At 38.1% G+C, this 60,948-nt stretch overlaps 1 protein-coding gene across 1 annotated transcript; it reads left to right on the top strand.

Moving 5' to 3' along the window:
• The first annotated feature begins 595 nt into the window (after positions 1-595).
• Positions 596-32,526, top strand: LOC102402573 (acidic leucine-rich nuclear phosphoprotein 32-related protein). Its single transcript, XM_025288629.3, has 7 exons — positions 596-750; positions 8,829-8,973; positions 14,009-14,102; positions 20,214-20,332; positions 22,930-23,072; positions 28,894-29,091; positions 32,369-32,526. The coding sequence occupies exons 1-7, from the start codon at positions 725-727 to the stop codon at positions 32,478-32,480; spliced, it is 837 nt and encodes a 278-aa protein (XP_025144414.2). The 5' UTR covers positions 596-724; the 3' UTR covers positions 32,481-32,526.
• Positions 32,527-60,948: the final 28,422 nt, after the last annotated feature.

The following is a 60,948-nucleotide window of genomic DNA, read 5'->3' as shown; positions in this document are numbered from 1 at the left end:
TTGTTTTATCAGCTCCTGAAGTTAAAAATTCACAGTGCTATCTATACACAAAGCAGGTACTCTAAGCAGACTTCTTGAATCAGTAAATGAGAATACAATATGATATGATCTCCTTTTTCTGTGACAGGTTGTAAACATTTGCTTTGAAATACTTTTTTTTTTCCTGTGCTGAACAAGGCAGAATTCCCTACCTTCAGGTCCAAGGTGTTTTATCTGAGCAAGTTTCAAGCTGGAATTAGATAACTTCCCTTTTGCTCCTTCTGCTTGTTCTGAAACTACAGAAGAGGAGTATGAAACCAAATACTGAGGGATACATTGCATGAGTCCCACTTCAACTAAACCCAAGCCAGATGCAGACAATTCAAGAAATAATAGAGCTGAAGACAGCACACTTTTCAGGGATGCCAGGGCCATTTGCTCCCTCTGCTATAATTTATGGTTCTGTAGTCCAGGTTCAGTTATACCACAGTTTAGAAAACTCCCTGGAAACAACATTCACCATTAGCTGCTCCAGGAGCACAGGGATTCCTTTGATGAGCACTAAGAGATTGGTAACAATACCTCCTAAAGGGCCAGGTTGCTAGGTAACAGCTTGTTTCCTTGGTCACGGTGAATACATGGAAGACCCCAAAAGGAGGCTGTTGATTCTTGCTGGACAGCTCTTCTGGGAATGGGATGAAAAATGTCTTCAGAAAAATAGGTTTAGGAAGGCCAGAGGAACTTTATGCACCAACAAGACATGTCCGAAAGGTAAGCAAATGAAATGTTGTAAGTAGTCTTATTCATTTCCTTAAGAGAAAACAGACAACCAGAGGTTTGTGTGTTCCTGGATTAAATTTCATTTAAAAATGTAAAATAATGAAATCTGGGTTACTGATGACTGTTGCTTAGAGAAATGAGCCACCGCCTCTCCTATATGCAGGCAACTGTCTACAAATGCAATTCAGGTAATCACTGCTGTAACAGAAAGCTGGACTTACTGTCTAGTAGCGGTACATTTATAGCTACACACGGCACTTTAAGAGAGTGTGTGTGAACTTCAGGGGGAAGATCAGATAGGACAGCCAGAAGGAAATATCTATTAGTTAATATCCACTGCTGCTGCTGCTGCTGCTGCTAAGTTGCTTCAGTTGTGTCCGACTCTGTGCGACCCCATAGAAGGCAGCCCACCAGGCTCCCCCGTCCCTGGGATTCTCCAGGCAAGAACACTGGAGTGGGTTGCCATTTCCTTCTCCAGTGCATGAAAGTGAAAAGTGAAAGTGAAGTTGCTCAGTCGTGTCCCCATGGACTGCAGCCTACCAGGCACCTCCATCCGTGGGATTTTCCAGGCAAGAGTACTGGAGTGGGGTAATACCCACTAATTATAGTTAATATTAGTTTTATCTATGAGTTACATTTAAATGAAATAACTACCAGAAAACAGGACTTTTACTAGATCAATAAAGTCATAAATCAGATTAAATTAGAGGCCAAAATCTAATACTTGTTTCCTCATTCCTAAATTTTATAGCTTTTTCATAAATGTTTCTCAAAGCATGCTGATAATTAGACAATATATGATTAGGTCTCTTAAGGACTTGAATGTTTTGTCCTTATATGAGTTTAAATTGGCTCTCATCCTTAAAAAAAGTGAGATTTGCACCTTCACAGGATGAAATACATTGTGCTTTCATGACTGTGTGAAATTTATTTATAGCTCCCTAAATTTACTGCCTATAGTTAAGATAGGAATCATGCTTAAAGTAGGGATTTAAAGGCTGAAGCAGTTATATTACAGAAGTTTTCTTTTAGTTAGCAAACTCTGAACATCTCATCTCAGCAGTATGTAGATGTTATGTTGATTTTAATGTCAAAAACTGAAATAATTAGAAATGGGCAGGTGAATCAATAATTTTTAAATGTGTAGAAGTTTTGTGACCAGTTATAAATTTATTTTTCCTACTTGCTAACACCCTTGAAAACACTGTACCAAGAGGAAGTTTACTCATGAATTCTGTAAAAAAATGATATTTATGATCAATATTATTATTTTTAAGCTAGTACATTTTTGGAGAAGGCAATGGCACCCCACTCCAGTGCTCTTGCCTGGGAAATCCCATGGACGGCAGAGCCTGGTGCTGCAGTCCCTAGGGTGCTGCAAGTCGGACACGACTGAGCGGCTTCGCTTTCACTTTCACTTTCATGCACTGGAGAAGGAAATGGCAAGCCACTCCAGTGTTCTTGCCTGGAGAATCCCAGGGATGGGGGAGCCTGGTGGGCTGCCGTCTATGGGGTCACACAGAGTCGGACACGACTGAAGTGACTTAGCAGCAGCAGCAGCAGTACATTTTATAAAATTATTTCAGAGACAGGGTAAAAGTGATGCCCAGGCTGCAATTTAAACTTTAATCTTCAAATTTTGAAGGAGTGGAGAAAGAGTGGGAGGGAGGGAAGGAAGGAGACAAAAGAAAAAAAAAAAGTTTTCTTAGTGCCAGTATTTGTTCAATCACATTTCTGCACATCATGAAATAAGCCTTGATCATACTATCTTCCTAACACACTGTTAATTTCATTTGAAATTTTCTAGTTTTTTCTCTGTTAACAAAACTACCTATATTGTCCTTTAGTGTCTATATTCTTCTTCTCCCCGTCAGTGTTACATGTGGCTGAGTTTTCAAAACTGTAACAATATAGGTAGTAGTAAAACATTCCTCAAGTACTGGGAACCTTCTAAATAGCAGATATATATGTGGTTACAATAACATTCTAAAAATTTCTAAATATAATTTTATAAAGAAAACATAGAGGTATCTCAGTTTATCTTCATTGTTCCTAGGATTTTAATATAACTTTGTGTTTCTAAAAATATCAATGAGCCCATTAATAGGTACTGAAGTTTACAAGCTTTTCCTCTAAAGAATTTTGATACATTTGTCCTTTTACTCTTGTTGCACCTTAATATGGGGGCCTATTTGTGTTTATAGGAATGCACATGGGGCTAGAGCAACAGAACAGGAAAAATTCATTAGAATACAAGGTTACATAAAATTAAAATCTGACCATTAAGATAGAAATAAAGAAATAACAATTTTAGTTGTATATTTTTCAAAATTATAATTTGTTCCTCTATGTTTTTAGAATCAACAATCTAAATAATTTCAGATATATCTGTTAAAATTCTGGGCCTTAGGTACTCAAATTTTAGAGATATTTGTAAAACACATGAGTATTTTAGAACATTCATTGCTATATGATTACTTAATTTATGAATTTAGTTCTAGGAACTTAATTTAGAGCCATCAGAAATTTGAATGCAATAACATGGTATACCAAATTTGCTATTTCAGACACTAACATGTTATAATTGCAAAAGACTTCTTGATTTCATGAAAGCTCCTTTCTCAGTGTTTTACAATATCTCATCACCATCCCTAACATGTAGATAGCACAATCATCACCTGTTTTACAAATGAATTAACTTATACATAGGCATAGAGAGGACAGGGTTTCTGGATTTTAAAAGATAAGAAGAATTGTCAGAGTAATCAGAGATTGGATTGATATCGTCTTTCAGCCAAATTTAATGCTCTAGAGTTCATGGTAAGTTTCCTCTAGCTGATAACCTAAGTGCATGGGTTTAGCAAGATCCCACTAGATCTGAAAACCTCGCTCAATAATCTGGGGGGAGAAAGAAAGCATCTGAGGATTTGGGGAGCGTCCTTTGCTAACTGAAAAACGCAATTGAGCTTTTTCTTTTTCTTCTAAATACAAAGCTCTCATGATGCAGCACTAAACATGAATGGAACATTTAGAAATGGAGTTATAAGCAATGCCATCTTGACCACGCTGACTGTCTGAAGCAGCCCCCTGGCCTTCTGGATGGTGTGTGTTCAATACAGCCTCCTTCGCTTCACCTTAGAAACAAGGCCATCTGCCACTTCCTCTTTTCCTCTCCTTGCAAAGCTACATAATCACCAACTTGACATTTTAATTAAACAGATAGCATCCCTTTGCAGCCGACAATTTATGAGGCTTATAAATTCCTGATTGTAAACAACAATGCAATCTTCCAATGAAAGGGGCTCATGAATTGATAACTTATATTATTGTTGTTTTTTGTCCTGCAGTCTCAGCTCACCAGATTCCCTCTTGTTGGCCATTCTACACTTTTTGAAACCAAGAACAGATGGCCAATTTAGATAATACCACCTATTTTAAAGACATCATAAATCACTCCTGACAAATGCTGTACTGTTTTAGTCATGGCAACATTATATTACAGCATTAATAAAATTAATTTCTCTTTCATAAGGTTTAGAGTTGCAATTTATGATAATTGTTTGTTCAATGCAGGCAGAAAGATTAAAAATGAGTAAACCAAAATACTAACTAAACTATAAGCCTGGTTTTATTTTCCTTGGGGAGGGGAGACATGAGAGGGTTTTTAAAACAGCTTGATATCACCTGGAATGATGTTCTCATAGGTTCTACTACTAAAGGCTTACCATTTATTTTCAGTAAAGAGTCAGTGCTCAGATTTACATGTTTTATTAACTACTGAATTATTTATCTGTAGTTAAGTGAAGCAATCAGAATAGGAAAAATCAATATTAATGATCTTCCCTAATAACAACTGCATCTGAATAAATGATACACATTTACAGTTATTTAAAGAATCACAGTAACTTGTCTGAATCTTATTTGAATTGTAGTAATTAAAAACACTTGATCATTTACTTGTTTGACTTGGACAAGTTATGCCACCTTTTTAGGTCTCTGCTTCCTCATCACTAAAATCAAAATAACAATGTTACGCACTTCGGTGATTTTAATGATTAAATACTTTGGTCACCTGATATGAAGAGCCGACTCATTGGGAAAGACCTTAATTCTGGGAAAGATTAAAAGCAAAAGGGGAAGGGGGTGGCAAAGGATGAGATGGTTGGATGGCATCACTGACTCAATGGACATGAATTTGAGCAAACTCTGGGAGATAGCAAAGGATAAGGAGGCCTGATGTGCTGCAGTCCATGGAGTTGCAAAGAGTTGGACACAACTTGGTGGCTGAACAACAACAATGATTAAATGAGTTAATCTCTGTAAAGTTCTTAGTGTAATGCCTAGCACATAGCATATGATTGCTAATGCTAATGCTAAGTCACTTCAGTCATGTCCGACTCTGTGTGACCCCATAGAGGGCAGCCCACCAGGCTCCCCCGTCCCTGGGATTCTCCAGGCAAGAACACTGGAGTGGGTTGCCATTTCCTTCTCCAATGCATGAAAGTGAAAATTGAAAGCGAAGTCGCTCAGTCGTGTCTGACTCTTAGCGACCCCATGGACTGCAGCCTACCAGGCTCCTCCATCCATGGGATTTTCCAGGCAAGAGTACTGGAGTGGGGTCCCATTGCCTTCTCCGTAGCATATGATTAATAAATGTCAATTATAAAATCATTATATTAGTGATAGTTGTCATCCTGTTAATATTGTTGCCAAAAAAAAAACCACAAAACCAAACCAAAAAAGCTTTTCACTCAGGCAGAGTCCGCGTCATCTTCTGAATATTAAAGGTAAGGATCCACCAGAGGTGCTAAGTGACCCAAGGTCACAGCAGTAACAGTTTTAGATTCCCAGGACTCATGGTTTTGCACTCTGAACGTCAGTGACGTGTGCATGAAGGCAGATGGGGTAGAAGTTTGGATTAGTTAGATAACCTGTAAGATGCTCTACCTTTTCTTTTTTTAAACTAAAGGATCACAAATTATCTTTCTTTGCTGATATTTCCCCCCCAAAACCGGACCAAAGTAAACTTCTATATGGAACTTGTGATAGAAGTAATGGAACAAAGAAGAGCTTCAGAATTCCCCAAGGGTTTTATTTCACGATGTCAGCACACTGCTCTTCACCACTGCCCTCTGGTGTATGTCCAGGAGGAATATACGAGTATGAGAGAAATAATTCAGCCTTTGGGACCCACAGAAAGTAATCACACTGAAAGAGAGTCAGACTAGTTATCTACTGGTTAGAATCTTCTCAGATAATCTGTCCTTAGCTGAAACTCTAGACCAAATTTATTTCATTCCATTCTGGCAGGACAAAAGCCGGTGAAAGAGAAAGAAAGAGTGTGGATGTTATTTGCCTATTTATTTCTGTTACCAAAGTTTTAATTACTTTCTGTTATTCATAAATGTCTAATAGCAGTCAAGATAATGGCACAAATAGTTCTTCTAGTTTAAACTCTCAAATAATCTAATGTAAACTAACATAATGAGAAAATTTTCAGTTACTTGTAAATGTGATTTTATCTTGAAGCTGTTATACTTGGTCTTGCAGCACTACCCAACCAAAGTACAGTGAAAACCCAATCAACTGGATCTTTCTTATCAGACATTTTGGCTTTGTGAACTTATGGTTCCCTGTGCTCTTCTTTAAACAAAATAAGACCATTTCTCACACTTTAGGTTTAAAAACCAGAGAGAGAGAGACACTTCCAGATTTTCCTATTGGGTCTGCTTCTCATCACTGTGTTGTGGTTCAGTTGTGAAGTCGTGTCTGGCTCTTGGTGACCCTATGGACTGCAGCATGACCCCATGGGCTTCCCTGTCCTTCACTATCTCCCTGAGTTTGCTCAAACTCATGTTCATTGAGTCAGTGATGCCATCCAACCATCTCATCCTCTGTAGTCCCCTTCTCCTTCTGCCTTCAATCTTTCCCAGCATCAGAGTCCTTTCCAATGAGTCAACTCTTTGCATCAGGTGGCCAAAGTATTGGATCATCAGCTTCAGCATCAGTCCTTCCAATGACTATTCAGGATTGATTTCCTTTAGGACAGACTGGTTGGATCTCCTTGCAGTCCAAGGGATTCTCAAGAGTCTTCTCCAACACCACAGTTTGGAAGCATCAGTTCTTCGGTGCTCAGCCTTTTTATGGTCCAACTCTCACATCTGTACATGACTACTGGAAAAACCAAAGCTTTGATTATATGGACCTTTGTCAGCAAAGTAATGTCTCTGCTTTTCAATACACTGTCTACGTTTCCCATAGCTATTCTTCCAAGGGGCAAGCATCTTTTAATTGCGTGACAGCCCAAGAAAATGAAATCTGACACAGTTTCCATGTTTTCCCCATCTATTTGCCATGAAGTGATACAACTGGATGCCATGATCTTAGTTTTTTGAATGTTGAGTTTTAAGCCAGATTTTTCATACTGTTTATAGGGTTCTTAAGGCAATAATACTGAAGTGATTTGCCATTCCCTTCTCCAGTGGACCATGTTTTGTCAGGCCCTCATCACTGTGTAACCATGACTAAAGTTCAGAATCACAGACGAGTCAGTCATGTCATTATCCTTATTTTCCTGATTTCATTTTGGCAGGAAATGGCTAGCATATTTTCATGAAGACAAGAGAACCAAAAGTCAGTTAAATGTTTATCCTCTTTTCATCCCCTGAAATACTATTCCATTTTGCCTTATTTTATTCTCCCTGATTGTTGGCAAAACTCTGGTTAGAGATAGCAGGATTTACCTGCTTCGGGAATAATAAATTTTGCACACTGTAATGTTTTTCTAATGTTTATTAATTTGTTACCATGGCAAAGTATTCTTTGGTAATGTCAAGAACACCATGTCCAGGTTATTAAAGAATTGCTCAATTGGGGAATATTGGAGAGGTATATATTTTCTGATGGAGGGATAATTTTTTCCTTGATAACAAGGCACAGTTTTATTTTCTTAATGGCATAGAAGCACTATTTTTAGAATATGATGTAATGGCTATGCTCTTCTACTCTAACACATCAGTTAATACATGAAAAACGAAAGACATTTCTACATTATACTTCATGAAGGCAACTTCAATATACAAGGGATGTGTCAGTTTCTTGTAAGCAAAATTGCTACAGAGCTTCATAATAACTGTGCCATAAAATATAGAATGCTGTCTCTTAAGATTCTCGGAGCCTGAAAAATAATCCATCAAGTGTAAAAAGAGGCCAGAGATAGATACAATTTCTAGTTTTATTTAACATGGAAAAGCATACTCAGATATCATTTTTAAATTGACCTAAAGTAATATACAGTACCAATTACAGAAAGAGAAACATAACCACTCCTGAGGAGAAAGGGAAAAGTGCAAGAATAACAGTAAATAATAAATGCAGGAAAGCAAAAAGACATTTTATATCTCAGTGGCATAACAGTGGGAATACAGAGAGAATAGGACTGTTTTTAAGTGAACTATTTGAGCAGTATTTCAAAGTGAGTAAAATTGATTAAAGAACCTGAATTTTTAATATGTTTGCCACCAATTTGAGGAAATATAATAGGTTTTGGGGAAATTTCATGGAAAATGGAAGACCCAGATCAATGGGAAAACCAGTAGGGAGTTTAAAGCTTATTTGGCCCAAGCCAAATCTGTAAAGTAGCTCACCAGGAATGGTATTCCAAAATTAGGGCTGATTTCCTTGTTCACATCCTATGAGCATGTCTTCGTGTGTACCATTAGATTTACTTTTCTAAGATGTGCAGCCTCTGTAGACAGTCTTACCTGGAAGAGAATTTGCCTTAAGTGACTGTCAGCCATAAAAAATGTGTTTAGGACTATGACAGAATTCCTAGGGTATCATTTATGTCTCTTATAAATGGAAAAGCTGGTGCTTATAATTTGTGGCTATTGTTGTTTTATACAAAGATATTTACATTTAAAAACTTTAAGCATTTTTTAAAATGTTTAATTGGAGGATAATTGCTTTACAATGTTGTATTGGTTTCTTCCATGCACAAATGTGAATCAGGCATAAGTATTCAAATATCCCCTCCCTCTTAAACCTCTTAAACATTTTCTTTTGCTCAGCTCCTCAGGTCAAAACATAAGTGATCAGGAGACTTGTCCATCTAATTCATCCTACAGCTCCTATCTGAGTGAGACACACACTCTGTGGGCTCTCTCCAGGAACAGAACACTATATTCTCATTCCGATTCTGGAATATCATCCCTGGTAAGAATTTTTTAATTAGTTCTTTACTTAGTCATAAGTTTAACCTGCATTTTACTTAACATTTTACACTTTTTAATAAGTGTATACATGTCTTCCAAGGTGGTACTAGTAGTAAAGAACCTGCTAGCCAAGGCAGGAGCATAAGAGATGCGGGTTCGATCCCTGGGTAGGGAAGATCCCCTGGAGGAGGGCATGGCAACCCACTTCAGTATTCTTGCTTGGGAAATCCCGTGGACTGAGGAGTCTGGCAGGCTACAGTCCGTAAGGCCACAAAGAGGTGGACATGACCAAAGCAACTTAGCACACACGCATACATGTCTTAAACCTATCCTTGTAACTGGGGAGAAAATGAAAGTTGCTACTCTCAGTCCCAACTCAGAAAGGAAAGAATCTGGGGTGGAGGAAGGAAAACAAAAGAGATAGAGATGAATAGAAAAGATAATGACCAGAGACATAACAATGGTGTCCCTTCCTTTCCCCACTGAGTTCAAATTCTGTCTCTAGTCTAAGAATTATCTCCTTTCTTTATGGAATATCCTTTGTCCACAAGATAAAAAATTTTCCTCCTAAACTCACCATTTCCAAGATTGTTCTTCAACCCATCTAAGTGAAATCACAAAGTTTTGTCCCTCCTTTCTTCATTCAAAAATTTTCCACTTGTTCCTTGGATGAAAATGAGTGATTTCTGTGTTTGCCTCTCAAATTACAGAAAATGAGTTTTTCAAGCACAAATACCATATTTTATTTAACTTTGTATCTTTAGTGTCTGAGATAGTGCCTGCCACATAGCAGGGGCACCATATTCATTTTCAATAAATTAGTGAGTTGAAATGAAGCATTCTAGTTTCAAAAATATTTATTGAACCAATGGGTTAATCACTTGGTTCATCAAAATAAAAAAGGAAGAAGAACAGGGTAAGACATAGGAATATTCACCAGTCCTTTAAGAAGAAAGCATGGTCACACAACTGCAATATGTTGACAGCCTTTCATAGATATAAACAAAGAAATGCAATGGCTCATTTTCCTGTGATGCTAGAAACCCCCAAATCAACCACATAACTCCTTTAAAAAACACAGTTTTTTTTTACACAAAATTAGATATCAGTTGAAAAACGGAAACTTTATTTTCAATATAGCTTTAGCTTAAATTCATTTTTTCCCCAGCTAGAGTCTCATGAAATAGCACAAAAAGGCATTTGGATGTGGCAACTACAGGAAATTGAACTTAAAAACTTTTTTATTCTATGACAGTAACAAGCAAAAAAAGATTCCAAAAGCATATAACAGATTGGGAAAGACGCTTCCACAAACATGTAAACCGAACAGCCAAAGATAGACTACATTTTTCAATAATCTAAAATGTGTTTGTGTTTCTTAGTTTTTTAAAAATAGTTCTGAAGAATAAGTGAATTACTTGAAAGTATGTTAGCGAATCCTCAGATTGTCTCAAAGAATTTCTCAAGCATTAATTAACTTTTTAATGTTGCTGTTAATCAAGTTAGAGAACTTTGTTATTTTTAAAATGAATATGTTTACCCTGAAGAAGGAAATGGCAACCCACTCCAGTAGTCTTGCCTGGAGAATCCCATGGATGGAAGAGCCTGATGGGCTACAGACCATGGGCTACAGACCAGTCAGACACGACTGAGCGACTTCATGAGTCATGAGATGATGCCCTGGGCATATACTGATGAAATTTCTGAGCCTGAAAGACAAAGAGAAAATCTTGTAAACTTCCAAATAGAAGGCATTCCCAGCAAAGGAGAGAGAAACAGACAGCCTTCTCAAAGCCACAATTCTGAACACTTAAGACAGAAGAATAATTATTACAAAGTAATGAGACAAGGGACAGTATTCTAAGTTAAATTTCTACAACTGACCAATAAGATCACTCTTATGTGAAGGTAAAGGATATTTTCAGATGTGGAAAGATTACCACCTACATTCGCCTTCTGGTAAAACGATTTGAGGAAGTATATCAGCAAAAATAAGCATAAAACCATGCTAAAGGTCTCACTTTGGAAGAGTAGGATAAAAATAGTTATTATTTAACTTTGATAAAGTGATACAGAAATTTAGTTACATGATAAAGTGATCCAGAAACTTAGTTACAGGATAAAGTGATACAGAAATTTAGTTACACTTGATTTAAATATGAATGCAATTACCAACATAATTGTAAGTACTGGTAGAGGATTTAACTTGTTAAACTTTTTAGAAGTAATAAGGGAATAAGAAGAAATAAACAAAAAATGTAAAATAAGATGGTAGAAATCAGACCAAACATATTAGTTATCATAATGAAAGTAAATGGACTGAATTTCCCTGTAACAAAAATAATCAGATCCCAAGTCTTTTCTTCCACAATATTCATGTTGCAATGAAAAGAATGTGAGGCTTGGAATTAACCAGGTCTGGCCATTTTACTCAACAATTTTCATCGACCTAACTTCCCTGGAAAATGAGTGCCACAGTGAAAGAAAATACATCACTTAGAGAGGGGGGAAAAAACATCTGCTTCAGAGAGAAGGAAGGGGAGGAGAAACAGGGAAGAAGGTAGGGGTGCATTCACCACTCACAACACTGCAACACCCAGGAGCCCCTGTTATTGTTCTTTAATAGCTTCAGAGAGAAAACAGCTACCATTTTTTAGCCAGCCAGAGCTAGGTTTCTGTTCCGGTTCAATAACTACCTACCTATATGACCTTGAAGAATTTTCTTAAATCCGAGCACCAATATCGCCATCTATCAACTCTCACTGATATTCAGCAGCAGAAGGTAGGGGAGATGCTTCATGGTACAGCTCTCCATATCCTGGGCTAGAGATACCCTGGACCCAAATGGTAATGATAATGATTAAATCTAGGAAGGTTACTCAGAAGCCCTAGAAAGAGTGTTCAAATACAATTTCAACTGTTGTACATTTTTGAATGGCTATTAAAAAGGAGAGTGTGTTTTATTATTTGAAAGAAAAATAGTCTCAGACATTCCTCTCAGTTATCTTCTAGCACATTTGTTCAACCTCCCAGAGACTTCCAAAACACTGATGCCACTTGGTTCTTCATTCAGTGGCCACCCCATTTCCCTCCCTGTGCAGCTTGCACAGTCTGCCATTATGATGGATTACATAGCTGTGCAACCAATCACGGATGGCTGTAAATCTTTTAAATGTCTTTAACAGGTAATACAGTCATACAGTTCCAAAATAAAACCATGTCAGATGTAGAAAACAAACTTACAGTCACCAGTGCAGGAAAGTGGGGGGATAAACTTGGAGATTGGGACTGATGTATACACATTACTATAGAAAATGGGGTTTCTCTGGTGGCTCAGACAGTAAAGAATCTACCTGCAATGCAGGAGACCCAGGTTTGATCCCCGAGTTGGGAAGATCCCCTGGAAAAAGAAATGGCAACTCACTCCAGTATTTTTGCCTGGGAAATCCCGTGGACAGAGGAGCCTGGCGGGCTACAGTCTATGGGGTCACAAGAGTTGGACATGACTGAGCTACTCAACAACAATAATAACAGTATAGCACAAGGAACTGTACTCAATACTCTGTAATGGCCTATATCAGAAATGAATCTAAAAAAGAGTGGATATATGTATAACTGATTCACTTTGCTATACACCTGAAACTAACACATTGCAAATCAACTATACTCCAATAAAAATTATTAAAAATAAGTAATAAATAAATAAAATGAATATGTTTAAATATTCATGGACCAACTAAGGTCATTCAGTAAGTAAGTAATAAAGGTAAAAGATCAAAGTTAAATGATTATTAAAAACCCACCTCTTCCCAATTTATTTTGAGGCAGTTTGCCCAAAATTTTGCTTTATAGGATGGGCTAGTTCCATGTGCTATGCTAAGAATGAAAGGCTCTATGGTTTAAAACTCTAGGAAAATACTTTGTAGTACAGACTCACAATATATCTTAAGATACTAAAGGTTCAGAGCAGTCCTGTAGTAAAGATAAATGCTTAGCTTGGTTTAATCCAGTGCCTCATAAGCTTATTTAATGATGAAAGTGTTCTTTATGTTAGTCACACAGCCTCAAGCAAAGAAAAATTGTACAAAATACTGTTCTGTGAGATGAATGTAGTTGTTCCAAATACTGTACTGGCGCTTCTTCAAATCAAATACCCTTGGTTTGTCTGTACAGGTATAACACGGCTAACAGAAGAATGACTCTATGGTGTATGTTTTTAACATATTCTTTGCTGAGTAATATGCCTTTTTGTTTGTGCTAACCTTGAAACTATCATAAGTCATGTAAGATACTAGGAATTTTGATTGGCTACAGCTTCGGTAGTAATAAACAGCATAAAATTGCCCCAGATGTGATCTTGACACATATTCTGGCCAACAATACATTGTCCAGAACAAGAAAGATGAGCAGAGACCAGAAATATTTCATTCAATATTGGCCACACATTTTAGGAATAATGTCAATAAAATGGAACTCTTCCCAAGGAGAACCACGCTTCTCCTGAATAGTCAATAATTTGTAAACCATGATCTATAAGTAATAACTAAATGACAAAGAGGATGACAACCATTATTAGACACTTAAAATAGTAGTCACATGCGAAGGGATTCTTCTGGGTAGCCTCAAAAGGCAGAACTTTTGTAACTGGACTAACTCAGAGGGATTACTTCAGGTCCATATAATGAAGAACCTTTAACAATTACAACTATTCTAAAATAGAATGAGATTCCTCATGAGCTATTCAATAAATAGCAGAGGACAGATTATTAGAGGTGATGTAAAGTGGATTCATGAATGGGTGCATATATTTATTTGTGCTATCATTTGTCAGCAAACATAAATCAGTTGCAGGTGTTGGAAGATGCAAAATTGAATAAAAATAAATAGTTTAGATTGGACTCACATAATATCAATAAGCACGTCATTAGGTATCTAGAGTTCAATTTAGCTTAGTGTTTGGATGGGTTCACATTACTTGTACACATAAAGTAAGTGAACTATTTATCGCCAGATGATATTTCTCTCTTACTTTAAAGCTTCCATCAGATTCTTTTAAGTACCTCACTTGGCACAAAGTAGAACAAAATGACATCCAAGGAAGTCAACTGCGTTGCCCACGAGTAAGAGAAGGTAAAGGAACAGAAGTGTGTGATCTTTTTGTGCATGCTCTTAGTAGATGTTTTTTGAAGATAACAAGACATTACTTGGGGATAAAAACCTGTATGACCTAGAGGTAGAAAAATTTCCTTTATCAAGACCATATAGTTGTTAATATAGTGAAACCACCTTTCAAAGCATACTCTTTTTCTTTTAAGATTTATTCATTTATTTGTTTTACTTTTGGGCTGTGGTGGGTCTTTGTTCCTGTGTGTGGGCTTTCTCTACTTGCTGTGAGGGGGGACTACTCTTCATTGCAGTGCATGTGCTTCTCACTGGGCTTCTGCATGGGCTCTAGGGTGCAAGGGCTTCAGTAGCTTCAGTGTGTGGGCTCAGTGGTTGCTGCTCTCAGGCTTTAGAATGCGGGCTCAGCTGTCGTGGTGCATGGGCTCAACTGGTCAGTGGCATGTGGGATCTTCCTAGACCAGGGATCAAATCCATGTCCCCTGCATTGCAAGGCAGACTTCAACCACTGACCACCAAAGAAGCCCTAAAAGCATAATCTTATGGCTGATCATATAAATAATAATGTTCTATATTAAATATTAGAAAACAGAAACAGAAGAACCTGTAATTCAATTATCCAGAAATAGTCACTGTGACTTTTATTTCCATTTAGTCTTTTTTTTTGAAAAGCATGTATATATTTCCTTACAAAATAATGTGGACATCTGTATTTTTTGAGTTTTTTCATCTGATATTGTGAGCCTTTCTTTCCTCCATGTTATAAACATTACTCTAAACAAATTGTTTAGAAGTTGCATATCTTTCCATCATAAGGATATTATTAAATTTATTTAACCAATGATCTTTGTTGGAATTTTATGGTCATGAATAACACTGTTACTTCAGTGGATGATTTTAAGCTGGTTAATCCTCCATTGATTAAAAAAGCATTAAAAGAGAATCTAAATAAACCAGTAGCCTCATTATGCATTTTCACTAAACATTTTAAACTTGGTAAAATGACCAATGCTTTATTATTCCTCTTTCATACTGTCAGATTTTATAAGTGTGCTGGTGTGACAGTATGAAGGATTTTTAATCTGAAGCCCTCGATATACATAATGTTTGATTTCCCGAAGTAGCTACAATAGATTATAAGTTCTGTAGGAACAGAGACTGTTATCTTTTTGCATCCTTCATAAGTGCATGGAATAATATTAGACATAATTCCTGCTGCAGTGAGTATTTGGTCTTTATAAAATATCAAGTATCTTGGCTGATTTACATCTGTATTTGTAGACTTGCAGATACAATGTCTATCATACAATTGTAATACTGATATAAGAAAAGCTGCTATAGGTATATTCATCTGCCCATTTCCACCTCTCAATTGCATTACTTGACCCACTAATGCTTTTCTTCTTTCACTCAAACTCAAATGACAAAGGTGATTAAAATAGCATCTTTTTATAAAACTGTGAGTTAAATATGCTCTTATGGTTTAATTCTACCATATCTATTTGCAACTAAGCATTCACTGGCTTATATAGTAAAACATTATTTTATGTAATAATTTAGATTATATATTATATTAATATATTTTATAATAATAAAATGTTATTAGATAGTACTATTAGAGGTAAATTATACTTTCCTTTGGAGACCTTAGGAGAAGGCAATGGCAACCCACTCCAGTACTCTTGCCTGGAAAATCCCATGGATGGAGGAGCCTGGTGGGCTGCAGTCCATGGGGTTGCTAAGAGTCAGACACGACTGAGCGACTTCACTCTCACTTTTCACTTTCCTGCATTGGAGAAGGAAATGGCAACCCACTCCAGTGCTCTTGCCTGGAGAATCCCAGGGTTGGGGGAGCCTTGTGGGCTGACGTCTATGGGGTCACACAGAGTCGGACACGACTGAAGTGACTTAGCAGCAGTAGCAGTTGGAGACCTTAGAATATTTTTCTAAGAGCAACAAATTATGGGAAATTAGTGACATGTACGCACTTCTATATTTAAAGTAAATAACCAATAAAGACCTACTATAAAGAAATTTTAATGAAAAAATAAATAAACAATAAAAAATAAATTATGGGGAATTAGGAAGGAAGGAGATCAGAGGCCATGAGGCCATGTATGTCACAGGTATAGAGTTCATCAACAAAAGAAAGAGAAAGGGTTACATCAGGTTCTAAAGAAGGCAGAGTTTAGTAGGCTCTTAAACTTCAGTGTGTGCACAAGGTACCTGGAAGTGTGAGAAAACATGGATTCCCAGGCCCTATGCCTGAAGCATCTGATGTAGTTAGTATGCAGTGGGGCCCTGGAATCTGCATTTATTAAAATTATTATAGGCGATTCTGTTGCAGGTGATCTGAAATCCCTGTTATGGGAAAAACTGGTTGAGGAGGCTTGGAGAGAGGCAGGAAATGAAGACATTTGAATAGGAAGTGAAACACTGGAAACGGAATGTAAGAGTATTGGCATTCATGCAGGTGTATGTGGGGGGAGGTCGTTGATAAATTGGCAGCCACCATGAGGCAAAATAAATTGTATTTGGAGTGACAGGTGGAGAGTTGAGATTTAGAGAGAACTGCAGAACTGAAGAAATTGGAGGAGATGACAGGAGAATAAAAATCTAGGGGTAAACTGAAAAGGAGCATGTATAAAGAGTCCAGCGGTCTCCCTCCTTCTCTGATCTAAGCAGCCAAGTCATGTGCTGAGGTCATCACTCAGCAAAATCAGCCCTCATGAAGATCCCAGTGGTCATTCATGCAAAGGATATCATTGCTCTCCAGAGATAAGGCACATTTTGCTTCCATTAGGCCATTAACAACACCCAATCTCTCGCAAGTGACTGCTCGTAAAAGAAAGGGAACATGACCTAGGAGATAGGAACCAGTGAAAAATCCCATCAACTCAAGCCATGAAGAAAACAGATGTCCATTATTCATTGCCCTAAATTTTGTTTAAGTGTTTTTTGTGTGAGATGGAGAACAAGTACATTTCAAAAGCATTCTAAGAATGCCCCTCTTTATAGATTAGATCCTGAAACACCCATCAAAATTACTGCAGTTGATCTTAGTTGCCCCAGTTGTACATTCAAGAAAAGTTCCCAAGAAAAGAAAGGTTATCTGGTGTGTGATAAATAGCAATTTCCCAGGGCTTTGATTGCCAGATAGAGACTGACTTACCTCCTCCCAATTAAACGAAGCCAAAGAGCACATTGTTGGCAGAATTATTTTAAAGAATAGATTCTTCCTGTTCGAAAATCCCCCCAGCAAGTTAATTCAGTCACTGCTGTTAGGAGTTAGAAATCCAATGAAGGGACAAAGAACAAGCTCAGAGATGGCAGGTGAAAGCCAACATCCCTGGGCTGTCAGATATTCCAGATTTCAGTTCTCAGCTGCTGAGATATATCTTCAATTACCAAGCAGGTCTGAGGTTTTTTTTTTTAATAAAAAGAATCCAATTTAATACATCTCCTCACAGTGGAAGTGACCTTTGGCTTCTAACTTCAAAGAAATCTTTGCAAGCTGCTTTAAAAAGAAATAATTGAAAGAGCAGAAGATCAATAGATATCAAACAAAAAATACAGGGCAGAGTTTAATAACTCTGGTATAGCTATTGCACAAAGAAAGCTACCAAATTTGGTGTGGGGGAGAGGTTGTAAATAAAGACAATAAAACCTGAGGTCTCCCCAGTCAATGAGTTGACTGGTCCAGTTTTTCCAGTTCTATAACTTTTAATTCCAATCATCCTAATCAATGAAGAAGGTGATTTCCTAGTACAAAGATATTTAATTTGTAAAGTAGTTGGGATACTTCCACCTTCAGGTTATGTAATTTCCTGAGTGGCAACATTACAGCTTGTTATAAGAGAAACGCCTGAAAGTGCAGGTTAGATTCTTGGCTTCCACCTGTGTCTGATGAAAGAACTGATGTTTTTGTCAAAATAATGAAGTACTGGCCTCTTGCTCTTATTGCCTTCCATAAATCCTTCATAAATGGACTCATTATCACCCCTCAGAGTCGAGACAGACTTGCCACAAAAAGCAAAGTTTGTTCTTGATACCTTCAATATCGTTTCTGTGTTCTTTTCACCTTTGAAATCATGCATTCCAGAAAAAATGGAGTGAGGAGAAGTGGGTACAAATGGTGCCAGGTCTGACTCTTAGAATACAAGATGTTAGAGTTGGAAGCGAATCAAAATCAAACTTGGTGGCTCGGCAGTAAAGAATCTGCCTGCCAATGCAGGAGATGTGGGATTGATCCCTGGGTGGAGAAGATCCCCTGGAGAAGGAAATGACAACCCACTTCAGTATTCTTGCCTGGGAAATCCCATGGACAGAGGAGCCTAGTGGGCTACAGTCCATGGGGTCTCAAAAGAGTCAGACACGACTCAGTGACTAAACAACAAAGTTTAGGGTGGCTTTCAGGGGCTTGATTGGCATCAGGAAAGAGTGAAGTTTGCCTGTGGCAGCATGATAAGAGTGTCAGGGTCTATGACAATAAGAAAACCTATGTTGGTCTAAAAGTATTAGAAATAATTTTATAAATTAGAAATTTATAAAATCTTTATAAAGTATTGTGAACTTCAAACATAATTTCTCACCGAATTCAGCCCTTGATGGGCCCTTGATGCTAGACTTCCCCATATTTTTGCAGACGTGGAAAACTGAACAGCTCAGAAAAGTAAAATTAATCATCTGGAGTCAGACAATTACCTGCTACTTAACTCCAGACTGAAAACAAAATACCCTTTCCCCAACCCTGGAAGTTATGTGCAAACTTGATTTAGAGGACAATAAGGCTGGAAAATAGCAGGAAATGAGTTTGGAAATGGGGACCGGGATAAGATTGTAGAAACATTGCCTGATGAACTAGGCTTTTCCATCTTTATTTGGTAAGCAATAAGAAACTTCTGAAAGGTTTTGAAAATATCAGTCCCATGGTAAACGCTGTTTTTAGGAGAGCTGGGTAGCAATTTGTGTCATTTATGGTGAAGAAGAGAAGATTACAAAGCAGGAGATCTAAGAGAAAGTAGCTACAGTTCAGGTAGGAAGATGTTGAGTGTCTGGACATTGAAAGGGAAGGGACAGATTCTCAAGGGGAAAACTGGTAAGATTAGGTGGTTTATTGAGGTAAGAGACAAAAGAGAAAGAAAGTCAAGAGTGACTTCATGATCCCTAAAGAGAAAATTATATGAAGATTAAAGCCACTATACTGGTGATTTTTCTCACTTGCTTGAGCTAGAAGTAATTGATGTAAGATTAAAAGTTAACTCTACATGTTGACTTTTCCCTACAGTTAATAGAGGTCATTCCTCCCTTTTAATTACTCTAGAAAGTCATCAAATTATCTCTGAACCTCACAATATTTGTCATAGTACTGTGCTAAATTGCATTTAAAAAGAAATCTATATGTGAGAATTTAAGTTAAAGCTGACTTTTGATCCTCTACAGAAAACTAGACCATAGGTAGCAGACTTGTAAACAATTTAAATTAAAATAATCTACAGCCCTATTTTTTTCTGATAACTGTATTCACTTTACTGTAAACTGAAATAAAGTAAAACAGATGAAAAAGAAATAAAATTGCTGATTTATTTGCTATTTCCTTTCTCTTTTATAACTCATCTGGTGATGGGAAGGCCCAGGAAGTAAGCTCATCAGAGATGGCCTCAAGGCTTCTGGCAGCAGGAAGAGAAAAGCAGGAACTGGGGGATTTAAATATTTAATAATCATTTCTTGATTAATCTATTATTGTCATACCTGGGCATCTGATTTAGTGTTTTCACATTGGAGGTTTCACTGTATTTTGTTTGGAAGACATGCGAGTTATTCAGCAAATTTCAGGGAAAATAATTTTAAACAATTAGAAAGTGTTCATAGTGGTCAAGTCCTGGCTCCTCTTCTGTCCCCATCTCTCCCCCAGCCTGATTAGGCAGGCAGAAGTGTATTTAGTCACATACATCACATTTTGTTAATGCTCACACTATTGGGGCATAAGAGTTCAATCCTGTCTCCCTCAGTCCTAATATCAAGTGGAAGTTTAAAACAACCAGTCAAGCATCCAGTGAGGGTGTTGGTCATGTCTTCTGGAACCTACTTCCAAGATCTCACCTTGTGATTTCTGCTCAGGACCCTCTGCCGAAGAGCTGCTCTTCAGAGAGGAGGAGTGTACTTTGCCTTCACAGAAAAGAGTCCTTGAGAAAAACAAATTGGAAACGTGGCTGCAGGAAAACTGGGAGGACTGCACGGTGAGAGCTTAAAAAAAAAAAAAAGTATATTTCCTTCGTTGACTAAATTATGGCATTTTTTAGAAACATCAATTGCCAGAATAAACATCAAAACACATTTAAGCACATCTCTAGAAATTTCTCTGAAAATAGTTGTGACTGGTGCTCCATCTTTTTTCCCCACCCTTTATCTTCATCAAGACATGCTACTTATTTTCTAATCATTTTATATTGATATTGCTGAACTTTGGAAAAAGTTTAGAAGAACGGAGAATGAAATTGGATTTTTGATAATAAAAAAGTCAAGTGTTGAATGATAATCCTTATCAATGAGTTTATGATGTAGTCTGGACTCTGAATGATGTGATAAAAGCTAAAAGTTTTGATGATCTAGGGCAGCCACTGGGGTCTGAACAGAGCTATCCTGGAACAAATCAAACTTTCAGCAGTGAAGGATTTGAGATGTGGTTTCTTGGTGCTGAAAATGACTCAGCTGGCTGAGCCGCTAGCACTGAAACAGTTCCCATAGTTAGCTCTCAACCATTACCCACCTGTGGGGTCGCCATCACTCAAGCTTTCAAGTCATGGTTAAGCAGAGGACTGAAGACTTAACTGTGAAAAATAAGCATTGGTAGCAATAAAAGAATAATGAACTTCTTTATAACAGAGTAAGATGCCAATATTTTTGAGGTTTTTCAAAGTGATCAAATTGCATGTGAGGATTTTAGGAAATCTTCCAGAAATGAGACTTATTGGGATCTCCCAATGCCTCTTCTGTTTCACAGATGAATCTTGTATGTCATAGAATTCAAGAATTAGGGGTTGGGAAGGAGCTTCAGATTGGATCTTGTCCAAACACTTTCCTTTCAAAAAGGAAAAGAAAGTTTAGAAAAAGAAACTATTTGCCTGAGGTCACACAACTTATTAAGGGAAGCTAGGAAAGTAGAATATTGTTTCCCAGTACAGTGTTTTCTTTTCTCTCTAAAATTAATTTTAATTAGTCACCTATAATGGATACATTCCACTCTTTAAAATTTATATAGTGCACCTACTTATTTATTTGAAAAATTTAAACAACACACCTAAAACTTTAACCTCCACTCCCAGGATTCTTTTAAAAGTAATCATTCCAGTGTATACAAGCATTTGTTCTTTATAGCTGTCATTTAAACTGTGGATATATTGCAAAGGCCAATGGTACCTTGCTAAAAATTTCTCATAGAAAGTTTTATTGGCCTTTAGATAATTGTACTGCAAGCAAATGGCTAAATGAAGCCTAATCTATTACAGAAAAACTTATTGGGAAAAGCAGCCTATTTGAGAAGGTGATGTTTAATGTGGGAATGATAGATATAATCTCAATATTTCTTTAGTTTTGTTTAGAATGAAGACCTTTAATACTTTGGGAAAATAGAACTTAAAGTATCAAATTTCATAATGTTTAATATCTGAATATATCAAGACCTTTTTTAGATAGAGATATCTGTATTTCTTTAAAAATGGTAAATTATTTTGCTTCAATTTAAAAAAAGGAATGTCATCTTATGCAATAATTTCTAGTCCCAGAAATTTATGGCAAAATTTTGGAAACCAAAAAAGTAAACTTGACTTTTAGAAATAGAGTTTACAAGAGCAATGCTACCACTGAGAGTGGTTTTAATCTCTTTGACATCAAAGTTGACTGATGTTAAAAGTAACAATAAAATATCTACTATCTCAGAAATATGTCACACTGCAGCTGCTGCTGCTAAGTCGCTTCAGTCGTGTCCAACACTGTGCAACCCCATAGACAGCAGCCCACCAGACTCTGCTGTCCTTGGGATTCTCCAGGCAAGAACACTGGAGTGGGTTGCCATTTCCTTCTCCAATGCATGAAAGTGAAAAGTGAAAGTGAAGTCGCTTCAGTCATGTCCAACTCTTAGTGACCTCATGGACTGCAGCCTACCAGGCTCCTCCATCCATGGGATTTTCCAGGCAAGAGTACTGGAGTGGGGTGCCATTGCTTTCTCTGATGTCACACTACATATATGTATATACCCCTGGTTATTTTAAAATAAAATCACATTTTCCATCTTTTGAATGATGGCATCTAACTCTGAAATTTTTATAAATGAAATTTCTGAGAATTTCCAAGGAGGCTAAAGACCTGGGTGCGATCCCTGGGTTGGGAAGATCCCCTGGAGAAAGGAATGGCTACCCACTGCAGTATTCTGGCCTGGAGATTTCATGGACTGTATAGTCCATGGGGGTCACAGAGTCAGACACAACTGAGCGACTTTCACTTTCAAAGATAACTAATCATATAAACCCAAACAGTGCTTTACCCCCTCTACTTTTCATACCAGAAAAATTTCAAAATCTAAGGATCTTTCCATCTCTACCTGCCACCTCCCACCTGGTGTTTAATTCTAAACAATCCAGTCAATATCTTCATCCTCCTTTCCTATCTTGAAAATCTCTGCAATAATTGTGAGTATTTGGATGTGTGAATATTTTAGAAGACCAAAAAACAAAACAGTAAAAACTGCTGACTTAAATATATAACAGTTAAAATTAAAAACTATTTTTAAAAGTTGACAAAGCACTTGCTTTTTCTTTTTATTTGTTTTTGCCTTCAGAATTTGAACCTTTCATTTCAGGATTTGGGGGACCCTTATCAAGTTGAAAATTTTAACAGGATTCTTAGAAGACTAATTCGAGTTGAAACCCTCTGGTTAGTGGACAATTCACTGGTGGATTTAAGTGCCTTAAGATTGCCAAGGTACCTTCTCCTTAGCATGTCCAGTTTCTAAGTTAAAGTCAAGTCTTTATTATATGGGTACATGTGATCAATGTCTTTACCTATTGTGGCTCCCTTCATGTGGTCAGGCCTTGAAAGTGAGAGTGCTAAGCGATGTCTGAGCAAGGCAAAAAGGGAAATTTATAAATCAAACTGTCACACTTTAGCAGGAAAAATCTATTCCTTTTCAAATTAATATTGTTATTATCAGTTCTTAGGGGAATAATTAATAATCATAGGACATATTGGCAGAAAAGCTTGCTATGTTCCTTGTGTAGTGAACTGGAAATACAATCACATTATATACACATCATCATCGTAAGATAGTGATTTTTAGTCATGTTTATTGACCATTTACAGGGAAAGACTCTATAGGTAGTTGACAAGAGTCTTGACTTCAGGTTCACTTGTTTTAAAAAAGAAATTTTTTTTTTTTAACTGAGAACATTTTATTTATTTTCAATTTAATCTCTTATTTGATTTAAGATAAAATTCTTTACATTCTAATAGAGGGGTAGGAGTTGTCAATCAGAACAGTGACAGAAATAAAAGAATTTTTAATTTATGTGGACTCTTTGATGTCCCAAGGACACTGACGATAATATTAAAGATAATCTGCCTCCTTGCTCAGGATTGCTTGAGAACTCTGTGGGGAGTTGCTCTTTGCTTCACTAAGCAGATGTGTAGCTAGAGCAAGCTGTGGTAGCCATCAAAGGGGCAGATAGAAGTTCCCAGAAAAGAATTAGGAAATATCAAGCAGCCACAAGAAGGAAAGGTAAATCCTCGAGCGGGTTAAGTTACATCTCTGAGCCAGGGCTGAGGCAGGGCAATGAAAAAAGCTCATCACAGTGACCAGGGGAGCGAAACGGCCCAGCAGACAGAGGAAGTGGCAGAATATGCAATGATCCCTGAAGATCTTCAGTCATTTTCAAAGTCCCTTCCCAACTTTAGACAGACTTGTGTAACATTTGATTTTACTTATGTCCTTTTCAAATGACAAATTTAAAAATACCAAAATAAAAGTTTTCAGAGGAATCTTAATATCACTGCCATTTTAATTTATTCAGTTTGTTGTTGTTCAGTCACTAAGTCATGTCCAACTCTGTGACCACACGAAATACAACATGCCAGGTTTTTCTGTCTTTCACTAACTCCCTGAGTTTGCTCAAACTCCTGTCCACTGAGACAGTGATGCCATCCAGCCATCTCATCCTCTGTCACGCCACTCTCCTCTTGCCCTCAATCTTTCCCAGCATCAGTTACTTGATGTTAATTTGTTCAATTTCCCCCCCTAGCCTCTCTTCTAGGGATAAAATAAGTATGTATTGGTTATATTTTGTAATACTTATTTAAATAAGTGTACAAGAACAAATATTAATAGTCACATAGCATACTTTAGACAGAGAAGGCAATGGCACCCCACTCCAGTACTCTTGCCTGGAAAATCCCATGGACAGAGGAGCCTGGTAGGCTGCAGTCCATGAGGTCGCTAAGAGTCGGACATGACTGAAGCAACTTCACTTTCACTTTTCACTTTCATGCATTGGAGAAGGAAATGGCAACCCACTCCAGTGTTCTTGCCTGGAGAATCCCAGAGACAGAGGAGCCTGGTAGGAGGCCGTCTATGGGGTCACACAGAGTCAGACATGACTGAAGCGACTTAGCAGCAGCAGCAGCAGCATACTTTAGAAATGCTACACTAGAAGACCCTTAGTTTGGGGTATGTGAATTTGACTTGATCCAAATCAGTAAACCTCCAAATTTTTCCTATCTTATATAAAAAAGTAGAGAGAAAAAGGGAAACTTTTATCATTAAAGAAAAGACTTGACCCAGTTTTAGTATTCTTTAGATGTATTCTTTTGGCCTTTCTTTCTTCAGAAATACAATGTATAATATAAAATTATATAATTGCAATTCAGACTCTACAACTGTCAAATCAATGTATCAAGAGAGTAGAAAATTGATGCATGTAATATTCATAGCCTCCTTGTCTTCTGCCCCAGGAGAAAAATCACACTTGGTTTGTCAGTCATGTCCCCTAACATTATCTGATTGACTGAGGATCTGTGATATGGTGAATATAAGAGGCTGATCTGGCCTTGGAGTACAGAATGAAGCAGAGCAAAGGCAGGTAGAGTTTTGCCAAGAGAATGCACTGGTCATATCAAACACCCTCTTCCAACAACACAAGAGAAGATTCTACACATGGACATCACCAGATGCTCAATACTGAAATCAGATTGATTATATTCTTTGAACCCAAAGATGGAGAAGCTCTATACTGTCAGCAAAAACAAGACTGGGAGCTGACTATGGCTCAGACCATAAACTCCTTATTGCCAAATTCAGACTTAAATTGAAGAAAGTAGGGAAAACCACTAGACCATTCAGATATGACTGAAATCAAATCCCTTACGATTATAGTGGAAGTGACAAATAGATTCAAGGGATTAGATCTGATAGAGTGCCTGAAGAACTATGGGTGGAGGTTCATGACACTGTACAGGAGGCAGGGATCAAGACCATCCCCAAGAAAAAGAAATGCAAAAAGGCAAAATGGTTGTCTGAAAAGGCCTTACAAATAGCTGTGAAAATAAGAGAAGTGAAAGGCAAAGGAGAAAAGGAAGATATACCTATATGAATGCAGAGTTCCAAAGAATAGCAAGAAGAGATAAGAAAGCCTTCCTCAATGATCAATGCAAAGAAATAGAGGAAAACAATAGAATGGGAAAGACTAGAGATCTCTTCAAGAAAATTAGAGATACCAAGGGAACATTTCATGCAAAGATGGATACAATAAATGACAGAAATGGTATGGACCTAAGAGAAGAAGATATTAAGAAGACATGGCAAGAATACACAGAAGAACTAATACAAAAAATATCTTCATGACCCAGATAATTACGATGATGTGATCACTGACCTAGAGCCAGACATCCTGGAATGTGAAGTCAAGTGGGCCTTAGGAGGCATTACTACGTACAAAGTGAATGGAGGTGATGGAATTCCATCACCTATTTCAAATCCTAAAAGATGATGCTGTGAAAGTGCTGCACTCAATATGCCAGCAAATCTGGAAAACTCAGCAGTGGCCACAGGACTGGAAAAGGTCAGTTTTCATTCCAATCCCAAAGAAAGGCAATGCCAAAGAATGTTCAAACTACTGTATAATTGCACTCATCTCACATTCTAGTAAAGTAATGCTCAAAATTCTCCAAGTTAGGCTTTAACAGTATATGAACCGTGAAATTCCAGATATTCAAACTGGATTTAGAAAAGGCAGTAGAACCAGAGATAAAATTGCTAACATCCGTTGGATTATCAAAAAAGCAAGAGAGTTCCAGAAAAACATCTACTTCTGCTTTATTGACTATGCCAAAGCCTTTGACTGTGTCGATCACAACAAACTGAAAATTCTTCAAGAAATGGGAATACCAGACCACCTGACCTGCCTCCTGAGAAATCTGTATGTAGGTCAGGAAGCAACAGTTAGAACTGGACATGGAACAACAGACTGGATCCAAATCGGGAAAGGAGTATGTAAAGGCTGTATATTGTCACCCTGCTTATTTAACTCATATGCAGAGTACATCATGAGAAACTCTGGGCTGGATGAAGCACAAGCTGGAATCAGTATTGCTGGGAGAAATATCAATAACCTCAGATACACAGATGACACCACACTTATGGCAGAAAGCAAAGAAGAACCAAAGAACCTCTTGATGAAAGTGAAAGAGGAGAATGAAAAAGTTGGCTTAAAACTCAACATTCAGAAAACTAAGATCATGGCATCTGGTCCCATCAATTCATGACAAATAGATGGGGAAACAATGGAAACAGTGAGACTTTATTTTTTTGTCTCCAAAATCACTGCAGATGGTGACTGCAGCCATGAAATTAAAAGATGCTTGCTTCTTAGAAGATAAGTTATGACCATCCTAGACAGCATATTAAAAAGTGGAGACATTACTTTGCCAACAGAAGTCTGTCTAGTCAAAGCTATGGTTTTTCCAGTAGTCATGTATGGATGTGAGAGTTGGACTATAAAGAAAGGTGAGCACTGAAGAATTGATGCTTTTGAACTGTGGTGTTGGAGAAGACTCTTGAGAGTCCCTTGGACAGTAAGGAGATCCAACCAGTCCATCCTAAAGGAAATCAGTCCTGAGTATTCACTGGAAGGACTGATGCTGAAGCTGAAACTATAATACTTTGGCCACCTGATGTGAAGAACTACTGACTCATGGGAAGAAAAGACCCTGATGCTGGGAAAGATTGAAGGCAGGAGGAGAAGGGGACAACAGAGGATGAGATGGTTGGATGGCATGACCGACTCCATGGACATGAGCCTGAGTAAACTCCAGGAGTTGGTGATGGACAGGGAGGCCTGGTGTGCTGCAGTCCACAGGGTTGCAAAGAGTTAGACATGACTGAGCAATTGAACTGAACTGAACTGAGAAGCTGAGAGACTGGCAGGGTATACACTGAAAACGAGAGAAAATGACTAGCAGAGAAGGAAAGAACAGATTTCAGATGAGGACAGAGAGAGACGCAGAGAGACAGAATCTGCTTGAGATAGGTTTTCAATTAGAAATTGCAATAGGACTAAATTGCATCTAATGATTATGTGTGGGGCTCTCCAGTGGCTCAGCAGGTAAAGAATCCAACTGCAATAAAGGAGACACAATAGGCACTGGTTTGATTACTGGGTTGGGAAGATCCCATAGAAAAGGAAATGGCAATCTACTCCAATATTCTTGCCTAGAAAATGCCATGGACAAAGAAGCCTGACAGGCTACAGTCCATGCAATGGCAAAGAGTCAGATACAACTGTTTACATGGGACACACCTAGGATTGAGTGGAAACCTGAAGTTATCAAAGATATGGTTAAGACTGCAAAATATCCCTATGGAGAACAGAAGGAAACAAGGGAAATGAAAATATGGATGTGAAAAATTACAATGAAATGTGCGGGGGTTGGGGGGGTTCAAACTGAATTTGTATTTGTCATGCTGCTGTGTGACTGTCATCTTTCTGTTTAGCACCATGTTTACTGTTAGCAATAATTATTTACCAAGTGTCTTTGTGGGCCATGAGGTTTATAAAAAAACACCCTGTGTTTCCCTCGGAGTATTAAATCCCAGCTTATGCATAAAAGAATTTTTCTGTAAGGCGAGGTGTCAGTGATAGATTTGGAATTATTTTCTTTAATGGCATGGTTTTATACAGTTATGGTTTTAAGGCAAAATATTAAGAAGCATTATATTCTGTCAGGAAAATGTATTCAACCTCAATGCCTAACACATATTTCTGTTCCCAAGGGTAGTTTTAGCTTTCTTTTGCATTAAAAAAATAAAGGGCTTTTAAAAAAATTTTAAATGCTATTTTCTCAGTATCGAATTTAAGTACAGAAAAGTAGAAAGAAAGGAAAACAATTATAATCTCACTACTTAGGGGCAATACTCTCAGAAGCTTTGAGTGAACTTTTATATTGCTGAGATTTCAAGCAGCCCTTTACTCTTTCATCCAGGACTTACTAAGAAGTCACCAGGGACCAAATACAGTGAAAAGAAAACATAGTCTTGCTTTAGACAAGCTTTCAGTCTTATCTGACCTGTTTATTTTCTCTTGATATTTTAATATACATATTTCTTTTTTCTTCCCAACCATATTTGTAGAAAACGTCACTGTCACACCTTTGAGGGGTCACAGTCTAGGTGAGGCATGCTAGTGCTTTGCAATATTTGGTAGTTTACCATCCTCTTTAGGAGACAAATGACAAGATGTTTATATTTTATATACAGATGCAGAGTTTTAAATATGAACAAAAACCATCTCACATCTTTCAAGCAATTGCCAAACATCCCTCAGATACAGCATTTATCCTTGGCTGACAACCATATTGAGACTCTGACTGGGCTGTCCAGCTTACGGTGCACGCCACTGGAATCCCTTATGCTCAAGAGGAACCCTTGTGAATTTCACCAAAACTACCGAAAACGGTGAGGTCCCAAATGCCTTAAGTCATCTTTTCTACTTCATTGAATATTATACTTTTAACCACTGTTCCCATTTGCTTAAATTTGCTCAGCAGATATTTAGCTTATCTACTGTGTGTTGAACAATTCATGCTTCTAATCTCACCTAAAGTGAGATTTGAACTGATTTGAACTGATTTTGTGTATGTGTATTTAATTTTTAATATACTCTTCTGTCAGTTAATTTACGATGCTGTGCAAATTTTAGGCTCCTCCTGTAATGGGACTATACATAAACTTAGATATTTAATTTTAGACTTGCAAATCCTATGCATTTTCTCTCATGACATTCAGCAGATGTCTTTTATAAAATTTCTAAATGTAGGTTCTCATCAAGACCCAAGTGACCATCTTATAAACTGTTTATTCTCTGGTTTTGTTTTCATATCTTTGGGCCACAAGGCACCATTAATTAAGTGAATACAAAAAAGTAATTGATTCAATCTCCTCTAGTGGTTGAAAGAGCTGGAAACCTTCCAAGAATACACCATTTTTATTTCTTTGTCAATATTAGGAACATTCTTAATGGTGATAATAATGGAATCTAAACAACCTTGAGTGTGCACCAAGTAACACGTCCACCTATTTATCTGCAGCTAATTCCCAGCACCATTATTAGTATGTGTGTGTGCTCAGCTGCTTCAGTTGTGCCTGAGTCTTTGAGACCCTGTGGACTGTAGCCTGTCAGACTCCTTTGTCCATGGGATTCTTGAGGCAAAAAAACTGAAGTGGGTTGCCATGCCCTCCTCCAGGGGATCTTCCTGACCCAGGAACTGAAACCATGTCTTCTGCATTTTCCGCAATGCAGGCAGATTCTTTACCACTGAGCCACCTTGGAGGCCCACAGTATTAGTATACTTATGGAAATTAAAAGGGTAGAAATAAGCAACTGAGTTCTAGACTTATATTTGCCCCCAGATGACCACAAGTCATCTCATCTCTCGCTCTGAATCTGTCTCACAAAGGGTTAGATCATTTCTAGGCTCCATTCTGGTCTGTGATTATAGTCCTTCCTCCACATCCAATTTCCACAAAAGATAGTTTTCTCACCACTTTCCTTTCTCATACTGGCATTTTCCCATAATAGCAACTATATTCTAGAGGCCTGTATAACATCAGACTCTTCAGTCCATGATGTGCAATGAAAATTGTCAAAATAAAAATTCTAATCTCTGTTGTTACTACATAAATCTCATTACTGCAATTGTTTTCTCTTTGACTGCAGTCTGAAAGCAAAATTTCATATTCTGTGACAATAAATTCTCAAATTGATATTATATAAGCAAAATCTGGCAGCACAGTTGCTTGAATATTGAACTAATATTTAACCAAAATAATGTTTTGAAGCTTAAAACTAATCCTATTTCCTACAGTCAGAGGAGTTTTAGTTAGACATTTCAATGTCATTCATAAAATAGCACATGTCTGTCTTAAAAATAATTTATTAGTATTGTATTTCAGTTTGGTTAATTAATATGTGGGATTTTAGAAAACACTTTGGTCCCAACTCAGTCACTTGCCTCTCTTCAAAGAATGCCTTATAACAATAGTGTTAGATTAACTGTCTGAAATCTGATATGCCCTGAGGTTTCACTATAAAGCTGTATTCAAAATTCATGAGATGGTATAGAATTATGTGGAAAAGAAGGATATAATGAGGTTCTTCTATTTTTTTAGTATTAATTCGATTGGATTGAGTCCAAGGTGCATACATACTGACAATCAGTCTACAAAAAGCCAGGTTGTATTGATCAAGGTAGTGCAGGGTTGCTTTAAACAGAAAGATGTGGTCATTTTAAAGCATGAGAGAAGGATTTAAGTACTCACTCCTACTGAAGCACTAAGCTGAAGTCTCAAGTTCATCCAAATTTAGGTTTAATTATCTAGCCAAAAATCCACATGAGGATTACAGCGGCATTCATTTTGTCACTGGGTACCTTTGTGTTGAGGATTTAGGCCAGACTTTCAGTGACCCTTTATATCACGATCAGAATATTTAAGTATAAGCTTTTCTTGATCACTGACACCTAGAATTGCGGCTGTCTTCCCTTCCTCCTTTGTTTCAGATCCTCCAATAAGAAGACAGCACAGTTCAAAAGAGAAAGGACTTAATGATAGAGCTAATGGTGTAAGTCCCAGGAGGTAGAGGGCAGCCCACTTCTTGGGACAACCACAGGCAAATTCTTTTACCATTCTTCAGAAGTCAGGATTATCTTAGTTCACCAATAGTTTGACTTTAAAAAAAAGAAGGCTGGGGGACTAGGAGTTCCTGCCAAGTCTGAAAACTGGAGCCAGAAGACAGATTTTAATCTTTACTCCATCATCTACAGGCTTTATGATCTTGGATAAGTTACTTAAAATAGGGGGTAAAAACTAACTTGACAGGATTGTTTTGAGGATGAGATAATGTGCAGAAAGCATTTAGAGCTAAGAAAATCATGCAGCCAATGGGAGCATTCCAGGAGGTTGGCACCATCATTGGCAGGCATGGCATGTCTCCTGAAAGGTTCAGCATCTTTCATCCTGGGCCAGTGCCACTGCCTTCCATTTCCTCTGTTCTGAGCCACCAGAACTCCCCAATCAGGAAAGCTGTCCACTGGAAAGAAAATGCTGCTTTATAAAGCTGCTAGGCATATGGCTACTGTTTAACTGGGTTGACATGAAAGACCACCTCCTGAAGCTGGAAGTGACTGTCTAAATTTGAAATGTGAGCTCCTCTGTCAAGAGAAAATAACTCAGCACAAAATTGTTTCCCACCCCCTCTTATAACTCTCATCCAGAATTCTTCCTTAACTATCAATAGACAACTCGGACTTGATTTACTTTAAAAAACAGCTTCCAATTTTATAATGTGCACATATCTCATGATCTCATTCTTTTTCTCATGGTTAGTTAGGTAAATCCACTCATTGATTTTTTTTTTTATAGGACATTGTAAAAACTGGAATGATGTTCTCTTATGAAAACAGAGTGTATGCAGTTTCACTCCTCTGCTCAATACTTAGAATCTGCTGAACGATCTAGTAGCTTCCAGAGAGGCAAGCTACGACAGGGTCATCAGCTCAATCAGCACAAATTGTATTTTACCTTAATGTCATTGCAAAGATAAGGAAAACAGAATAAAGTGATGGCCACTCATCTTCCTTTTAACAATAGGCAAAGTCCACTCATATATAGAGTAAGTGAAATACAATTCTTTTGTTCGGTACAGTTACTTTTTTTTTTTTAACTTTTGCTTTAGAGTGTTCTCCTGTTTGCCAAACTTAAAAATGCTGGATGGGATCCTGAAGCTACCAGACGATACTTCACCACCAGAAACCAATATTTTTTCAAAAATATGTATTTTATCCTAATGAAATCTGTATAGAAACAAGCCACTACCATTGTTTTTAAAAATGAATAAACAAGAAATGTATGACTAAGTATTATGACTTGTTTTATATATATATATATATATATACACACACACATATTATATATTTATATATCTATTGCTTTCCTTTTATCCAGTTTTCTCCAGTTTTTAAAATTCTATGCTTTATCAGTAAATAAATTTTGAGCACATAGATTTTAAATAATTTTTAATAATTTTATTTTATTAATTTAATATTTTTAGAAATTGTATACATAAAATACTAAAATGAATATATAACATTTAAAAACATAGAATTAAAGATTTTTAAATGATGGCAATAAAAATTTAACATAAATAAGGGCTCTAAGGTTTTCCCATGCTCCAGGGACTCATCTGGTCCACCCCTAAGACTATAAGCTCCTTACTTAGAATGTACTGCTTTAAATATCTCAACCTATCAGAAGGAAAAGGGACAATTAGAAGCACCTTGTACAATTTTAAACCACATGCACTGGATTCTTCATTTTAAATATTCTGTCATTTATTAGTGATTTTCACACAGCAGAAATTTAGGTCCTAAGCCATATGCTATTCATGGAGTACTTAGAAAATAAACAATAATGGTAAAGCTTCTTTTTAGAGAAGTTCACAAATACAATTTTGAGACGGCCTTCCCTATGTGCTAATAAGAAAGAACACAATTCACTTTCATTGCTTTCAAAATTTACAGAAAGGTCAACACCCAGAACAACTTATGACTGTATTTTTTTTATTGATAAAGATCAATGGAGTTGCAGAATCAAGGTTTTCCTAAGATGGTTTATTGATTATCTAGAGATCTTAGCATGAAATAAATAACATGCTTTCTGAATCATTCTGCCATCTAACTTCTGCTTGTAAAATTATATAACAAAGATTCTAACAAGACCAAGACACAGGCCCTTCCCTCAAGGATCTTATGAATGATTGAAGATTGCACACAAAGACCTTAAATTCAAAGAACTGTGTTATGAATAGCTATTATATGAGTAAGTGAAAGGAAGAGATTTCATTTTAAATTACAGGAAGCCATCTGAGATGGATATTGAAGAATCGTAGACCTTCCCAGGTAGTAGCAGGTTCTTCCAGTCAGATAACACAGCATGAAAAGGGATACAAAACCTAGAAATTGTATCTAAGTTAGGAATGGGCCTGGCTAGAAAAATCAGAGAAGTATATTTACAGTGGTTTAAAAAAGAGTAAAATATTAATAAAAATAGCTGTAACTTTTGAATATCTATTATGCATCAGACATAGGACAGATACTGTACATTCATCTTTAAGTCCTCAGAAAACTGTGAGGTTGTGGTTATTATTTTATAGGCAGGAGTATCTGAAGCTCAGAGGGGTTAAGTAATTTGCTTAAGATTGATGATAAAGGTAGGTCACATGGCAAACCCAAGATTCAAACCCTGAATACCTTTCAACACTTTTGCTGTCTCTTCTAATAATTTGGTTCTAATTTTAAAATTCAAGATGGTACTTTTGTATTTCTAGGAACAGCTTCATCTTCCCAAATTCTAGCATCACAAATCCTAGTATTTAATCATAATCAAGAATTCACTATTCCTTGAACGTATCCTAAACTTTTCGATTTCTGCAATACTTTTCCCTTGAAAGCACCCCTGAGAACACCTTTCTCCTTTGAACACTCATTTTGAATAGTATTTCCTCCAAAACTCTTCCCTCATCATTTTAATCAGATCTGTTTTCTCTGTAAAAAGTACTTTAAAAAAAATATTGGTTTTATGGCATATTTTCTCATTACTGCTTCTATTTGATTTAAAAAAAAATTAGATTTTGCCTGCTTTCAAAAAAACAGGGACTTTACTCATGAAGTAAATAAGAAACTGGGACACATTTCATTTTAGGTGTTTACACATATAACCTTCTGCCTCTCTAACTCAGTGTGGGAAAATATTTTCAGTAAAGGCCCAGAGAGTAAATACTGTAGGTTTTATTGGCTATACGGTCTCTGTACTAACCACTCAACTCTGCCATTTTTAGTGCAAAAGCAGCCATAGACCACATGTAAATTAATGGGTGTGACTGTGTCCCAATAAAACTTTTGTTTAAGAAAATATATGATAGGTTATCATTTACTGACCTCTGCTCTAAATTTTAAGGTCATATGGTTGGTTTTCTTTATGATTTTTTTTTTTTTTGATAACGTGTTTCTGTTTTATGTTTTGGTTTTGGCTGCTAGGCTTGTGGGATCTCAACTCCCTGAACAGGGATTAAACTTGCACTCCCTGCATTGAAAGGTGAAGTCTTAACCAGTGGACCGCCAGGGAAGTCCCTCATGTGGTTGATTGCTTTACTCTTTATCAGTATTCACTGCCCTCCCCAGAAGAGGTGTATACTTGCCCCTACTCTTTGAGGTCAAATGTGTCAAGCAAATTGATTTGGCCAGTGAAATGTAAATGAGTCTGACGCAAGTCACTTATAGGCAGAAACTTTGAAAATGAGTTTGTGCTTTGTCACACTTTCTTTCCTTGCACTTACATTAGCAGGCAAATTTCCAGATAATGGCTACTCCATCAGTCTAGGTCCTTAGGTAAATATGATGTGAGGCAGAGCTACAGTCAACCTACAAAGGATGTACAGCAAGAGAGGGTGGATACATGTCATTAACCGATAAGATTCCATTTGATGATACACCATAACCTAGCCTTTCCCAACTAACAAACCTCCTCAAATTTCACTTCAGTTCAGTCCCTCAGTTTTGTCTGACTCTTAGCATCCCCATGGGCTTCAGCACTCCAGGCTTCCTAGTCCATCACCAACTCCCAGAGCTTGCTCAAACTCTGTCCATCTACTCAGTGATGTCATCCAATCATCTCATCCTCTGTCATCCCCTTCTCCTCCTGCCTTCAATCTTTCCAAGCATCAGGGTCTTTTCCAATGAGTCTGTTCTTCCCATCAGGTGGCCCAAATATTGGAGTTTCAGCTTCAGCATCAGTCCTTCCAATGAACACCCAGGACTGATCTACTTTAGGATGGACTGGTTGTATCTCCTTGCAGTCCAAGGGACTCTCAAGAGTCTTCTCCAACACCACAATTCAAAAGCATCAATTATTTGGTGCTCAGCTTTCTTTATAGTCCAACTCTCACATCCATACATGACTACTGGAAAAACCAAAGGTTTCACTAGATGGGCTTCTGTTGGTAAAGTAATGTCTCTGCTTTTTAATATGCTATCTAGGTTGGTCATAACTTTTCTTCCAAGGAGCAAGCATCTTTTAATTGCATGGTTGCAGTCACCATCTGCAGTATTTTTGGAGACCAAAAAACTAAAGTCTGTCAATGTTTCCATTGTTTCCCCATCTATTTGCTATGAATTGATGGAACCAGATGCCATGATCTTCGTTTTCTGAATGTTGAGCTTTAAGCCAACTTTTTCACTCTCCTCTTTCACTTTCATCAAAAGGTTCTTTAGTTCATCTTCATTTTCTGCCATAAGGGTGGTGTCATCTGCCTATCTGAGGTTATTGATATTTTTCCTGGCGATCTTGATTCCAGCTTGGGCTTCATCAAGCCCGTCATTTCACATGATGTACTCTACATATAAGTTAAATAAGGAGGGTGGCAATATATAGCCTTGATGTACTCCTTTCCCGATTGGGAACCAGTCTGTTGTTCCATGTCCAGTTCTAACTGTTGCTTCTTGACCTGCATACAGATTTCTCAGGAGGCAGGTCAGGTGGTCAGGTATCCCCAACTCTTTCAGAATTTTTCACAATTTATTGTGATCAATACAAAGGCTTTTGCATAATCAATAAAGCAGAAATAGATGTTTTTCTGGAACTCTTTTGCTTTTTCGATGATCCAGAGGAGGTTGGCAATTTGATCTCTGGTTCCTCTGCCTTTTCTAAAACCAGCTTGAACATCTGGAAGTTCACTGTTCACATACTGTTGAAGCCTGGCTTGGAGAATTTTGAGCATTACTTTGGTAGCATGTGAGATGAGTCCAACTGTGCGATAATTTGAACATTCTTTGTCATTGCCTTTCTTTGGGATTGGAATGAAAACTGACCTTTTCCAGTCCTGTGGCCACTGCTGAGTTTTCCAAATTTGCTGGCATATTGAGTGCAGCACTTTAACAGTATCCTCTTTTAGGATTTGAAATAGCTCAACTGGAATTCCATCACCTTCTCAAATTTACAGACAGAAACTTTACTTATTCAATACAATAAAGTGTTTGATATTTGGTATTGCCAACCAAAATAGCAGAATTGGCATGTAAAATGTTGAATAAAGAGAAGGCAATGGCACCCCACTCCAGTATTCTTGCCTGGAAAATCCCATGGATGGAGGAGCCTGGTAGGCTGCAGTACATGGGGTCACGAAGAGTCGGACATGACTGAGCGACTTCACTTTCAATTTTCACTTTCATGCATTGGAGAAGGAAATGGCAACCCACTCCAGTGTTCTTGCCTGGAGAATCCCAGGGACGGGGGAGCCTGGTGGGCTGCCATCTATGGGGTTGCACAGAGTCAGACACAACTGAAGCGACTTAGCAGCAGCAGCAGCAGCAGCCTACCATCAGAAACCATAAATGGGGTGGTATAACAACCAAGTAGGATACAATTATAATACTTTCAGTAAAATGTATTAAAAAAGATTTAATTAGGGCAATAGTGCTGGAAATAGACATAAGTTATTGAAAGGTTGTTGCTGAATCACGCAAAGATGCAGGGATCCTTGGCCTCCAGAGGAGAAGAATTCAATCTGGGGCCAGAGACAAGGCTTGATCGCTCAGAGCTTTTGTGTAATAAAGTTTTATTTAAGTATAAAGGAGATAAAGCTTCTGACATAGACATCAGAGGGGGTAGAAAGAGTACCTGCTTTCTAGTGTTAGCAATGGAGTTATATACTCTCCAATGAATCCAAAGATGTCTGGAGGTTGTAAAGACCTCACCAGACCTACTCCCATAATTTACATTTTAAGATAACAGAATTAGCCAGAAGGTTTAATCCAGAGACTGTCCTCAGGCAGGATACATTATTGTTATATAATCTTATGGAATGTAGAGGGAAAAAATGGTTTGTCCTTTGTTCCTCCTTGAGAATTCCAGACCCCTCTCTCCTTGGGGACCCCTAGACTTCTTATCAACCTGCCTAGGAAATGACTCTCTAATTATGAAGACATGAAAAGCTGGGGAGTTATGACAGCCAGAAAATTGTTTTATTATTTAAATTACTTTGAATTAAGTTATTATCTGCAAGCAAAAACAGTCTAATTACAAGGAAAATCATGGGTTTCATAAGAGGTGCTGGGTGGTAGATAGCTATGAAGAATAATGGCTAAATGCAATGTAATTAGGGTCTCAAAATATGTGTTACACTATTTCTAAGAGAAAGCTTGTATTGAATAGCAATCTGATTTTCTGATCTTAAGAGGTATAGGTCCTATGGTCAGTGTGGCCAGAGCACATTGACTCAAGTTGGTGATGCTTACCTATACCAGAAGGAACCACCTGGACCAAGGGCAATGGACTAAATAAAAGCTAAATCCCAAATTGAGGCTATTTATTCATTGTGGTGCCAGCAGTTCTAATAGCTATCAGCAATGATATTATATGTCCAATGGTGGTATTGCTATTATTTCAAATAAATCTATTCACTTGACCTGTGTAAAATACTTCCTTGTATATTCTATAATCCCCAGAGATCTGAACCACTCACTCCCATAGCTTAAACATACTAGCAGGCATACTTTGTTAGGAAATATGCAGGGATTAAAAAAAAAAAATCAGCAACAGAGCTATATTTGTAGGAATTTTGTACATAGGTGCCAAAGATTTTCTGGCCATATTCTATTAAACTCAACAGAACTATATAAAATTCCTACTGTAAAAATTTTAGGTATATTCATTCTTCAACAGTTCTAATATTCAGTTCTTCTTCAATACACAGGGTGATTGGCAAAAAAGGATATCCTAAAATCATTTACTATTTCGCGTCTGTGTTTGTGTCCCAGTTTCATTCTTCCCCTGAATGAAACACGTGTGTAGGTTCATGATTTTCTTAATGACTTTAGTTCAAAATAGTGGCAGGAATTAATTGTGTAGATACTATTCACAACTACGACTTTCTGAGAGACAGCGCAGTGCAAATAACTCCTTCATTAGAAAATTATTTCAGGGAGAGAAGCTCATTCATGTACGAAGAAATCTTACGTATCAACTAGTCCAGCTTCTCAACAGCATCCAGTGAATGCTTGGATCAACTCTATATTATCCAGTAAAAGGCTTTCCAGCTTACATTTGAGCAAATTGAAGGATTAAAAACATTGAAGAAAACTATTTTTGATGCATCTGAATCTCTGGGAAGTTCATCCTGTATTGAACTGATGTCTGCCTTTTGCAATTTCCAACTAACTGTTCAAAGCTTTCAAATAAGTGCAATTAATTTCATCTTGTAGGGAATTTTCTTCAGCTTCCAGGTTCTTAAAAGTACCCTGATATTTTCTCTTATATTACAAGGAAAATGTAAATGATTAAACTAATTAATGGGGTGAGGATGATGAAGGAAGGGCAGAAAAGCTAACTAGAAATCCCCAAAGTTAGAAAAGAATTTAATGAATTCCCTGTGTCAACTTTTAAAAAATTAAGTGAGCAAGCTCACTCTTCAATTCCTTTAGAAGTCATCTGCTTCCAATTATTATTTCTTTCCAGAATAGAACAATTATAACTAATTGCTTGTCATTATACTACCAAACTATGTTAATAGATGCTCATCTTTTTAAAGGCTAATTGCAGTCATGAAACAAAATTTCTAATTGGTTTTAGAGCTTTGGAGCAGATGCATCAATATTTGAATTGTGCAGGTGTATATTTGCTTAGCTGCTTTTTTCTCTTTAAAAGACGTATTCTATCAGTTCTGTTCAGAGTTTCTAAAAGGTTGTGCTGTGCTGTGCTGTGCTGTGCTTCACCGCTCTGTTGCTTTGCAACTCTATGGACTGTAGCCAGGCAGGCTCCTCTGTCCATGGGGATTTTCCAGGCAGGAATACTGGAGTGGGATCTTCCCAACCCTTGGAATCAAGGCCAGGTCTCCCACATTGCAGGAGACTTCTTTATCATCTGAGCCACCTCCAAAATATATTACATTATAATTATCATTGTGAAATATATTACTGCTAATTTAAAAAAATGTTTCTCTAAATTCTCAGTGTCCTTGAGCTATAAATATTTTAAAGTAATTTTCATTTTATATTGTATAGTCTAGCTATTTTGATAATGTCTAAAATGCAAGTTGCTTCAAGAGCTGGATTCATCTTAATTCTTCTTTATACCCCTCCAAAACAAAATTTTGTTCTTAATGAGTATTAAGTGGATGAATGTGAAATATGAGTATATTCTCCTTGAGGTTAAATCTCTAGGGTTGAAAAAAAGTTATATCTAAAAAAAAATACATTATAAGGCTGACAAAATATTTTATGAACACCAAAAATCTCACTGAGACAAGGACTCTTGTGGGACAAAGGAGAGCCTTGGCATTGCTCCAGCTTCTTTTCTGTCCATTTTCTCACTCCTTCCCCTAACCAAATCAGACCTCAAGCCAGCAGTTCTGCTGTCCCTTTTCCTTCAGCTCAAGGAAAGAGGGCTGAACTGCCTAGACACTGATTACTGACTCCATCGCATTTTTTATGGGTGGAGCTTATGAGGTGGCTTTGATTTTCCTAATTCACCTTTTTCTATATTTGGAACGTGGTAAGGGCACCATCTTTCTTCTCCCTTCCCTCCCTCCCCGCCTCTCCCCTTCTTTCTCTCTCTCAAACAAACAAACACATACACATACTTTGCCTGTCACTGTCCTGCTTGCAGGAGACTTTGCCTTGGTCTGGGAGATATGTATGCCAGTCTGGTGGTCCAGGTGTGGTCATTGCTGGGCAAATAGAGCCAATGTTCTTTTGTTTGCTTTTGTTCTATAAGAATGGTCATTTCCTAAGGTCAAATCTGGGCTCAGCAGGATGGCACCCCCTCACATATCTAGCTGGGGTGTAAATTCTACTAAATCACAGTGTGTGTAATTTACTAGACTTTGCCAATGGTCTTTGGGGCAGAGACTTAAGTTATAATAAGATGTCCTTTTGTTTAACTAGTTATTGCTCTTTTCATTTATCACCTTCCAGAAAAGTGTGGGAAGTAGGATTCTAGCATTCCTGAATCCCATGGCCAAAAGGCCATTTAAATAAATCTTACTCTACTCTGAATATTAGAGTATGTGTGTGCGTGTGTGTGCATGTGTGTGCTGTCACTCAGTTGCGTTAGACTCTTTGAGATCCCATGGACTGTAGCCTGCGAGACTCCTCTGTCTGTGGAATTCTCCAGGTGAGAATGCTAGAGTGGGTTGCCATTTCCTCCTCCAGGGTTCTTCCCAATTCAGGGATCAAACCCACATCTCCTGTGTCTCTTGCATTGCAGGCGGATGCTTTGCCACTGAGCCACCTGGGAAGCCTCATGTGTTTATATATATATACATACAAATATGCTGATAGATTTTGTATTAAACTTTGAATAGAATTTTACCTAAGTAAAACCTATAAACAAAGAAAATAATACCTTGATTATGTTTTATTGATCCAACTCTTACACATTCTCAACCTATTGCCAATCTGGTCAGAGAGAGTTAATGCTATTCTCTGCCTATTGTATAACACAGAAAGCTAATAACATGGCAAAGCTTTGTTGTGTAAATTAAGGATTAAAATAAGGAACCAAAATGAATGTACATTTATCTCACACAGAGCTATAAAATTCAAGCAAATAGCTGCATATTGGTCTGTATTATTCTGAAGAATTATGGCTTCTTTCTTTGGCTTTCTAAACTAAAAATAAAGACAAAGCAATTGATCACTGGGTAAAAAGATCAAGGATGCCTTTCAGATGAATTTATATTAAGTATCTGTAGGGTATATTGCCATCATTTTTCAGAAGTAAAACTCATTTTGGTGAAAAATTGTGTTTTAAAAGGTTCATTTATTTCCCTTTTGCAAGCACACACCTGTTCAACGACTGGATATATTTCCCCTGCTTTTAAGACCATTATCTGTCTAAAACACATTTTTAAAAAGCTGTGTGTCTTTTCTCTCAGTAAATTACCATGGATAAACATAGAAAATGGCTCATTGGTGAGAGGAAATAAATTTATGGAAAGCAAATGAATTTTATCGTGCATTGTTATTCTAATACTCTAAATTTTAGGTGAGGGTTTATGCGCATCTTTGGCCTGGCTCCTCCCACACTTAACTCGCCACAGTTCTGTAACCTACACAAAAGAGCACACGTAATCTAGCTTTGATTTAAAAGTTGTAACATTGTGTGTTTCACTAGATAAAAATCTGATATTTTATAATATTTTTAGTAGTGGAGGTGATGGAATTCCAGTTGAGCTATTTCAAACCCTGAAAGACAATGCAGTGAAAGTGCTGCACTCAATATGCCAGCAAATTTGGAAAACTCAGCAGTGGCCATAGGACTGGAAAAGGTCAGTTTTCATTCCAATCCCAAAGAAAGGCAATGCCAAAGAATGCTCAAACTACTGCACAATTGCATTCATCTCACACGCTAGTAAAGTAATGCTCAAAATTTTCCAAGCCAGGCTTCAGCAATACGTGAACCGTGAACTTCCTGATGTTCAAGCTGGTTTTTAGAAAAGGCAGAGGAACCAGGGATCAAATTGTCAACATCTGCTGGATCATGGAAAAAGCAAGAGAGTTCCAGAAAAACATCTATTTCTGCTTTATTGACTATGCCAAAGCCTTTGACTGTGTGAATCACAAGAAACTGGAAAATTCTGAAAGAGATGGGAATACCAGAGCACCTGACCTGCCTCTTGAGAAATCTGTATGCAGGTCAGGAAGCAACAGTTAGAACTGGACATGGAACAACAGACTGGTTCCAAATAGGAAGAGGAGTACGTCAAGGCTGTATATTGTCACCCTGCTTATTTAATTTATATGGAGAGTACATCATGAGAAACGCTGGGCTGGAAGAAGCACAAGCTGGAATCAAGATTGCCGGGAGAAATATCAATAACCTCAGATATGCAGATGACACCACCCTTATGGCAGAACGTGAAGAGGAACTAAAAAGCCTCTTGATGAAAGTGAAAAAGGAGAGTAAAAAAGTTGGCTTAAAGCTCAACATTCAGAAAATGAAGATCATGGCAGCTGGTCCCATCACTTCATGGAAAATAGATGGGGAAACAGTGTCAGACTTTATTTTTTGGGGCTCCAAAATCACTGCAGATGGTGACTGCAGCCATTAAATTAAAAGACGCTTACTCCTTGGAAGGAAAGTTAGGACCAACCTAGATAGCATATTCAAAAGCAGAGACATTGCTTTGCCAACAAAGGTCCGTTTAGTCAAGGCTATGGTTTTTCCAGTGCTCATGTATGGATGTGAGAGTTGGACTGTGAAGAAAGCTGAGGGCTGAAGAATTGATGCTTTTGAACTGTGGTGTTGGAGGAGACTCTTGAGAGTCCCTTGGACTGCAAGGAGATCCAACCAGTCCATTCTAAAAGAGATTAGCCTTGGGTGTTCTTTGGAAGGAATGATGCTAAAGCTGAAAGTCCAGTACTTTGGCCACCTGATGCGAAGAGCTGACTCATTGGAAAAAACTCTGATGCTGGGAGGGATTGGGGGCAGGAGGAGAAGGGGACGACAGAGGATGAGATGGCTGGATGGCATCATTGATTCGATGGACGTGAGTTTGAGTGAATTCCGGGAGTTGGTGATGGACAGGAGGCCTGGTGTGCTGCAATTCATGGGGTCGCAGAGTCGGACAGAACTGAGTGACTGAAGTGAACTGAACATTTACTTAGCAACCACAATATGCAAGACTATGCTAAGATTTTTCAAATCACCTGTGTAACTTCTACGCCATCCCGTTTTATCGTTTATTTATTTTTGGCTGCACTGGGTCTTCATTGCTGCAGGGGCCACTGTCTAGTTGCGGTGTGTGGGCTTCTCATTGTAGTGGCTCCTCTTGTTACAGAGTACAGGCTCTAGGCACTTGGACTTCACTAGTTGCAATGCAGGCTCAGTTGTTGTGGCATATGTGTGCAGTTGCCCCACAGCATGTGGGATCATCCCAGACCAGGGATCGAACCTATGGCCCCTGCATTGGCAGGTAGATTCTTCACCACTGAGCCACCAGGAAAGCTCTACCCTATCCTATTTTTCAAATGTAATTCTAGCAGTAGATAAGGTTTAGGGATTTCAGGATCCTCATATTGGCTGTTCAGTCTACAAACTCTCAGGATTTTTTTTTTTTTTTTTTTTTGCATTTGGGCCTTCAAATCCACCTGGGAGCAGATATTCTTGCCCCTTAAGTCTTGACTGGGCAAAGTGGAAAGGAGAGAGGAGGTAGATATGGTCTAAGCATAAGTGGACACGTATCAAGTGTGATGGTTAATTTTATGTGTCAACTTGATGAGATCATGGTACCCAGCGTCAACTTGACTGGGTCATCGGGCCTAGATATTTTATTTGGCCAAACATATTTTAGATGTTTCTGTGAAGCATTTTTTTATTTTTATTTTTTGGATGAAATTGATATTTAAATCAATGTATTTTGAGTTAAGCAGATTGCTGGCTATACTGTGGGTGGCCTCATCCAATCAGCTGAAGGCTTGAATGTAACAAAAGACCACTTCCTCTACTCCCATCTCTCACCCCCACTGTACCCACCCACCCCCTCACCTCCCAAAATTCTACCAGTGATTGGGCGTCTGACTGGAGCTGCAACATTGGCTGTTCCCTGGGTCTCCAGCCTGCCAGTTTACCCTGCAGATTTTGGACTTGCCAGCCTCTATCATTGTGTGATCCAATTCCTTAATAATAAGTATATAAATATGTTATAATAAATAAACACACATGCATGCCCTATTAGTTCTGTTTCTCTGAAGAATCCTAATACAGTAGATAACCAGCCTATGATGTCTATCTCTTGTGTGCTTCCTATTTTCTCTGAGCCTTCTACCCGCCAACCCAGATAAGTGATCATCATTTCTGTTTTTATTCTAATTTCTGAATGGTTGGAAATGACTTCAACATAACCCTAACTCTTTCTCTCCTGCCGTTTCCTTATACGCCATGCCTGAGTCCACCAGCATCTAACTTTTGATACTTAAGGTTATTTTGAAATTCAAGAAACTCTTTTCTTGCTCAAATGTATAGTTCTTATCATTGAAAGGCAAGTTTTCAAAGCTATTCTTTTTGCTATATACTTTCTGAAGTTCATCTTGAAAATCAAGGTGAATCACATTTTTTTATCCTTGGTTTTCATCTTCCCACCCTAAAGCAATAGCTGCTTCATTATTTATGCTAACAGAGGCAAAGCAAAATAATTTATGAAAAAAAATTTTGATCCATGAGCTAATATTTGTAAATATTCTCACTCTGCAAGAGTTACGTAAATGGGACTCTCAGCGTTGGCTTTATACTGGAATTATCTGGACCTTCAAAACTATTAACGCCCTGACTTCATTTCCCAGAGATTTTGATCAGGTCTATAAAGTTCAGCTGTTACGATTTTTACTAAGCCTGTTAGGTGATTCTAATGTACAACCAGAGGTGGGAACTGATATTAAGCAAAGGCTCAAGGACTGGGTTCCAATGCCTGTTTTGCCAAAACCAGCTCTGAGGCCTGGAGGGATGCACTTCATCTATCTGGGTCCAGTTTACTCATATGCAAAATGTGGAACTGAGTTTCAAGGTCTTCAGTGAACTGTCCAACACTAACATTCTATAAATCCATCACTGTGATAACTAAAAGGGTGACCTCCTTCAGTGACTGGTTGGAGTATCACTTAAAGAGTGTAGTCACACAAACAAGGTTTCTACTTTGCTCTGAAGTAACATACAACAGGGCTTCCCTGGTGGCTCAGATGGTAAAGAATCTGCCTGCAATGAGGGAGACTCAGGTTTGATCCCTGGGTCAGGAAGATCCCCTGGAGAAGGGAATGGCAACTCACTTCAGTATTCTTGCCTGGAGAATTCCATGGACAGAGGAGCCTGGTAGGCTATAGCCCATGGGGTCCCAAAGAGTTGGACATGACTGAGCGAGCGACTAACACACATACAACATATAACAGCTAAAAGAACTCAATGCTCTTTTCACTACAATGGTCTTTCCCTGTTGTAGACTGTGGGATTATTTAGGGACCAACACCAATTTAGAAGCACTGCTCTATGCAGTGCCACACCCTCTGTTCCTCAGGTAAATTCAATGAGATAAACCTCAAGTACTTTTTCTTTTATCTTGTTTTCTTTTTTTAATGTTTTATTTATTTATTATTTATTATTTTTTAATTATAAATTTATTTATTTTAATTGGAGGCTAATTACTTTACAATATTGTATTGGTTTTGCCATACATCAACATGAATCTGCCATGGGTATACACCTGTTCCCCATCCTGAACGCCCCTCCCACCTCCCTTCCCATCCCATCCCTCTGGGTCATCCCAGTGCACCAGCCCCAAGCATCCTGTATCATGCATCGAACCTGGACTGGCAATTCATTTCATATATGATATTATACATGTTTCAATGTCATTCTCCCACATCAACCCACCCTCTCCCTCTCCCACAGAGTCCAAAAGACTGTTCTATACATCTGTGTCTCTTTTGCTGTCTTGCATACAGGGTTATCGTTACCATCTTTCTAAATTACATATATATGCATTAGTATACTGTATTGGTGTTTTTCTTTCTGGCTTACTTCACTCTGTATAATAGGCTCCAGTTTCACCCACCTCATTAGAACTGATTCAAATGTATCAAGTACTTTTTATCTTGAAAGCATGTGTCTCAAAATATGTAAAGGAATTGTCCTGTTCTCATTAGTTAAGTATTTTGAAAATGTGGATTGTGTACAAGGAATTTCAAATGATGCATTAAATTACACTGAACTGCATGGTAGATTCTTTCTTTTTAATTCTGTTTTATTTCTCTTGATTAGTCAATAAAAAATTAGTTTATGCTAGGATATCTTTTTCTAAATTCAAACTTCTGTTTATTGTTTAATCATTGCCTTTTACTTCTCCAATTTGAAAGATGAACATAATTTGTCTTGTCTTTTCCTTTCCTGCCTTTTCCATATCCCAACAGCTGTGTCCCTGTTGGGGTATCTTTGTTACATAGCTAATGTTTCCTAATGTATTGTCAGAAAGAGATGTTACAGTTCAGACTCAAAGTTTAATGCAGGGAACAGTATTTAGTTAATATGCAATAAATATTGTATTTTCACTCTAAGATATGTTATATATATGCAGGTGGATTTCTATCTAAATAGATATAAAGCTTCCTTTTAAAGTTCTTCTGTACCAGTAAAGAAGAATTCACCTCACTGTCATGCAAAGATTCAGATGAAATTATTGAGAAAACATTTACTTGGCAAAAGATGCAAGAGTCAGACCTCAACTGGACTGGCTGATCAAATAAAAATTTCAAGCGTTTAAATGGGAAAATAAGGAAATTACTAGTTGGGAATTGAAATATTTTATTTTGTCATTGGCTGGATCTGCATCAGAAGTTGGAGATGACAGTAGCTTTTTTAAATGGGATGAATAATAAATGTTTATTGGCCATGTCTTACTATTCTACCTTATCATTAATTATAAATAAATTATTTTTTAAATGATCCAACTATATGTGTCTATATGAGACACACTTTAGATTCAAAGACACAAATAGGTGGAAAGTAAAAGTATAGAAAAAAATGTAATATGAAAGCAGTAACCAAAGGAGAACTGGAATGGCAACACTAATATCAGACAAAACAGACTCGAAAGACAAAATTGCTAATGGTGACAAAGAATAGAATGACATTTTTTTTTTTTTTAAATGACAGAGTCAATCTATCAGGACCTGTATTAATATTACAGGAATTTTTTGTTTGAGGAGTTATATATTCTGTTACTGTCTAGCTAGTTGTATGTAATGTTTGGACTTTCCTGGTGGCTCAGCGGTAAAGAATCCTCCTGCAATACAGGAGATGCAGGTTCGATCCCCAGGTCGAGAGGACCCCCCTGGAGAAGGGAATGGCAACCTACTAAAGTGTTCTTGCCTGGGAAATCCCATGGACAGAGAAGCCTGGTTAGGCTACCATCCATAGTGTAGCAAAAAGTTGGACACGACTGAGTGAGCATGAATGAGGACATTCTTTTTATTTGCCAAGCAAGCCCATTCTTCTCACTCAAATTATTTTTAGTGAATGGGGGGTCTTAGGTGAGGTTCTGGTACTTTGGCCTAAGGAACTTATTGGTATACCAACCAGTATCTAACCACATCATCTGATTTGCATGTAGCCCAGAAGACTTAAAGAAGACAACCTGAACCTAGTTTCTATTGAGGAACAGGAGAGTCTAGACTAGGGAGAACCCCAATGGAATTCCTGAAAGAATAATCCCTGTAAATAAGGAAAGACCCTGGCCTGATAGACCAGATTCAACTGTGTAGTCAGTCTGTCCCAGGGAAAACTGCAACACACTGGAAGTGAGGGTGAAGTAGCCACGAGGTGGGTCTGTGTGGAAAGTCTGTAGGCATGCTCTCAGTAGAGACCTAAAAACTTCCCCACTGGGCATTTTATTCATCTTCTCCAAGAGAAGAAAGTGAAGAGTATAATCTAATCAACTGGAAAGAAAGGTAAATTAGACTCTGATACTGGGTAGGAAAGTGGATGAGAGACTAGATTATCCAGAGATACCAGAGGTCAAGTACAGATCAGGACCAAGATGAGAAGCCTGAGGAATGCCTGAGCCAGGCAGCCTGGAGCTGTGTACATAAACAACTAGCTCACAGCAAGAGCAGATGCTTGAGCAGAGGAAAGGCAGATTCATCCAAAGGCATTCAAACTGAGTTTGAAAAGTCTTTTGGGGGAACCCAAAAGAGAGATTCAAAAGGACTAGAAATGCTAAGAAAAGTCTAGAAAATCATACAAAGTTCAAGGAAGTCCATGTCTCATTGATAGCTACTACTGGTGCAGCAGCCTTAGGCATAAAGTACAAAATGAACTCATGAGAGAAATTGAGAGTACCTATTTGGAGAAGGCAATGGCACCCCACTCCAGTACTTCTGCCTGGAAAATCCCATGGCCGGAGGACCCTGGTAGGCTGCAGTCCATGCGGTCGCTCAGAGTCAGACAGGACTGGGCGGCTTCACTTTCACTTTCCACTTTCATGCATTGGAGAAGGAAATGGCAACCCACTCCAGTGTTCTTGCCTAGAGAATCCTGGGTACGGCGGAGCCTGGTGGGCTGCCGTCTATGGGATCGCACAGAGTCGGACACGACTGAAGCAACTTAGCAGCAGCAGCATTACTATGAAGCAATATATCTGTGTATACTGTGTAAAACGTTTATTCATATATGGTATATGTAATCTTCACAATTTGTCCATGAGGTAATATTATTTCCATTACATGGCTCAGGAAACTGAGACTGAGAGGTTAGAGTGACTTCCTTGATATAACCCAGCTAGTAAGTGCGATTGCTGGCTCAATCCCAGGTCTTACAACCCCCAAGCCAATGGTTTTGCTGCATCACCTCCAGTCTTCACAGCTTTCAGTACAGATCTACCAGGACCCAATTTTATAGACATTCTTCAGGAGCCCAACATGCATTTTCATCACCACAATGGATTTCACAACAGACCTAGTAAAAAACTGAGCACATGCTGCCTGGAAAGCAAGACTACTTTCACCTGGGGCCTAGACCTAACACTCATCTTCCTCATCCCAATACTGGAGAAGGCAATAGCACCCCACTCCAGTACTCTTGCCTGGAAAATCCCATGGACTGAGGAGCCTGGTGGGCTGCAGTCCATGGGATCGCTAAGAGTCGGAAGCGACTGATTGACTTCACTTTCACTTTTCGCTTTCATGCATTGGAGAAGGAACTGGTAACCCACTCCAGTGTTCTTGCCTGGAGAATCTCAGGGATGGGGGAGCCTGGTGGGCTGCCATCTATGGGGTTGCACAGAGTCGGACATGACTGAAGCGACTTAGCAGCTGCAGCAGCAGCATCCCAATACATGTAAAGCCCGGACATTGCCATTCCCTACTGACATATAATCTCAATAGCAGAAGTCTTTCAAACTTTTAAAAGTACAGTATCTGGAGAGATATATTTCACATTAGAGTGACTAGGGAAGCAGAGAGAGGTGCATGTATGTGGTTGGTGTTGTATATGTGTGTGTTCAATTGCTCAGTTGTGTCTGACTCTTTTGTGACCCCATGGACTGTAGCCCACCAGGCTCCTCTGTCAATGGGATTTCCCAGGCAAGAACACTGGCATGAGTTGCTACTTCCTTCTCCAGGGGATCTTCCCAACCCAGGGACTCAAGATTAAATGTGGGGGAATAGATCTTATTATTCTCTAATCTCTTGGACTGAACAAAAATAGAACTAAGATTTGCTTCAAAATCTTTAAACACCAGTATTCATGCTGTAATATGGATCATTAAGGTGGGATCTGGCACCCTATACCTGCAAAATTCTCCACTAAAATGCCATTTTTAAAGCTGCTGATGCATTACACCAAGATATCTCAAAAGACTAAATGCATCACTTTTTGGTGACAGAGTCAAGTGGTGCACTCAAATGTAAAATTTGCTCTTCCAGGAAGAGAACAAAAGGGACACATATTTTAGATTTTTAAATTATAGTCATCTACAGCAGTACCATCAACACCCCAATCACTACCACCATCATCATCATTAGGGACCATTGTGGCACATATGACAGAGAGGAAAAATAATTTAATATACCAAAAAAAAGTTTAGGTTTCTTTTCTTTTTTAGCAAAGAAATGTAATCAATATTAAATGACACATTCTCTATGATATTTTAATATTTCTAGAAATTAAACAGAGGGGAACCAACCAAGAAAGAACAAAGGCCAAGGTGAATAGAACAAGAGTAATTTCTTATGAGACTTTCCTGGTGGCTTGGTGGTAAAGAATCTGCCTGCCAGTGCAGGAGATGTAGGTTTGATTCCTGGAGAAGGAAATGGCAACCCACTCCAATATTGTTGCCTGGGAAAGACCATGGACAGAGGAGCATGGTGGGCTTCAGTCCATGGGGTTGCAAAAGAGTTGGACATGACTTAGAGACTAAACAACAACAATTTCTTATGTGGTAGATATATATCCATATCCTAAAACAAACACACTCCATTCCTCATTTTTCATCTCTATGGAAATTTCATTTAGATGATGTTCTTCATCAAGGTCATCACATACTTAATAGAAAATTGTTCAATTACAAGACATGCCGTAACAATCTATGGAAACTTTGTTGTTCTCAGCTTCTCGTTTCCATTTTGGGCTTGGGTCTCATCTTCCATTGGAAAACATGTTGCATTTTTTACTTGCATGGAAAATCTGCTGCTGCTGCTGCTAAGTCACTTCAGTTGTGTCCGACTCTGTGCGACCCCATAGATGGCAGCCCACCAGGCTCCCTGGTCCCTGGGATTCTCCAGGCAAGAGTACTGGAGTGGGGTGCCATTGCCTTCTCCGATGGAAAGTCTAATATCATGTAAAATATCTCAGATATTAGACAAAGAAATAATATCTTTTTGGTACCTTGTTGATGATCTATAAAAAGCTGAGACCAAATCTGGTTTCCTACATTGTAAAGCATTGAGTTTATTCCATAACTCAAGCTTTCTTGGCAGAACTTTGCCTGTGGGTAACCATGGAGCATATATAGTTGTTTACAGTGAGCTTCCTTATATCATAAAATACAAGGAGTCTTCTAGAATTTAAGATATTTGCCCTTGTGTTATTCACAGTTTTTACTAATTAGCTTGCTGTTTAGTTTAGCTGACTTTTTTCTCCTTGAGGTAAGACTTTAATGATGTGTGAAACAGAATTGATTTACATTCTACCACAAACTCCTTAATCTGAACAACTACTCCAGATTATTCTCGTGTCATTGCAACTACGTTATCAGAATTTATTCTCAAACTAAAATTAAACTCTTATTCATATTTGCTGACAGAATAATCACCATGATGTTCACATCATATGTATATATTTATATATATACATATATATTTATATGCATACATATATAATAATATATTTCTATGTAATAAATATATTCATATATTTATTATATAATATGCATTTACATAGTAATTATATATATATAAAAGAATCACCATGTTGGCAATATCTGTTCATTTGCCAACTTGTAGTGAAAAGAACTTTGCTAGCTTTATCTGTTATAACTTACTTCCTTTATCTTTCATTCATTCCTGAATAGGCTGTGGTGTCACTGGAAAGTGGTTCAGCTATCTTCTTTGTGGCAGAGTCATACAAAACTTCCAAGCAAAAATCTTACTACAGTCTTCTGCCTGCTGCTGCTGCTAAGTCATTTCAGTTGTGTCCGATCTGTGCGACCCCATAGACGGAAGCCCACCAGCCTCCCTGTTCCTGGGATTCTCCAGGCAAGAACACTGGAGTGGGTTGCCATTTCCTTCTCCAATGCATGAAAGTGAAAAGTGAAAGGGAAGTTGCTCAGTCGTGTCCGACTCTTAGCGACCCCATGGACTATAGCCTACCAGGCTCCTCCATCCATGGGATTTTCCAGGCAAGAGTACTAGAGTGGGATGCCATTGCCTTCTCTGAGTCTTCTGCCTAAGCCTCAGCAAATATATGTAATCTACATTGTAGATAACCCATACAGCACTAATATTCATATGTTAAATATAATGTTTATGTGTGAAAGACTGAACATATAGACTATATATCAATACTTTTTTCAGCTTTTCATTTCATTATTTTTTCTTACAAAGAATTCCTTTAGATTTAAATATATTTCTTTATACCTTGAATGCAAATCTTGCTTAAATGTTTATGATTTCATTTTTCCTTTAGCCAGTACCTTTTCACTGAAGTTTTAGTACTTCTCCGTCAATAATGGCCACAAAATTAAACACCATATATAAGTTATCATTTTTCCAGTTAAAGAAAGTGTTAGTTTTTTTGGTCTTCCTTTCTTAGTAATCACATATTTTACTTCAACATTCAGAAAAAAAAGTCTTTTCTCTTGACAAAGAAAAAGAGAGAAAATTCTGTGGACCAGGCTCAGAAAAAGGCCATCTGTAAATTAGGGTTAAGTATAAACAATATAAATCTGATATCAAATTTTGCTAACAATGTTAAACTATAAACTTAAAATTCTGAATCAAAATGTAAAATGACTAAAAACTCTCTGAAGATCTAATGCTTACTTGTTCTCAGATTTCTATACACTTTGGGGTTATGACTGACAAACTATCTTTAAGATATTACCCATGAGTGTATGCAGCTGAACCAAAAGCAAATTACCACCCAGCTTTAGCAGCATCGTACTGATCTATATGCTATTAAACAAGATGCGTTTGCTATCATCAACTTGGTTACCATTGTATGCCAACTGCTATAATGGTTTCTATATTCTTACTCCCATTTTTCTATATTTTCTTTGTATTATGTTGTTACAAGCCAATAATCAACAGCTTGCACACTGGTACTGAATGCAGAACCCACTTTGTCATTTAACATAATTATCTATCTATCTACCTACCTACGTATCTATAAGGAAAGAGAGATTGAAAGACTTATTTTAAATCTGTTGTGTGTATTATTACCTTTCATTATGTTTTATTATAAATAAATCTCTGTATGAATCAGATTTATTTAGCCATTGAAACCCTAGTGTCCTCTTCTATTTCCAGAAGTGTGTCCTGGTGTGATTTTCAGTTAAACCTTAGCAATGCCCCTAACCTCACCTCAGAACTTTTCTTTAGTAAAGCTAAGGATAGCATTTATTGCAAAGGGGTTCTTTAAATAGAAAATCTGACTGTTTCAGTATCTCCAGATTCTCTATTTAAAAAACGCTTTTGTAATAAATAATATCTTTTGTTTTACTAAAGAAAAGTTCTGAGGTGAGGTTAGGTCCCCAGTGGCTTAGTGGTAAAGAATCTGCCTGCCAATGTAGGAAGACGTGGGAGAGGTTGGTTCGATCCCTGGGTCTGGAAGATCCCCTGGAGGAGAAAATGGCAACCCACTCTGGTATTCTTGCCTGGAGAATTCCATGGAGGAGCCTGTCAGGCTACAGTTCATGGGGTCACAAAGAGCTGGACATGACTAAGCAACTTCCCAGAACACACATTAATATCTCCTTTTCTCATCTTGATGAGAAAAACAACATTACCTCCTTAAAGGGTTTTAAAGAAAGATCACACAAGACTCCTTCAGAGAGGAGAGGGAAAGGTACCAGCAGCCCTGGATTTCAAAGAGGAAGGTATTTAAGGGTTTTGTGAGAATTAGCACATGCCTCACTTCCTCACAGCTACCATGGAAGGTAGCGAAACTGCAGGATGCATGATTTAACAATGAACCCAGGGAGACAAGATCCAAGACATCAAGGCTCTAAACTTGGCAAAGTCTGTGCTGTCAGAGCTTGGCAGAGAGGAAGCCCAGCAGATTGCCTCCAAGGCAGCATGTAAGTCTATCAGGAGAAGAAACCAGAGACTGTTTGCCAAATTTTCTGGACCTCATTAGATTCCCAGGACCTTTACACATCCTGGCAAAGGAGAGAGGAGGTCAGTGATGAATAATATTTCCTACTGTTTGGGCCAGATAGGGGCTCAGAGCAGAAATGTGACTTAGAGAAATGAAGAGCTATTGAATCTGCAAATTAATATCTACCATAATATCTATATAATAACAGCTAGCAGACAAATTTCATATTCAAGAGATTCAGAAAACCTTTTTAATGCTATTGGCTATGTGACAAGTGATCTCAACACACTCAACTCCTAGACAGATCTTCATGACATTCATTCAATTATTTGCTCATTCACCAAAATAAACCAAATTTCTTCTATGTTTAGGAACTGTTTTAGGTGCCATGGATACAGCTGGGAACAAAAGAGACAATGGCTGCTGTGCCCCATGGAACTTTTAGCCATTTAGACAATAAACAAGGTAGGCACAACCTGTAGTATCTTGTGTGCTAAGTTGCTTCAGTCATGTCTGATTCTTTGCGACCCCATGGACTGTAGCCTGCCAGACTCCTCTGTCCCTGGGATTCTCCAAGCAAGAATACTGGAGTGGGTTGCTACGCCCTTCTCCAGGTGATCTTCCCATACCAGGGATTGAATGTGTGTTTCTCATGTCTCTTGCATTGGCAGGCAGGGTCTTTACCACTAGTGCCACCTGGGAAGCCCTGTGGTGTCTTACAGGGTCATAAGTCCTAAGGAGAAAAATAAAGCTCTAAAGGGAAACTTGAATTGTTGAGTATAGGCTTCAATTTTAGAGGGATAATCAGGAAAGGAGTCAATTAAAAGGAGACATCTGAACAAAGCCCTGAAGGAGGTGCGCAGCATGGATATGTGGAGGGAAAATATTCCAGGCACAAGGAATAGCACGTAGAAATCCTGTATTTGGGGAAATGTTTGCCATGTTGGAGGAAATGGGAAAAGGACACTGTGACTGAAGCAGAATTAATAAGGCAAGAGAAATCAAAGATGAAACCCAAGAGGCAGTGAAGGTCAAATCATGCAGGGCCTTGTAAGCCAGTGTAGTTTCTGGCTTTCATTCCGAGTGAGATAGGAATGATTGGAGGCATTTGCATGGAGGAGTGACATGATTTGACATATATTTTAAAAGGTCATTCTGGTGACTATAAACAGGTTTTTTGTATTCCCAGCAAAATCCAGCAGCATGGATTCAAAGTGAAGTAATCACATGATGAAAGAAAGCTTCACTATTTAATTCCTGTTCTTTCTTGGTATTGTATTAAATTCATTCTTCTTCCAGTCTGGTCAACAAACTGTCATTATTAGCAGACACAAAAACCACAATCTGTATTGTTGACAGGAGTGAATGATGAAAGGCTTCCTAAAAAGCAACTATATTTACACTTTTAATTGGTTTTTAGAGGACTGGCTCAGACAGAACTGCTACTTTGGGACAATGACAGCTCCAGCCAACGCCCTGGAAGGAAATGTGCCTCTAGTTCAGTTCAGTTCAGTTCAGTCGCTCAGTCGTGTCTGACTCTTTGCGACCCCATGAATCGCAGCACACCAGGCCTCCCTGTCCATCACCAACTCCCGGTGTTCACTCAGACTCATGTCCATCAAGCCAGTGACGCCATCCAACCATCTCATCCTCTGTCATTCCCTTCTCCTCCTGCCCCCAATCCCTTCCAGCATCAGAGTCTTTTCCAATGAGCCAACTCTTTGCATGAGGTGACCAAAGTACTGGAGTTTCAGCTTTAGCATCCTTCCTTCCAAAGAAATCCCAGGGCTGATCTCATTTAGAATGGACTGGTTGGATCTCCTTGCAGTCCAAGGGACTCTCAAGAGTCTTCTCCAACACCACAGTTAAAAAGCATCAATTCTTCAGCGCTCAGCCTTCTTCACAGTCCAACTCTCACATCCATACATGTCCACAGGAAAAACCATAGCCTTGACTAGACAGACCTTTGTTGGCAACGTAATGTCTCTGCTTTTCAATATGCTATCCAGGTTGGTCATAACTTTCTTTCCAAGGAGTGAGCATCTTTTAATTTCATGGCTGCAGTCACCATCTGCAGTGATTTTGGAGCCCCCAAAAATAAAGTCTGACACTGTTTCCACTGTTTCCCCATCTATTTGCCATGAAGTGATGGGACCAGATGCCATGATCTTCCTTTTCTGAATGTTGAGCTCTAAGCCAACTTTTTCACTCTCCACTTTCACTTTCATCAAGAGGCTTTTGAGTTCCTCTTCACTTTCTGCCATAAGGGTGGTGTCATCTGCATAGCTGAGGTTATTGATATTTCTCCCGGCAATCTTGATTCCAGCTTGTGCTTCTTCCTGCCCAGCGTGTCTCATGATGTACTCTGCATATAAGTTAAATAAGCAGGGTGACAATATACAGCCTTGACGTACTCTTTTTCCTATTTGGAACCAGTCTGTTATTCCATGTCCAGTTCTAACTGTTGCTTCCTGACCTGCATACAGATTTCTCAAGAAGCAGGTCAGGTGGTCTGGTATTCCCATCTCTTTCAGAATTTTCCACAGTTTATTGTGATTCACACAGTCAAAGGCTTTGGCATAGTCAATAAAGCAGAAATAGATGTTTTTCTGGAACTCTCTTGCTTTTTCCATGATCGCAGTGTTAGTATCTGCTGATGTGTGAGAGTACATCTCACTAATTCCTCCTCTCTTATTGAACAGTAAAGTTACTAACACAAAGGAACAAAGTATTCAAATAAAACTTGTATTTTTATTCCCCTTTTTTCTTTCTTTTGGTAAGTAGTCACAAATGTAGGTATTTAATTTCATTAACTGTGTTTCTCAGTAATATTTCTCAATTTTTTTGTGGGAAGCAACTAAAGCAGTGCTAAAGGGAAATTTATTACAATAAGTTCATTTACTAAAAAGGAAGGAAGATCCAAAATCAATAACTTAAGCATCTCAAGAAGCTAGTAAAATGAGGGTAAATTAAACACAAGGCAGATAGAACAAAGGAAATAATCAAGATCAGAGCAGAAATCAATGATATGCAAGATAGAAAACAATAAAGAGAAACAAAGAAACCAAAAAGTTGGTTCTTTGAAATGTTTCACAAAATTGATAAAGCTTTAGCTAGATTTTCCAAGAATAAAAGTGAGAAGATATAAATTACCAAAATCAGGAATGAATGAAAGGATATCACTGGAGACCTACAAAAATTAAAAATAATGTAAGGACAAATCAAACAATGTGATACACTGTATTAACAAATTGAAAGATTAAAGCCATATGATAATCTCAATAGAAAAAGCCTTTGACAAAATTCAGCACCCATTTTTGACTAAAACTCTTCAAAAAATGGTCATAAAAGGAACCTACCTCAACATAGTAAAGGCCACATATGAAAAGCCTACAGCAAACATTATTCTCAATGTTGAAAAACTGAAAGCATTCCCCCGAAGATCAGGAACAAGACATACATGTCTACTTTCACCACTATTATTCAACATAGTTCTGGAAGTCCTCGCTACAGCAATCAGAGAAGAAAAAGAAATAAAAATAATCCAGATCAGAAAAGAAGACATAAAGCTCTCACTGTTTGCAGATGACATGATACTGTACATATAAAACCCTAAAGATACTATCAGAAAATTACTAGAGCTAATCAGTGAATTTAGCAAAGTTGCAGGATACAAATTAAATACACAGAAATCACTTCTGTTTCTATATACTAACAATGAAAAATCAGAAATAGAAATTAAGGAATCAATCAATTCCATTCATCATTGCAACAAAAAAGAATACAATATATAGGAATAAACTTACCTAAGGAGACAAAATAACTGCACACAGAAAATTATAAGACAATAATTCCAACAACATAAGAGCAGACTCTACAAATGGATATCACCAGATGATCAACACTAAAATCAGACTTATTTTATTCTTTGCAGCCAAAGATGGAGAAACTCTATACAGTCAGCAAAAACAAGACCAGGAGCTGACTGTGGCTCAGATCATGAACTCCTTATTGCCAAATTCAGACTTAAATTGAAGAAAGTAGGGAAAACCACTAGACCATTCAGGTATGACCTAAATCAAATCCCTTATGATTATACAGTGGAAGTGAGAAATAGATTTAAGGGACTAGATCTGATAGACAAAGTGCCTGATGAACTATGGACTGAGGTTCGTAACGTTGTACAGAAGACAGGGATCAAGACCATCCCCATGGAAAAGAAATTCAAAAAAGCAAAATGGCTGTCTGGGGAGGCCTTACGAATAGCTGTGAAAAGAAGAGAAGTGAAAAGCAAAGGGGAAAAGGAAAGATATACCCATTTGAATGCAGAGTTCCAAAGAATAGCAAAGAGAGATAAGAGAGCCTTCCTCAGTGATCAATGCAAAGAATAGAGGAAAACAACAGAATGGGAAAGACTAGAGATCTCTTCAAGAAAATTAGAGATACCAAGGGAACATTTCATGCAAAGATGGGCTCAATAAAGGACAGAAATGGTATGGGCCTAACAGAAGCAGAAGATATTAAGAAGAGGTGGCAAGAATACACAAAAGAACTGTACAAAAAAGATCTTCATGACCCAGATAATCACGATGGTATGATCACTCACCTAGAGCCAGACATCCTGGAATGTGAAGTGAAGTGGGCCTTAGAAAGCATCACTATGAACAAAGCTAGTGGAGGTGATGGAATTCCAGTTGAGCTATTTCAAATCCTGAAAGATGATGCTGTGAAAGTGCTGCACTCAATATGCCAGCAAATTTGGAAAACTCAGCAGTGGCCACAGGACTGGAAAAGGTCAGTTTTCATTCCGATCCCAAAGAAAGGCAATGCCAATGAATGCTCAAACTACCACACAATTGCACTCATCTTAAATGCTAGTAAAGTAATGCTCAAAATTCTCCAAGCTAGGCTTCAGCAATACGTGAACGGTGAACTTCCAGATGTTCAAGCTGGTTTTAGAAAAGGCAGAGGACCCAGAGATCAAATTTCCAACATCTGCTGGATCATCAAAAAAGCAAGAGAGTGACAGAAAAACATCTATTTCTGCTTTATTGACTATGCCAAAGACTTTGACTGTGTGGATCACCATAAACTGTGGAAAATTCTTAAAGAGATGGGTATACCAGACCACCTGACCTGTCTCTTGATAAAGCTGTAAGAAGGTCAAGAAGCAACAGTTAGAACTGGACATGGAACAACAGACTGGTTCCAAATTGGGAAAGGAGTACGTCAAGGCTGTATATTGTCACCCTACTTATTTAAATTCTATGCAGAGTACATCATGAGAAACGCTGGGCTGAAAGAAGCACAAGCTGGAATCAAGATTGCCAGGAGAAATATCAATAACCTCAGATATGCAGATGACACCACCCTTATGGCAGAACATGAAGAGGAACTAAAAAGCCTCTTGATGAAAGTGAAAGAGGAGAGTGGAAAAGTTGGCTTAAAGCTCAGCATTCAGAAAATGAAGATCATGGCATCTGGTCCCATCACTTCATGGCAAATAGATGGGGAAACAGTGGAAACAGTGTCAGACTTTATTTTTGGGGGCTCCAAAATCACTGCAGATGATAATTGCAGCCATGAAATTAAAAGACACTCCTTAGAAGGAAAGTTATGACCAACCTAGATAGCATATTCAAAAGCAGAGACATTACTTTGCCAACAAAGGTCCTTCTAGTCAAGGCTATGGTTTTTCCTGTGGTCATGTATGGATGTGAGAGTTGGACTATAAAGAAAGCTGAGCACTGGAGAATTGATGCTTGTGAACTGTGGTGTTGGAGAAGACTCTTGAGAGTCCCTTGGACTGCAAGGAGATCCAACCAGTCCATTCTAAAGAAGATCTGTCCTGGGTGTTCTTTGGAAGGAAGGATGCTAAAGCTGAAACTCCAGTACTTTGGCCACCTCATGCGAAGAGTTGACTCATTGGAAAAGACTCTGATGCTGGGAGGGATTGGGGGCAGGAGGAGAAGGGGATGACAGAGGATGAGATGGCTGGATGGCATCACCGACTTGATGGACATCAGTTTGAGTGAACTCCAGGAGTTGGTGATGAACAGGGAGGCCTGGCATGCTGCAATTCATGGGTTCCAAAGAGTCAGACACTACTGAGCAACTGAACTGAACTGAATGAAAGAAATCAAAGGTGACATAGACAGATGAAGAGATATTCCATGTTCCTGAGTAGGAATAATCAATATTATGAAAATGACTATAATATCAAATGCAATCTACAGATTCAATGTGATCCCTATCAAATTACCAATGGCATTTTTCAGAGAACTAGAGGAAAAAATTTCACAGTTCATATGGAAACATGAAAGACCCCGAATAGCCAAAGAAGTCTTGAGAAAAAAGAATGGAGCTGGAGGAATCAGCATTCCTGAGTTCAGATTATACTGCAAAGCTACAGTCATCAGGACGGTATGGTACTGGCACAAAAACAGAAATATAAACCAATGGAACAAGATAGAAAGCCCAGGAACAAACTCATGCACCCATGGGAACCTTATTTTGACAAAGGAGGCAAGAATATGCAATTGGGCAAAGACAGCCTCTTCAATAAATGGTGCTGGGAAAACTGGACAGCTATTTGTAAACAAATGAAATTAGAACACTTGCTAACACCATACACAGAGATAAACTCAAAATGGATTAAAGACCTGAATGTAAGACCAGAAACTATAAAACTCTTAGAGGAAAACACAGGCAGAACACTCTATGACATAAATCAAAGCAAGATCCTCTATGACCCTCCTCCTCGAGTAATGGAAATAAAAACAAAAGTAAACAAGCGGGACCTAACTAAATTTAAAAGCTTTTGCACAGCAAAGGAAACTGTAAGCAATGTGAAAAGACAACCCTCAGAATGGAAAAGAATAATAGCAAATGAAACAACTGACA

The sequence above is a fragment of the Bubalus bubalis genome, chromosome 1 (assembly GCF_019923935.1).
Source record: "Bubalus bubalis isolate 160015118507 breed Murrah chromosome 1, NDDB_SH_1, whole genome shotgun sequence".
NCBI lineage: Eukaryota > Metazoa > Chordata > Mammalia > Artiodactyla > Bovidae > Bubalus > Bubalus bubalis.
This window is presented reverse-complemented; position numbering and strand designations above follow the sequence as displayed.

What these genes read in the sequence shown, in the direction of transcription:
- LOC102402573 (XM_025288629.3), top strand. Translation starts at nt 725, where the DNA reads ATGCACCAACAAGACATGTCCGAAAG. An exon ending in CAACAAGACATGTCCGAAAG is followed by an intron (nt 751 to 8,828) that starts GTAAGCAAATGA and finishes TCTTTTGCTCAG; the next exon opens with CTCCTCAGGTCAAAACATAA. An exon ending in AAAACTGGGAGGACTGCACG is followed by an intron (nt 20,333 to 22,929) that starts GTGAGAGCTTAA and finishes TTTTGCCTTCAG; the next exon opens with AATTTGAACCTTTCATTTCA.